This window comes from Sabethes cyaneus, chromosome 1 (assembly GCF_943734655.1).
Source record: "Sabethes cyaneus chromosome 1, idSabCyanKW18_F2, whole genome shotgun sequence".
Classification (NCBI taxonomy): Eukaryota; Metazoa; Arthropoda; class Insecta; order Diptera; family Culicidae; genus Sabethes; species Sabethes cyaneus.
Genome location: NC_071353.1, coordinates 174,173,223 through 174,245,311, shown reverse-complemented (window position 1 = coordinate 174,245,311; position 72,089 = coordinate 174,173,223). Strand labels below are relative to the sequence as shown.

Here is a 72,089-nt window from a genome sequence, read left to right as displayed (position 1 = left end):
CATAGAGCCGCACCTGCCTTGGATAAACGCCACGCTACGTCGCCTTAAATCTGAAAGAAAGGCTGCCTTGAGGAGGTTTTCAAGGTCTAAAAACCAATATCTGCGAAACCACTATCAGGCTCTCAACAAGCGCTACATAAAGTTAAGCCGACGCTGCTTCCGCAAATACTTAAACAACGTTGAGCGTAGACTGTAGCGTAACCCCCAGTCGTTCTGGAAATATGTTAGTGCACAACGGAAAGACGACGGTCTTCCATCAGCCATATTCCTTGGAAGTGACACTGCGACTAAATTGGATATGGTTTGTCAACTGTTCTCGCGGAAATTCTCCAGTGTCTTTGTCGATGAAAGGCTGTCCGAAACAGAAGTATCGACTGTTTTAGTCAGCGTTCCAAATCTCAGCGATTCTCTCACTAACCACTCTATTGATGATTCTATGATCAAGCAGGTCGCTTTGAAGTTGAAAAGCTCAACTTCCAGTGGACCGGATGGCGTGCATTGATGCCTTGGCTGCTCCAATCCGACGTCTTTTTAACTCCTCGATTAGCTCAGGCACATTTCCTTCTGCTTGGAAATCCGCTTACATGTTTCCAGTTCATAAGAAGGGGAACAAAAGAAACGTAGACAACTACAGAGGTATCTCTGCCTTATGGGCATTATCGAAACCCTTCGAGCTCGTTGTGATCGTGCCAATTTCCTCGTTCGTCCAGCAATACGTCGCTGATGAGCAACACGGATTCATGCCGAAGCGCTCAACGTCTACCAATCTACTAACGCTCACTACGTACGTAACGAATTGCTTTGACGACCGATCCCAGACGGACGTTATCTACACTGACCTCTCCGCCGCCTTCGACAAGCTAAATCATCAAATCGCCGTTGCAAAACTGGACAAACTGGGCATTGGAGGGCCGCTGCTTTAGTGGTTTAAATCGTATTGGACGAACCGTCCTATCAACGTGTCTATCAATGGCTTCACCTCACCGGCTTTCACCGCTTTTTCTGGAGTCCCGCAAGGTAGCCATCTCGGACCGTTGGTCTATCTTATTTATTTCAACGACGTCAACTTAATGCTCAAAGGTCCGAAAGGCTTGTGTTGGCCGACGATCTGAATCTGTTTTCGAAAGTTAACGATTCATCGGACACTCTCGCACTCCAGGAGCAACTATTGATATTCGCTGGATTCGCTGGAACTTCAACCGTTTTGTGTCCTACTTCGACTTTGAAGTCATCCGCAACGTATTGAAAACCCGATTTAGAGCTCTTGCTATTAGTTTCCAGGTAGTCAGTAGAATAGAAAAATCTGTTGACTTTTAATTAATAAACAAATAAACATAAACTCGAAAGCCATCACCGCGGACAATGCACGGGAGGAACTATCGAAATGGGTGCTTGAGACGATATGTTTGAGTATTGACCCTCTAAACTATAGCCTGGTGCAAGATGCAATGACCGCCAAGGGAGGGACTGTGGTCATGCTTGTGAAGTGTGATTCAGCCGAAGCCTATGCCCAGATTCCATAGTCATGGGCCCTGAAGCGTGCGGAATCAAACTAACGGCAGATGCTGTTAAGGTGAAGATTCTCGAGGATGTCAGGTGACCAAATGAGTTGGCAGGATGCGATGTTAAAAGGACGAGAACAAGAAGAATGCCTTGAACGTGAAGTCGGGCTGGTCTAAGGTGAAATATAAAGCAAATCGGACACTATGAGTGTCAAAGAAGGATTCGAAAGTTTCGAAAGAACGACAGAAGGATAAGCAGAAGTCGAATACGCACTCGGCGTTTGCGGTTTCGAACGGACGGAAATTGATCAAGCAGGATTGGATTTCCGACTCTGGTTCTTCGTCCCGTATGGGTCGTGATCTTGCAGAACTAGAGAACCCTCGAAAAGTGACCGAGGGCGTGCTGGTTGCAAACAAAACGTGGGGATACCGTGCTGACTGGTGCGAAGTGATCAATCTGGGTTGGATACCAATTGTTATTCCAATTCCCGGCCGCGACGATCGGTAGTTCCGTTTTCGCTGGAGTGGTTGATGCTAAGATATTACGAAAGGGTTTGTCTTGGTATCTTGTAAATAACTGCGGCATGCCTTTTCGATATTCACATCCGGGCCGGCGTCACTGCCACCGCAAGGGCCACGTCCATCCGTTTTCTGCATAGTTTCGCGGCATTTTGACCGATTCTTTTGGGAGCAAATCGAAACTGAAACAATACTGTCCTTTTTACCAACGCTTTGACGTTTGTCTGCACGCGTGCATGGACTACTAGATCAACGAACGTTTGCTTGCACTGCAAGCGTTTTTGTTTAGTAAATTCGTGATTCTCATGGTGCTGCTCGACTTGTTTGATGAAAATCGCTTAAATCAAATAAATAATAATTCAATAAAAAAATTAACGTTGGCTGCTGAATACCAAGACCATTGCTCATAAGAAGAGTAGTTCACAGGTACGTAATAATGTTTATGGGTGGTGTAATGTCTAATGGAAAGAGTTGGAATGTGTAAGAAATATATTTTCCATTTAGAAAACTTTGATCTTACAGGTTTACCGTAAACGCACATAATTTCGATAACTCTACTAAAGTTATCGATTTTTAGAAAAATTTTGGTCTAAATTTTTCAAATATTAAAGTTTTCTAACGACGCTGCTTCCGCAAATACTTAAACAACGTTGAGCGTAGACTGTAGCGTAACCCCCAGTCGTTCTGGAAATATGTTAGTGCACAACGGAAAGACGACGGTCTTCCATCAGCCATATTCCTTGGAAGTGACACTGCGACTAAATTGGATATGGTTTGTCAACTGTTCTCGCGGAAATTCTCCAGTGTCTTTGTCGATGAAAGGCTGTCCGAAACAGAAGTATCGACTGTTTTAGTCAGCGTTCCAAATCTCAGCGATTCTCTCACTAACCACTCTATTGATGATTCTATGATCAAGCAGGTCGCTTTGAAGTTGAAAAGCTCAACTTCCAGTGGACCGGATGGCGTGCATTGATGCCTTGGCTGCTCCAATCCGACGTCTTTTTAACTCCTCGATTAGCTCAGGCACATTTCCTTCTGCTTGGAAATCCGCTTACATGTTTCCAGTTCATAAGAAGGGGAACAAAAGAAACGTAGACAACTACAGAGGTATCTCTGCCTTATGGGCATTATCGAAACCCTTCGAGCTCGTTGTGATCGTGCCAATTTCCTCGTTCGTCCAGCAATACGTCGCTGATGAGCAACACGGATTCATGCCGAAGCGCTCAACGTCTACCAATCTACTAACGCTCACTACGTACGTAACGAATTGCTTTGACGACCGATCCCAGACGGACGTTATCTACACTGACCTCTCCGCCGCCTTCGACAAGCTAAATCATCAAATCGCCGTTGCAAAACTGGACAAACTGGGCATTGGAGGGCCGCTGCTTTAGTGGTTTAAATCGTATTGGACGAACCGTCCTATCAACGTGTCTATCAATGGCTTCACCTCACCGGCTTTCACCGCTTTTTCTGGAGTCCCGCAAGGTAGCCATCTCGGACCGTTGGTCTATCTTATTTATTTCAACGACGTCAACTTAATGCTCAAAGGTCCGAAAGGCTTGTGTTGGCCGACGATCTGAATCTGTTTTCGAAAGTTAACGATTCATCGGACACTCTCGCACTCCAGGAGCAACTATTGATATTCGCTGGATTCGCTGGAACTTCAACCGTTTTGTGTCCTACTTCGACTTTGAAGTCATCCGCAACGTATTGAAAACCCGATTTAGAGCTCTTGCTATTAGTTTCCAGGTAGTCAGTAGAATAGAAAAATCTGTTGACTTTTAATTAATAAACAAATAAACATAAACTCGAAAGCCATCACCGCGGACAATGCACGGGAGGAACTATCGAAATGGGTGCTTGAGACGATATGTTTGAGTATTGACCCTCTAAACTATAGCCTGGTGCAAGATGCAATGACCGCCAAGGGAGGGACTGTGGTCATGCTTGTGAAGTGTGATTCAGCCGAAGCCTATGCCCAGATTCCATAGTCATGGGCCCTGAAGCGTGCGGAATCAAACTAACGGCAGATGCTGTTAAGGTGAAGATTCTCGAGGATGTCAGGTGACCAAATGAGTTGGCAGGATGCGATGTTAAAAGGACGAGAACAAGAAGAATGCCTTGAACGTGAAGTCGGGCTGGTCTAAGGTGAAATATAAAGCAAATCGGACACTATGAGTGTCAAAGAAGGATTCGAAAGTTTCGAAAGAACGACAGAAGGATAAGCAGAAGTCGAATACGCACTCGGCGTTTGCGGTTTCGAACGGACGGAAATTGATCAAGCAGGATTGGATTTCCGACTCTGGTTCTTCGTCCCGTATGGGTCGTGATCTTGCAGAACTAGAGAACCCTCGAAAAGTGACCGAGGGCGTGCTGGTTGCAAACAAAACGTGGGGATACCGTGCTGACTGGTGCGAAGTGATCAATCTGGGTTGGATACCAATTGTTATTCCAATTCCCGGCCGCGACGATCGGTAGTTCCGTTTTCGCTGGAGTGGTTGATGCTAAGATATTACGAAAGGGTTTGTCTTGGTATCTTGTAAATAACTGCGGCATGCCTTTTCGATATTCACATCCGGGCCGGCGTCACTGCCACCGCAAGGGCCACGTCCATCCGTTTTCTGCATAGTTTCGCGGCATTTTGACCGATTCTTTTGGGAGCAAATCGAAACTGAAACAATACTGTCCTTTTTACCAACGCTTTGACGTTTGTCTGCACGCGTGCATGGACTACTAGATCAACGAACGTTTGCTTGCACTGCAAGCGTTTTTGTTTAGTAAATTCGTGATTCTCATGGTGCTGCTCGACTTGTTTGATGAAAATCGCTTAAATCAAATAAATAATAATTCAATAAAAAAATTAACGTTGGCTGCTGAATACCAAGACCATTGCTCATAAGAAGAGTAGTTCACAGGTACGTAATAATGTTTATGGGTGGTGTAATGTCTAATGGAAAGAGTTGGAATGTGTAAGAAATATATTTTCCATTTAGAAAACTTTGATCTTACAGGTTTACCGTAAACGCACATAATTTCGATAACTCTACTAAAGTTATCGATTTTTAGAAAAATTTTGGTCTAAATTTTTCAAATATTAAAGTTTTCTAACATACAAAAACCAATTTATTGTGAGAAAAGTAAAGCTTGCTTTAAAAACTTGCTTGAATATCGAAAATTACCGACCATCGCAATCAAATGATGAGATTACATTATCTAATCAACAGCTGAAACAACAGACGAGTTGATGATTTCTGCTGCCATCAGTTCATTTATGTTTTTCACTATAAGTCATCGTCGATCAGCGACGATGAGAGTGGCCGCCGAAACGGGCCGCTCATAATTAGTATGTAGTAATTTGTTAGGCAGCATCGATGCATCATAGTCTGGCGGATACAAAGTGAGGGGGACACAACTTTACACGAAGCGCAGAATCAATCAAGCCGCCCCTAATGATTTATTTTTTAGACACTAAGTTATTTTTCATAAAACTGTGCTCCCAGCTTGCTGAATTGCGTTTCCACCAGACTATACCTCGGTTAACTAAAATTAGCAACATTGGGTGTTTGGTTAGTGTAAATTGTAGCCACATTAAACTGCCTGTCTGTCTGTCCGTGGTATGGAAATGGGGTTTTACAGTGATTTTCACACCCAGTAATAGTGCGTACAAAACATAGAATGTGACGTTGAATGCACCGGGCACCGTCTGCAAAGCGGTTCTCCGGTTGGTGAATGCAATTAAATTGCGGCTCCGAAAAAATTTGACCCACAAAACTCGAAACTAATTACAAGCTTGTTAGTCAGTCGGTACGGTCTAGTACGGACCTAGCTGAATTCAAATAAACGTGAATAATGTTTTAATGATTGAATCAAGACGCAAAAATTACGCTGGAGAATGCTTAATTTTCACACATATTTCACCACAATAAGCTTTAATGTGTGTAGATCAGAGCATGTTACCCTTTCCCCGGTAGTAGGCTAATGTTTATTCCCCGTCCAACATACCTGCCACGTCACCACGGCATGAAGGAAAATCTCAAACCATTAGCACTGAACCAGAAGCACACACGACAGCCGACCAGGTTCGTTTCACCCTTTCTTACGGCAGATGTGTCACGCCAGCAAGTGCAGAATCACTTAGTAGGCCGGTTTTATGAATGGGTGGAAAATTTCACGCCGCCGCTGCTGCTGCTCTTTGCAGAAGCAGAAAAGCTATAGACCGGTCGAGTGAACAAGCAAACAACCAACCGACAGATAATCAAATGGCCCGTTTGATCGTAAAATTTTTGCTCTACACAATCTTCACCCACCCCCCGTCCACCTGTACCACGTTCCTAGCACGGTTAACTCCACGGGTAAGTATTCATTTCTTTCTGGCTGGTGCGAAAAACGATGCCGGAAGTGCCCCGATCTGTTGGAAGACGCGAGAAAGGAGAAACGACGATACGACGAGACAATAAATTTGCTCCTGCACGGTTTTTCCGCAAACGTTAGTCCCGGCCCGGCCGTCGGCAAAAGTCAGTCTTCGGTGCCGTGCGGACTTCCACTGCTGGATGCTGGTGCTGCAAGGAACAATAGGGAAGAGATTCCTTTTGACTGCCGTACTCGGTGTGCTCTTGTGTGTAGCGATGACGATAAAAGCTACATCGTAGAAGCATGGCATGCTCCGGCAATGTTGAGCATCACATAAAACCAGTGGCACAATCGGATGTCAGGTGGGGGTAAGAAGGGGAAAAAATAAAACTATTAATCTATCAAGATAGAAGATGAAGTATGTAGCAGTGAATAATAAATTGATATCATTCCAAAATTTCTCGCTATTCATATTTCAGAGAAAACGAATGGCGACGATGTGCAAGGGAAGAACGGTTTGCTTGATAAAACCCACCCCGCCCTAGTTTGACAACATCATCGTAACAGATTCAATAAATGTACTCCACACTGTAGTCGTATTTTATTGATAAAGGATTTATGATTTTTCGGTTGAACCGCGCTAGGAAAGTAAAAAAACTGGGTGAAAAGTTGACTCGTTACCGAAACAAAATTAATTTTCCAAAAGCCGTGTTTGTGTTAATCACATTCACACCGAAACCAAAAAACCCAATCGGACTGACTGATCCGATTCCACGCGCAATCAATCTTCAAAACAACCACGATTTTACTAAACCAGTGTTAGGTAAAATGGTGTTTAACTATCTCTCGGTTTTCGTTGTTGTTGTCTCATTGATGGTACAATTTACCCCACATCATATACGTTCGATTAGCAACTACAACTCAGTAAAAGCGGCACGCACGCAGGCTCGACCGCCGCCGCTGCCCGCTGGGTATGCTTTAATTCGCCTTAATTGTTGCATTTCCATTAAACTAGAGGGATTCGCTTTCGGTGTGAAAATTAGAAATTATACGTGCCTCGCTCTCGCTTGTGTCGCTTTCCGTTCGTCGGTTGGCGACGCGACGGCTTGGCGTGCGAATTCGTTAGTAAAATGCCTGTAATTCGAACCAACCAACAAATGCGACACGGGTGTTGCCGGTTAAATCGAAATCCTTTAGACCGAAAAGAGTCTGTTTATTTTTAAAAGGCATTGAGCGCATGGAGTATGTTTACATCAAAGTAACCCTAATAGAGAGACGAGCAATAGCAATCGTAGAACAATCGTAGGGGGTCCGGAAAGACCCCCCGAGCTATAGTTTTCTTGACCACGTAATCGTTCTGCCAGCGGTAACATAACGCCTTCACTTGCTGTTGACACCTTTGCGGAACATTTCGCTCGATGTTTGGCCTGGGCTATAGATAGTAGATGGGTAGCCATCTTCCGGAAGAACAGTGGCCGAAAGTATCACCGGAGGGGCCACAAGAAAGTACCGAAGGACTACGACCCAGTATGGTGCAACGAGAGATCGATCGACAGAAAGCAATTGATAGACTTCAGCAGGTTTTCGAACTGAGAGCGCTTGTGAACTACCTGAACTAGCAACGGAATTCACAGAGACATCTGGCCCACGAGGGGCTTGAATGGGTCGAAAACTATTTGTAATCCTCGGTGCAGGCAGAAACCTATCCAGACCAAATAGAATCGCTGAAAACTGAGGGCTCGAAGAAGACGATAGAAAAAAACCGCCGAAATATACAGATTTTGTCCGTTCCTGGACGAGCGATGAGTTCTACTGCCCGAATACTGCCAATACTGCAAGATCGGGAAGACGAAGCCGATTGTTCCATACCTGCGCCCTTTTCCATTTCTCGGCATCGATTATTTTAGACCCGTGCAGGTCCAAATTGGCTCCTGCAGGACCATCGCTCGGTTCATCGCTCGCCGAGGGGCACAATGTGAGATCTACACCGACAATAGCATCCAGGGTGCTAGTCGTGAGCTGAAGACATACATTAGAATCCGGTCGCAATGTTCACCAATGCGAACACTAAGTTGGTTTTTAACCCGCCTTCAGCTCCACACTTCGGAGGGAGTTGGGAGCAACTAGTGCCGAGTGTGAAAACCGCGCTCAACAGCGAAGTAAAAGAAACAGCAGCCGTTGCTGTGTGCAGACATTCTGCTACCCACACACTCGCGCAAGCACACCCTCCCATTGTCTTCCTGCGTAGCTCACTCGCGAGTCAAAAAACTCATGAGCAATCAGCTGTCCGTGAAGCTAATGAAAAAATGTGATACAAATTTTGCATTACTTTTCCTTTTCTTCGTCATCCTCGATCACATGGAATTATGAACTGGCAAACAATTTGGTCTGAATCGTTGACGTGCTTATTGCATTTTTTGCAAGCCATAGTGAACGTGAGTTTGACACTCTTAATATCGATCGTCTATGCAAAAGGTTACGCGTTTGAAATGCAGATGTCGCTCTCGGTGAAAGAAAAAGTCACGCTGGACACTGCACTTATTCAACCAAATGTATTGCAGGGGTTTATACACTTTTAGTCACCGATTAAGCGATATTCCACAAACCCGGTACAAAACTGAACACTGTGAAGAGTATAACAAACTCAAAACCGAACTTAATGATCAATATTGCTGCAAAATGGTTTAATTATAGAGGCGTTAACAAACTCCACCGCCATTTTTACCGAATGTTCGGCTGCTCGGAGTTCGGTGAAATATTACCGAACTGTTTAACTGTGGAGCGTGATGTCTTATGAAAAGACTTGTGAAAATTGTAAGAAATAGGGTTGATAATATATTTTTCACGCAATGATTATGAGCTTTCTCGCTCGCTAGGATCTTTGATTCAATTTCTTAAAAGTCTCCATATTAAATTAGACACATTCCGTTACGGGACACCATCCTCACTTCATAAATCAGCCCTTAGTTCACCAAATCCCTGGCATACATCTGCAAAACAAGGTTCCCTTTTGTCAACTTTTGCAAATTATTTGCCAAAAATTTGGTAAAACAGGAATCAATTCGCACATTAAAAATGGTTGCTATATGTGTCCCGTAACGCTGGAATGTGTCATTAGCTTAGGAATTCGGTAGCGCTCTTCTACCATAGAATTCAAAACAGATTTCAATATTCTCAAAATTTTTGGATTAATAATTTATATACCGTCCCTACAAGGATTCTATAACATTAGCCCGAATACTACTAGCCCGAACGTCACAAGCCCGAATACCACCAACCCGAATAACAGATGCCCGAATGTAACAGTAGCCTAGTGTGTTTAGCTAACAGCTACGGTCGTCGCTCTCGTTCATCGTTGAAGCCCGAGCTGCTTATATCAATTACTCGCGAGGGTTCGCACTCCCGCCCATGAATCAATACGCCTGCCTCTAAGATCCTAAGTAATATTTTGGGTTTTATCACACTCTTATGATGGCATTTAAGACCAAAATTAGTCACGAAGACCTCCATAAAAGTATAATAAAGCTAACATTGCTGCTTGGGATAGACGTCAAAATTCAAACTCCCCTCCAGGTTTTTTTCCAAGCCATGGGGCAATCGCAACGACTTGATGCCGAATACCCCCAAACGAATAGACGTGGGAGATGCGGCAATCCTGTTGAATTAATTAAGAGCGCAAACGGCACTCGGGGTACGAAGCCTTCGGCGGGCTCAGTGAAAACGGTATCGCTGAGCGACGACCTTTTTTGGATATACCTTTCAACTTTTCACCCGAATACTTCATTAGACGATATCTTGGCGTTTGCGCAAGCCTGTACAAACCCAAAGGCACTGACCTTTCTACGTTGAGATTTGTCTCCTTCAAAGTCGGTATCAGTCGTGATTCGAAACATGTTGCGCTGTCTAACGACTCCTGGTCAGAAAATGTAACTTTCCGTAAATTCGAGGACAACCGTTAAAAAAACGTTGTTGTTGGATTGCAGCTGAATTCCACTTTACTAAAGCCACTAGATGGCGACGGACAGGATCACCCAAAACCACCGGAAATGCATTAGGTATCAACGTTGTAGCTCAGTTGGCAGCCATCGAACCGGAACACCCTACCTGCCGCATTATAGGAGACCTCAGCCCACTCGACCCAGACATGCTGAACACTTCTCGCTTCCTGCCATCAGCGTCGTTCTGGTCTTGCGGTTGAGATTGTAGTTCTACTAAATCTGGAACAATTTTTCTCTGCGGCGTATATTTCCCTCCACACCGCATCAACGACAGTAGCTTAATCGACAAACATGCACTTTCCCTTGACTGGGTTGTCAAATGGAAGCTAGAGACAGCATTATTATCGCAGGCGATTTCAATCTCAGAACGCAAAGTGGTCAAATTTTGAAATGACGTGAACATTAGCAATTGGGTAAAAATGTGTATTTTTTCAAGGGTGGTGTCTTCGGAGAAGTTTAATAATAAAATATAGCGCATCTTTCTGCACTATTAGGGTGACCGTGAATTCACCTATTAAGGTGATACGAACTTTTGTTTTTTTAAATAATTTCAAAAAAAAATTCTTCAAAAAGTTGCAGAACATATTGAAATAAGCAACTTTGCTGAATACATTAACTATCTATCTCGTACCGGTTGCGAAGTATAATGATGTGTGAAAAAGGTGAGCTTAAAAATCAATTATGACCGAGAAAAAAGTGAAAAAGAACCGCAATTTCGTTTGACTGACGTAGACTGATATTTGAAAAGGTGTTTTTACATTGTTTAAGGGGTTATATACAGTTAGAATGATCGAAAAATCAACGGTATGGGTGATAGCACTTCAAGTCCATGGACGGAGTGGTTCCTCAGACGGGAGAGCTTTTACTGAATTCACCGCTGTCACTTGCAGCAATTTGAGTGATATCACGCGGGTAAATACGGAAAATACGATGCAGGCATTCAAGCCAGGAAACGCGAAAGTTCAACCGGAAACTCAAAGCATTCCGCTTAGGCTTCAAACCGCGAGCCTCAATGTGACGGAATAAGAATAGTAGTATTTTGACGGTAACCGTACGGTAAAGGAAGTTATGTGGAAGTGGTGCTGGCCACAACGATAGGTAATGTTAGGGACGTTAAGAGAGGCGGCGTTAGGAAGCGCATGCGCTTAAGACTTCGCAACAAAGCCACCTTTCTCGGTTAATCAATTAGACAATCCGCGATTTGCCCAGAACTACGCGCCTACTAGATGAAGGATCTGGCTCTAGCAGGACAAAGATTGAGTGTTCTCCCAAATTTTGTTACGTCGGTTTACCGTAATAAAAAAAAAAAGATTTCGTAGAGCAGTATCAGAGCTTAATGGGAGCCTCTACTATTACCAATCAAATATTGATTCTTTGATACATCCTCTAGAAATATTGGGAGAACAACGTGTTGACGCATCAAATTTGTGTGGAATTCAGACCAGCATACGATACAGTCGAGCGCGAACAACTACGGCAGATAATGTACAAGAACGGTTTTCCACACTAACTGACGCGGCTGATCAAGTCTACCCCTAAACGCGTGATGTGCTTACTTACTTACTTACTTAAGTGGCTTGCCGTCCTAAGACAAAGCCTGTTGAACAAGGTTTCTCCAGTTAACTCGGTTGTGGGTTACCGCTCTCCAACTACTCGGACGCTGACTACTCTCCGCCAGATCTTGCTACACCTGGTCTAACCATCTCGCTTGCTGCACTCCTAGTTGTCTTGATTCTACCGGATTTGAGCGTAGTTTTCCGGCATTCTTGCAACATGGCCTGCCCACCTTTTTTTTTGGAGGCGATATACGTGATTAGGAAGTAAGCGTTACGACTCTATGTGGTGCTTCCTCGTTCCTCGTTTCCTAAATCGTTGTTCCTTCCAAAAATGTTCCGACGCCGTGCCAGGTAGCTTTACAGCGGTTCACCGGAGCCTTCGCTATGACCGATCAAAAGATAGACATCAGCATATTCAACTCGTTCGTCACTTTGGCGATCAGCTCCTTCTCCGTTTTGGCCCCGAAAATGTTGGAGTTAGTGCTTCGTTTGAGCTTCGTCCAAAAATTTTCTATTGATCGCAGTTGTGGGACGCTGGGAGAGTTCGTCGATACAAAGTTTATTTTCAGCCAGTTCATCTCTTCTTGTGATGGACCAAGCCCTGTCCGGTCAAAAGACCAAATTCATTGCGCGATACTTCTTGATGAAGGTAGCATCAACTCCAAGGAGGCAACTTCCGGTAGATACTTCCTATTTCCTGTATTTCTTCGTATTTCCTCGTTCACCGTAAACCACGAACGATACTGTCTCTTCGCGCCACAGAAGGATCTTCGTTGGAAACTTGACGCGGAAGACATACTTGACATCATAGCTTACCTTCTTGATGGGGAACGTAAAATACTCAAGTAATTTCTGCACCTTCAGCCGGTGACACAGCCTCAGACTCAGCCAGTCTCAACTGACGTTTCCGTATAAAAATGTCCATTTTGGCCAAATACTTCTTCGCCGTTTAGCCGGTGCGATAAGACCACCTTCCTCTCGGTTTTCATCTTCAGCTTCTGCTGCATGTTGCTGCAGGCTTTCGTTTAACGCTTTTGTTTTTCTCGCGGAAAAGGATGTAAAAGTTAGATAGGCTCCATTCAAAGGATTCAAAGTGCTTCACCATGTCTAATTTCTTTGCTACGGGGTGGAGCTGGCAGTACGGACAAAGCATCGAGCGTAGTTGTTTGACTGCTTTCGCCATAGCTGTTGCGTGTAAATCAACTGATAACGTGGCGTGAAAAAGCGCTCAATCGTGTTTCAATTCATGTTATTGGTAATCCTTTATGGCCAGCCGCACGCTACGGCGCTGACGAAAATATCCGGTAAAGCGATATTATTACGATTTCGAGTAATGGAGACATAATAAAAACTTCGAGTTGACATGTTGACAAAATCAAACATTATTCATTGGCTATGAGCTGTCAAATAAATTCATGTTATCACTAAACATCTCGAAACCTTAATAATAACGACATATGTTTTCAAAGTACGTTTGTAGTACTGTTGAACGACTACTTTCTACGAATATTATTTTCTAACTTGTTTTGTGTGTTACTTGGGATATTACATGATCAATTTTGATCACTCAACCGCCTTCTCAATTGATTTTCTTTACTAACGACCTGCACATTAGATTGTTATTAGACGTTAATGGCGCTTATTAAGAAACTTTTTAAACCAATGTGAACTGCCATAATATGGTTTTAACAGACGATTGCAAGCAATTTCTTGCCTATAGTAAAAGCACAGACAAACAGACATAACACTCATTTTCCATTCTTCGTACCGATTAAACCGTCATTTCAAATTTGGGCTTAGTTGGGAATGTCTCCGTTTTGGTCAAAGTGGCGCTTTTTGACGAAAGAAGGGGAATTCCCCATAAAAAATGATTGCTACTTCGAGGGATACCCATGTTGCTATTTGATATTTGGGAATGTCGATCACAGATGGTGTTAGTATTCAGGCCAAATGTGAGGTACGATAATTTTTGTTGATTTTTCTTCCAAGAGTTATGTCTGTTTGTCTGTGGTAAAAGCATGGTCCATACACCGTTTACACATGAACTCTTTCAACTCAGCCTGCTCTGATCAGATAGCATAGCTAGAGCCAAGATTTACAGCGTTTTCGCGTATGAGACTACCAAGCAAGCCGTGTTTATGATGGATATTTCCCCTCGTTCATCCATTCACAATCAGCAGTCAGTAACTAAGCAAAAAGAAAACAAAAATTTCCTTCCAAAGGAAAAATCCTCTGATAAGAACCAGTCAGACCATACGGGGTTAACTGGCTGCCCAGTTCTTCTGCTTCGTTTTCTTCCGTTGCTGCTGCCGTTCTATCTTGCTCACGAGGGGCCAGCAGCGCTTCGTAATAAAATAATCATGGCGCCAGACATTTTGACGCCAAAATATTTTTCCACATAAATTTTTAGCTTCGCTTCACTCGTCTCGGAAGCTTTGGCTGGCTGGCTGGCAGGCAGGCAGCTCGCACCGGACAGGACAAGAAGCTACATTATGGCAACCACTTCGCGTCTTCTGCCCGAGCCCGAGTGTGGGGTGATGTGTTATTGTTTGGCACACGATACTGGCATTCTGGCAGCACCAGCAGTAGAATGGCAATATAAAAATTTGCTGACGGAGCATCCCTCCGTCCATGCTTGACTATGTTCCTCACAAGAGACGGCGGAAGTTTGGCGGAGTATGGTGTGGCGGAAGCACAGCCACTTGGCGCCAGCGAAAACCTGTCTAGAATCTTTGGCTTCGAGGGAAAAATGGGTCGTCCCAGCAGCAGCAGCAGCAGCGCCAACTTGGAAACTATATCTGTTTGCCTTTGTATTTGCGGAACGAACGCGACTTGCCTGTTCACCCCACATCGTTTCTTTTCCTCCTCTCCTAGGGAAAAACTATGAGTGCAATTTTTTACCGATGATTTAGTGGGGTTGACCTCTCGTGAAGAAAACGAAGTAAGCTCCGTTTGACATTATGTCAGAGCTCTTTCCAGTGGAGCAATAAAAAAGATTGATAGCCTACTACGTCCCGGCTGTAGTAAATAAATTGTCAAGTAGCCTCTTCATTTCACAGAGTGAGAAGATCAGTTTATTCAAGTGATTTCAGACATCATTGAAATTCATTTCTTTCTCAGCTACATGCAGAAGAGGCGAAATCCACCGTCAAAACAAATTGTGCACAACAGCGGTGAGCTTCCAGCCAATATCCACTGGACAACGTTAATCCTAGCAATCCCCACGAGAAGCACGGCCACGGGAGAACTGTCAATCAACGATGCTAATAAATCCTAATCAACTCTCGAAACAGCGAACGAGAGGACACATTGTGGCATAAAAATAAATAAAATATTAAATCATCACGAGCACGTAGCACAACATCCGTAGCAACGTCCGTAGACTAAGCCAGGCCAGGCAGCCAGCCGGCTGCAATCAGAATCCGATGCGGTTTTACCCCACCGCCGCCACGGGCGACACATCAGATTCGCAGATTTTCGATTATTGCACGGACGGTCGATATTCCGACCGCGGGCAGGAAAGCAAAGTTTAATTTTTCGCTTTCCTTAGTTCGACGAGCTCGTCGTGACATTTCGAACGACGGGTGAAGAGCCGGGCCAGGCCTGGATCAGGAAAACAGAGCGGAGCAACAATCTAGCGAAGCTTAATGAATTTAGGTGAATTTGTCCAGACAATGACAGCGGGCGCTTCGCCTGCTATGACGGCCGACGGGTGCTTCTGTTCGAAATCGAGGCCAACCAAAACATCGCACGAAACATAAGAACGATGACACATTCTCCGCCCCAATCATCGTACAGCTTTTATAGCCACCGGAAGGGTTTTGTAGCCGGTCTGCCAAAAACGAAGGCGATTGATTTCAGTTTAGCTCAGAGCCAAAAGATAACGATCCCCGAAGGGGGACGGGCTGAAAGGTTTGCTCGCAATAAGGTCGCGCCTTTTTGATATTTATGGAATCGGGCCTTTCTGGGGCTTGAGCGGAGACACAAAAGAAGGGTAAAGTCGTTCCGTTTCGTTTATTGAGATGTCAGTTATAGGTACGATAGAATCCAGTGTTAGTTGTTAGTGACCAATTCTCGACTAACATTTGAAGCTTAAAGACCAGCCTATCGAACCGCACATTGTCGAAAGTTTTTTCGATGTCCAAGGGCGCCAGGACTGTCGTCTTGGACCGGTTGATAATGTTGGATGTCCAGTATCCTGTTGATGGCTCAACCGAAGATATACGATACCATGATCATGGGCCTTGAAGCGTGCGGAATCAAGCTGACTTCAGATACTGTTAAAGCGAAGATTCTCCAGGATGTCAAGTGGCCAAATGAGTCGGCTGGATGCGATGTTTATAGTGCGTCCCATGGCCCGAACAAGACGAAGGCCGTGATCGGGAAGTCAGACAAGTCCAAAGTGAAATGTTACCGGTGCCACAGTGACCAAAAGGGTGAAAAGTGGAACTTTTTTCCTAGTGTCTTGTGCTCTTATTTTATCATTTATGATAGATAGACACAGATAGACACATGGTTTCTACGGAAAAGTTATAGAAAATATAAAGGCAAACAACTTTGCTAAAGAAATGACATTTCTATCTCTATCGAGTGCAGAGCTATAGAGCATTTTCCTTGGAAATTCTTAAAAAAATAGTTTTTCGTAGTTAGCTTATGTTGGTTGCATTTTAAAAGAATATGTCGTTCTAGGTGATTGTTGAACGATTTAAAATATACATTTCTGCAGAAGATTGCTAATGAACCTTTCTTTGCAAAGTTATTGCTTTTGGCTCGTGAAATTAAGGAAAAATAAAGCTTAAATTAGCGATAACTTTGTAAGGAACGGTCCTAGAGATATGCAATCTTCTGCAAAAACATGTGTTTTGAGTCCTTCAATAATCGCCTAGGAACATATACTCTTGTAAAATGCAACCAACATAAGCTAAGTATGAAAAACTTAAGTTTGAAGAATTTCCAAAGAAAATATTCTATAGCTCTGCACTCGATAGAGATAGAAATGTCATTTCTTCAGCAAAGTTGTTTGCTTTTCTATTTTCTATAACTTTGCCGAAGAAACTATGTGTCTATCTACTAACACAAAAAAAATGGACGTATATCGAGCCTTTAGCGAATACGAAACACGTAAAACGTATGCTTGCCGTACACTCATTTGGGTGGTTGGGGACAAGCGGAACCCATACAAGTTTATAGTACTCGAGTTATGCTTTAAAATGAAGCACTGATTTCATAAATGCGCTTGCCCCTTTTTACCCCATGGGCTCTTGAAGCTACGGAAATTTAAAGCTTGAATATGCGATAACTTAGCAAATAAAGGCCCAAGAGATTTGCGGTCTTCTGCTAAAAAGTGTATTTTGAGTGCTTCAATAATTGCCTAGAACATTGTATTGTTGTAAAATGCAACTAAGAAAACCCAAGTATGAAAAACCAATTTTTAAAGAAGTTTTAAAGAACATGCCCTGTAGTTCGACACTCGATAAAGATAGAAATTTTATTTCTTCGGCAAAGTTGCTTGTTTTCATATTGTTTACAACTTTGCCAAAGAAACTATGTCTCTATTTCCTAACACATAAAAGTTATTTTTTCATTTTCATTACAGCAAGCGCTGACTAACTTTTGACAGTTTTAGATTAAGAGGCATATTCATACGAACAAAAGTGCTGAACACCGTAAATGATAAAATGAAAACAAAAGACACTAGGGAAAAAGTTTCACTGTTCACCTTTTTGGACTACTGTGCGGTGTAAGGTGGTTGGACATGACGCGGCCGAATGCAAGAAGGAACCGAAATATTCAAAGGAAACAGCGAAAGATAATAAGTCGAATACGCGCTCGGCATTTACAGTTTCGCACGGACGGAAATTGATCATTGGATTTTCGACTCTCGAACCGTGATTGACGTGATGGTGTGATGGTTTACAACTCCAAATTCAAGCGATAATGGTAGAAATTTGGTTGGGACGAGTCGGGAGCTGAGGGATGAAATTGGCAAGATACACTCCGAACCAATGCCCAAATCCAATGGCGGTTCAATCTGTCTGCTGCTCCTAATTTGGGTGGCTGCTGGAAGAGAATGGTTGAAACTGTACAGTTAGAGCAGTTGGTTGTATTCCAGTAGTACGTAAACTGGACGATGAGTCGTTCGCAAAAGTATTGCAGGAGGTGGAAAGTGCGGCCTTTGGAAAGCCCATGGATATTCATCCCGCTGGAATCGACCGACCATGAGTCGTTAACACCCAATCATTTCTTGCTGCTCCGCTCCAACAATGACGTGCGAGAACCGGTGAAACTACCAACAGATGAGAGCATAACGTTGAAGTGTAGCTGGAACATGGTGAAGCAGACCTTGGGCAACTTTCGCCGGCATTGGGTAGTAGAATATTTGCCGTACCAATTAAAGGAACACTGATTTTAGAAACGTGGGGGTGCCAAATCAGATCTTCGCCAAGGTCGCCTCAATGTCACATAACGGTTTTGGGACCAGAATCTGGGTCCATAATCTGATCCAAAATCTGATCAAAAATATTGTCTAGAGGCTGGTTTATAATCTGACACAGTTTGAGAATCTAGCCAAAAATTTGAATCAAAATCTGATAAAAATGTGATCCAGAATCTGGTCCAGAACCTTTCTGGTTTTAATCCAGAAAGTGATTCACAATCAGGTCTCATATCTAGTCCAAAAACAGAACTAAAATGGGGTCCAAATATTACCCAAAACCTGGTCCAAACTTGATTAAAAAAGTGTCCCAAAATCTGAAAACTGATAGAGGTCCAGAGCCTGGTCCAAAATATGTCCAAAATCTGCTCCAGAAACTGTTTCAAACCGTGATCTCAAATCTGGTATGTGGTTGAAAATTTGATCTAAAATGTGGCCCAAAATCTGGTTTATATTCTGGTCCAATTCCAGAATCTAGATCCAAAGCAAGCACAACGAGCAAGGTCTGAAGTGCGGTTCAGGTCCAAAATTTGAATAAAAATCTGGTTTGAATCTGATAAAAATGTAGTCCAAAATCTAGCCTAGGATTTAGTGCAGCTCCAAGATCTGGTCAAGTGTCCAGAATGTGATCTAAAGTTTGTTAAAAAATGAGCTTCAAAATCTCATTCAAAAGCTAGTCCAAATCTGATAAAAATGTGGTCCAAGATCTGACGCAGGTCTGGAATCTGGGTCCAAAATTTCTTCCAAAATCTGATTGAGGTTGGAAATTTAGTCCAACTCCGGCATATGGTTCAAAGCCTGATCCAAAATGTGGTTGGTAGTTTAACAACTGATCAAAAACCTGTGTCCCAACTTATAGCACTTGGTTGTATTCCGGTAGTACGGAAACTGGACGACGAGTCGTTCGCAAAAGTATTGCAGGAGGTGGAAAGTGCGGCCTTTGGAAAGCCCATGGATATTCATCCCGCTGGAATCGGCCGACCAAGAGTCGTTAACAGCCAATCATTTCTTGCTACTCCGCTCCAAAAATGACGTGCGAGAACCGGTGAAACTACCAACAGAGGAAGGCATAGCGTTACGGTTTTGGAACCAGGTCTAGAATCTGGGTTTGAGAATCTAGTCCAAAATTTGATCCAAAATCTGATTAAAATGTGATCCAGAATCTGGTCCAGGACCTTTCTGGTTTTGGTCCAGAATGTGATTCATAATCAGGTCCCACATCTGATCCAAAAACTAATCTAAAATGGGGTAAAAATATTACCCAAAAGCCAAAACCTAGTCTAAACTTGATAAAAATGTGTCCCGAAATCTGAAATCTGATAGAGGTCCAACATCTGGTTCAGGTCCGGAACCTGGTCTAAAATATGCCCAGATACATTCCAGCGTTACGGGACACAATTAGTACCCATTGTTACCGCGTGAATCGCTTCCTGTTTTAACAATTTTTTGGCAAATACCTTCTAAAATAGTTGTTTAGAGAGTAATTTATTCTCCACTAGAATACCAGGGATTTTAAGAAACAGGAACCGATCTGCATAGTAGGGATAGTGTCCCGTAACGCTGGAATGTGTCCCAATATCTGCTCCAGAAATTGTTTCAAACCCTGATCTTAAATCTGGTATGTGGTTGAAAATTTAATCAAAAATGTGGCTCAAAATCTGGTTTATATTCTGGTCCAAGTCCAGAATCTAAACCCGAATTGGATTCAAAATCTATTAAAAAGATGTGGTGCAGAATCACGACAAAAGGCCACAACGAGCAAAGTCTGAAGTGCGGTCCAGGTCTAATATTTTATCAAAAATGTGGTCCAAAATATTATTCAAAATCTGGTCTAAATCTGATAAAAATGTAGTCCAATATCTGGTATAGCTCCTAGACCTGGTCAGGTCCAGAATGTGATCCAAAGTTTGTTAAAAAATGAGGTCCAAAATCTTATACAAAAGCTCCAAATCCAAATCTGTTAAAAATGTGGTCCAAGATCTGACGCAGGTCTGGAATCTGGGTCCAAAATCTCTTCCAAAATCTGATTGAGGTTCAAAATTTAGTCCAGAATCTAGTCCAGAAATCTAAAACAAAAGTTGATTTAAAATGTGATCTACGGTGATAATCCAAGTCCGGCATGTGGTTCAAAACCTGATCCAAAAACTATGTCCCAAAAATCATTACAAAGAATTGGATTACCAGAGAATGCACACTGAGAATGGCCTGCTACTCCCAAGCATAATTCTGATGATTGTTTGTGCAATTTCAGCTGACCTAGATCAATCGCGGGAAACTCACGGGCGGCCAAACTATGTTATGCTATGATCAAAAAAACTGGCCCAAAGTTTGGTTTCGTGCCGGGCAACCTTAACCGAGCGAGTGGTCCTTTCTCAGAGGTGGCGCTTAAGCCACTCGTCTTAAACGGCCTGAAGGGACGGAAGAGAAATCGCGGGCAAGCCGCCCACATTATATTGGCCAATTACAAAATCTGGTCCAAAATTTGTTCCAAAATGTGGTTTGTAATCTGATAAAAAAAATGGACCAAAATGTGGTCCAGGTCTGAAGTCTGGGTTTAGTCCACAATGTGGTTCAATATCTGAACCAAAATTCGGCCTAAAATTTGACTAAAAAAGTGAGCCAAAACCTGATCCAGAATCTAGTGCAAATCTGTTCCAAAATTTGGCTCTGCTTATTGTATCCTAATTCTCTAGCGATAAGTACGTTGTGATCAGAGGAGAACAACAATATTTTATATCTTCATGTAAGCAGTATTATTAGTATTAGCAGTTTTAGTGACATATTTTGCATCATTACATAACAATTTGTTCGTTCTTAAAAGAACGGTTTCCGGCAATTGATGAAACATAGGAAACTTGGAAGCTTTCCTCTCGGTTTTCTTTAGCAACACAAATCCATCCATCCACCCATCAATCCAAAGGTGAACGACTCACTGGGAACAAACAAATTAAAACGGACTAACTTTGCCCAGACTGAAATTGAAATCCTTTAGTTCAACGTAGGTAATGGAATGAAGGATCATAAAAAATTGGCTGGACATTCATTTTTCAAACTATACAATTCTATTCTCTGCGAAGCACAGCCGATTCTTGTCGCTTGCTCTACTATATAACACGAGGTAAGCCGGTGAACAGCATCATTCAAACGCTAGCTGAGTTACTGCCAACATCTCATCTCTGCATGTCTGGACATCTGCAGTTCCCGGTCGGTCGTGTTGAGCGGCTGCCGAGAAAAGGAAACTATGCTGAGCGTGTTGGAGCTGGAGCACCCATCAATCGCGCTGCCGTGATGAAATATCTGGCTGCTGACGTTCTGAAATTGGCAGGAAATATGCCAGAATTGTCGTCACTTGCAGCTGGCCATCCGCAACGACGAAGAGTTGAACAAATTGCTGTCCGGTGCGGTTTATTGCTCAGAGAGGTGTCCTTCCAAACATCTAAGCTGTTTTGTTGCTGCCTCACCTCTCACGCTTCTGTTCGCTTGCTGCTGCCGGTTGATTTGGGACCCTTTTCTAGGCCAAATATGTAAATGAAGATGTAATTAATTGATTGATTGCTGGAAGTCATCAAAAAGGTAACGCTATTTCTCGCCTAAAATTCAGTAAATTCTAAGTAGATTTTAGCGAGATTCACATCAATTGATCGGAAAACTTTCAAGTGCCTGCTATTGCAAAATTGCTGAAACTTAACTGAAACTGAAACCCTAACCCACCGCAAATGCGTCAAAATGCATAGCAAACTATGGGTTTAATAAAATGCAATTGTTTTAGTGACTTCTTTTCTTTTGCATCTTCATACAGGAATTTGTTCGTTCTTAAAAGAACGGTTTTCGGCAATTGATGCAACTTAGAAAACTTGGAACTTGGGGCTTTCCTCTCGGTTTTCTCTAGCAACACACAAATCTATCCATCATCAATGCTACAGTAATACGCAGCGTTATTTTTCTTTGGTAGCAAAAGGTGAACGGCTCACTGGTGACTGCTCTTTTGTTCAGATTGAAATTGAAATCCTCCAGTTTATTCAACGTAGGTGATGGAATGACGGACTATGAAAAATAGGTGGGACCGATTTTTGGCGCTTGCTCTGGTACATAACACGAGGTAAGCCGGCGAGCAGCATTATTCAAACGCTAGATGAGTTACTGCCAACATCTCATCCGCATGTCTGGACGTGGCAAACGAGCAAACATCAAGGGCAAGCGAAAGTCACGCTCGAGTCGTGCAGGTCTGCATTTACTGGTTGGTCGCATTCACCAGCTGCTGAGGAAAGAAAACTATGCCGAGCAGAGCTGGAGCTCCTGTTTATCCAGTTTATCCAGCCGTGATGAAATATTTAGCCGAGAAAGTGCTTGATTTGGGAGGAAACGCTGTTCTTGTCGCGAGCAAAAAGACCAGAATTCCGCAACTACTGCTCTAGTGAATTTGTAGATAGTACTTCATGGAAGAGACTTACGTAGTCCTAAGTCAACCATGCGGTCGTGTCTTGTGCACAACCCATCTGATTTTTCATAGAGACCTTACCTAATTTGGCATTCGCCTCCGATTTTATCGATTGGGATAAACTCTCAGATGCAAACCAAATGTATATACAATAATGCAAATTATCTAATCGAAAAAAGCTGTTAGGTAGATTCATGTTGACTTTTGCTTGCGCTCGCGTTCTAATCTGCGTTTGTATTGATTTTTCTCTTCATTTGCAGAAATCAAAGCAAGCTGGGAGGAATGGTGGACGTACGATGGAATCTCAGGTGAGTTTAGAAGCGGATTAATTTGTATAGAATAAAAGTTTAAATCACTTTTGGTCGAATGTAGCTGTTAGGTCAGGCGAATACAATGAAAAAAATTAACTCAGAGATAGAGGATTTGTTCGCGTGAAGAGCACACCGTGATGCAGCCCTTTTTTTAACTATTCTTTGTCACGTCAAAATGCAATATGGTACCACAAGTCGTTGCAGTCTGTTACTGTGCTTCATACCGAAGTGAAACGAACCCATTATTATTACCTACCGGAGGTGCCACTCTCTAATGGCAAACGATATTACTTAAAGGTAAGCATTAGAGGATAATGGGTAAACTAGTTATCACTGCCCCGGGATTGGAAAAAAAGTGGAACGGTAAAGTAACACGAGGAGTTCTAACAATGGTTTGATTATACCCTGGGGGGCTGAAGTTAAAAATGGATGGGCAAATAAATGGCATGTTGTTGCGTACGCCTTTGACATTTTCGAAATGTGAACATGGTACGGGGGAACCCTACTGGCAAGGTAAATAATAGATGAAAGGTCAGCACCTTTACGAAGCAAGGAATTAAATATGATTGATCGAAGCAAGCTGGTTACAATTTTCCGGTAACAATCTGGACTGCAGGCTCAAGTTTGATGCGTACGGTTTTGTAATGTAAATATCTTTCTATTCCGGTCTTATAAGTGTGGGTTAAAAATGGTAATTCTTACTCTAGAATTCTTAACATTTTCGATTCCATTCAGGCTTCCGAATTCCAATCTTCGATTTCACAACCTCGAAGCGTAAAATGTGATGATACCTGCTGATCAGCACTGTGCTGTGGCTTATCTGTTGCTGACAAAAGATTTTCCTACCGTACCGACCATCAACCCGGATGAAATCACAGATCCCCTTTCCACTCGGATTTCCCCCCTTCCCCTACGTTAGCAACACAAAGCGTACAAAAGTTGTACTGCTAAAGAATGCAAACAATTTTCCTTTAGCCTTATCAATTATTTCCATTTACGTTCAATTCTTACCATGTTTCCCGCCCCTTGCTCCCCCCCCCCCTTCAAAGGTGGTCGAAGGTGAAAAAGCTAAAACATCGTTTGGAGTCTCTGACAGAAGAAACGGACGCGGCTTGCTTCCTGATCGAAGAAGGCGGCAAACAAATTCCATCTTCCCGTTGTATCACGTGGCAACCGCTGCTGTGCTGTTCTGTTCATCAGACAGAAAGAAGCCCAGGAGGCTATGGAATCTCGCTTTTTAAAGTTCCTTCTCGAGACTGACGTGCTGCAGGCGAATTCAATGCTCGCTCGTGTCTCTTCGGGGGACCCCTCCTCCGAGATCCACGGCGAATGTGGTGCCGATGCCGTGGAGAAACTACCAGAGTTCATTGGTATTCACGGGGTGCAGAAATGTTGGAATTCTGGTAGGTATTTGCGCGAATCTGCTGCGTTTTTTTTTTCCCGCTGCTTGTTTTCACTCTTTAGTACGACGGATTCCCCAGATCGGGAAGATGGCTCAATTTTAACAAGTGGAAAAGCACGATTTTGCCCTTCGGCAGACAGACAAGCGGGCTTTCGTGGTTCAGCGTGTGGGCGTGAGGGCGTGTGGGAAATTGTGAGTAATTGCTGAACGGCAAAGTAAGTGGCAGACAATTGAACGCTAATCACGTACCACTTAATTCCGGGTGTTTCCCCTCGCCGACATGGTCCCTACCGTAAGGCAGCCAGGCGGATGGCGACAGTAACCCACTGGAAGATTCGTAAAAATGTTGAAAGCACAGTTTATTTTAATAAACGAATGCACAAAAACAGTTGCGTGATAGTTGCTGAAGGTTTAAAATATTCACAAATTAAATTGCATTCCGACGGCCGTGTCCGGCCGGAAGTTATTCATCCATGACACAAACGGACAACCGGACCAGACAGGCTCTGAAAAACAAAAAAAAAACAAAACAAAAAAAAGGACAACATGAAAAGATAATTTTTTATTACACGTACAGTCGCAAACTCCCGGGATTGTGACGCACAGACTGCTTCGCTCTTGTCATCGGTTATTATTTGGTAAACCATTCACACTGGTGGACCGGTCAAAGCCGACCGAAGAAGGCGGCGGCGGCAGCAGCATAATTGAAGTGCTCCCAGTCAGGATAGGTGACAGCTCACGGAAAACCGTCTGCAAATAATAGCATTTTGTTTTTCATCCACTCGTTCACGTCACACACGTGTGGTGGCTAAAAATGGAAAAATAGCAGCTAACAAACGGCCTGGCAGTGGCCATTGTGCGGATGACTTCGAGAGGACACTTCAGCGGTCACTTTTCGGAGATATACACTCACATATAGAACAACACCATGACAGTTGGACCACAACGCAGAGTCGAACCGAACTGAATCGTCGCACGGCTAGCGCCAGCAGGGGGAAAAGTTTTGCGATCCGAAATCGAATTCAGAGATTACCGCTGGGAAAGTTCGAGGTTAATCAATTACACACATCAGCGAACAACCAGAGAAACAGAGCCTGCTTAACATGTAAAACAGGTTTGCCAAACAACAACCACCGCCAGCCACACGAAACCGTCGCCGTCGTCTTCGGTGGAACTCGGTTCGGAAAAGTTCGCTCTAAACGAGTTTCAACAACTTGTCCGAGGGAGCAGCCAGCGGGAATCACGCAAGACAATAGGAAAAACAAATACCTAAACCCCCGGTGGAAAACCGAACCCCCGGTGAACCATTCGATTCTGGCACAAGTCTACTGGCAAAGTAGTAGGCGAAGATAAACCGACCCTGATAAGCAGTCGCAGCAGTCTGCTCGGTACTACACGCCTTTCAGCGGGAGAGTTCGCTCCCCTCTTCTTTATTGTGTTCCTTTTTGTTTATGTTTCGTTTGGCGGAACTTACCATCATCGCACACTGGGATGAGAAGTGAACCGATAGAAAATCGGTCAGATATGCTAAAATCTTCTAAAGTATTACGTATTCTTAACTAGCCACAGTGCCTGTTTCGGCCATACTTATGTTAAACTGTTTATTAAAAAAATTTAAGGTGAAGGTCGACAGAGGCCAGCTGCTTTCAGTACTGATTTCAGTACTTGTTTCCACTATCGTTTGGTTTATGCTGAATTGCTACTAGTAGGTAATAATCTGTTATGAACAATTATGAAACGTAGAATCGCGTATCTATTTTTGCTGTTGAACTAGATCCGACAGTAATTCTAACACATACGGTGTAGTAATTCTATGTTGTTTACGGTGAATTTTATTATCAGAGAATTTTATAAGTATATTTTCGACACTTTACGACCGTTAATTTAATAGTGAAAATTATTGGCTAGTTTCACGCTCACCGTAAATATGGCATCACTTCCGTTTCCTTGGTGACGTATCAACAACGACGGTCGCGGATTCGAAATTGCAATCGAAACGAAGTAAAGTTTTTCATATCAGTTCAAGTGAACAGTTTGGGCAAAATCATTATAATATCTTACCAGATAACTGTTCGGGTGTTAAATTAAAGTTTTCTGTTTTTCAAGTTAAAAAAAAAAGTTATAGAACCTATAGAATGCAATGTTTAGTGCTTCGGGTTGCAAGATCTGATTACGGCCAGCAGGTTAGTTGAACTAATTTTAATTTTTTGTGATGGTTTCCCGAGTCTATGGGACCATGTTGATACACTGAAGAAAGGAAGGGAAGGGTGATATTCGGTGCCATACTGACTGCCATAAGTGGACTCTGACGACCTTGTCCTTAAGGCAAATACAAAAAAATTGAGAGATATTTAGAGAGAGAGAGAGAGAGAGAGAGAGAGAGAGAGAGAGAGAGAGAGAGAGAGAGAGAGAGAGAGAGAGAGAGAGAGAGAAACTTGCATGAGAAAAATATCAAAAAATCGTGACACAATGAGAGGCAAAACGGAATGGAAAACAGAACAAGAAAAAGAGAAAAGGAGAAAAATGGTAAAGCGAGACTGAAAAGAGGAACATGGACAGAAAAGGAGATGGACCGGAAGAGAAAATAAGGAAAAAAGAAAAAACAGGATAGAAATAGGAAATGCAGGAAAATTTAGAAAATGGAAAGAATAAATAAAAACGGAGACAAATAGAAGAAAACGAAAAACTGAACGTAACCGAAAAGAAGGAAAAGCAGGAGATAATAAGTTGAAAAACATATACTTCACATATGGCACATTTAACAGGCAGAGAACAATCAGGACTCGAAAACGAGGACAGGAAAAAAGGAAAAAAAAGAGAATGTAGCGGGTAGAAAAAATGAAAACAAGCTAGAGAAAATGAGGGAAAACGAGGCAAAGAGAGAGGACGGGACAGAAAAAGATAAAAATGTGTCAGAAAAGGTTCGAATCTCGGCTGGGAGGTGCTGCTATAGAGTCAGTAGAATCGTTGCACTAGCCCCGTAATTGTCCTGTACTCTAATAGCCGGCTGCGAAGTCTGTCGATAAAGAAGAGTCAAGTTCTCAACAGGACGTTTATACCCATGGCTTTGCTTTTGTGTCAGAAAAGGTGGGATTACGAGAAAGAAACAAGATGAAAAACGAGAGAGAGAGAGAGAGAGAGAGAGAGAAGAAAAACTACAGAAAAAGAAGAAAAACGGAGGGAACAAGAAGAAAAGTAATAGGAAAACCAAGAGAATGGTGTAGAAAAGAAGCGAAAACGGAACAGAAAGTGGAAAACGGGACTGGAAACGAGAAATAAAGGATTGATGGGTGTTGCGGCCAAAGTCCGAAACTTGCACCGAACCGTGCAGATAAACGAAATCGCGAACGGAGTGATTGAATCCTCAGTTGAGGAAGAAAAAAACGCGTGGTAACTGTTCAGTAGCACCTATAATTGAGATTGATATTCCTTTTATATAGCCGTAACAGTAGTAGTGATAATAATGACAAAGCGTTAGCAAAAGTGTTGAATGTAATTCTATCGAGACAATGAGCTGATCTGACGTTCTAACATGTTGATCTCGGGAACCTTTGTGAGGGCCTTTCCAACCAAGAAGTGAGCAGGCGTTAGGGCCTGCAGGTCATGTATGTTATCCGAAATTGGCGTAATCGGATCGGGTTCATTGTAGCTGTGACCTGAGCAAAGAAAGGTTGCCAATTCCTCATAGGTAAAAGCTTGGTTACCCGCAAACGTCGAGAGTAACTGTTTTGTGGACTTAATTGCAGACTCCCACAGTCCACCGTGATGTGGTGAACGAGCCGGCATGAAATACCATTCAACTCCTTTATCAGCCAGAAAATCACCCACCTGGCGATTGGGTTGAGAGGTATTGATGCTTTGATACACGTCACGAAGATAATTGAAAGCAGAGCGAAAGTTGGTAGCATCATCTCTGAGAAAACCGGCTTCATCCGAGAAGGGTTTGAGTTGACGGAGAGTACTACCCTGGCTTATATCCTTGCGCTGTTGTAGACAATGTAGCTCATCCGCGTAGAACTGTCGTTGCACATGTTTGATGTAGACTTCCAGTGCTCGATTAATTTCTTTGGGTGAAAGACATGGTGATCCCCTAAATTCCTTACAGCGAAATCGAATCAGACACGCAGTAACACGAAGAAGCAACTGCAAATTTGGATAATACCCATCCATCATGTTATCTAGAAATTTTCGTAGACGGTCACGAGTGAGACTGATAAGTTCCTTTGCTCCTTGGTAAACTGCTGCCTTTCAGCATGATTGGGCGCGGTTGCCTGAAGGTTTTCGGCTGCCATTTGTGTATTCCATATTGGGCCATTTCACCATAGAGAACAGTTTCTTAGTTTTTCCGGCATCACCCCACGCGAAATTAGATCAGCAGGGTTTTCTAGAGTACCTATGTGGCCCCAGTTGATTGCAGGGAGAATAGTGACTATTTCCGCCACACGATTTGCGACGAAACTTTTCCATCGCGATGCACCTGCAGTGATCCAAGCTAGAGCAACTTGTGAACCAGTCCAAGCTCGTACCTCATGGAACGGTTGATCGGTGGCCGATAGTACGTTTTTCATTACACGGGCGAGGATGACCATTGCTACTAATTCAAGGCGAGGAAGTATTGTTCTTTTGTCCCCTATTGAAGCTAACTTCTATTTTGCGCACAGCAGATGCGAAGAAGTTATCTCAGATCCACTGACTGTTCGTACATATAAACAAGCTCCCATGGCCCATTCAGAAGCATCACTGTAGCCGTGCAGGACCTGCTGTTCTAGCATCCTCGTCAACAGCGCTCATCCAACGGGTACGGGGTCCGCCTCGAAGTCGTCGGCCTCTGTCGGGTTCTCTGCTAACTATTGTTTTCCCTGGTCTGTCATCCGGCATCCTTGCTTCGTGCCCAGCCCAATGTAGCCTGCCGCATTTTAGTCGCTTCACAATATCCACATCTTTGTACACTTGGTATGTTTCCTGATTCAAGCGCCTGCGCCACACTCCTTCGTCTAATATGCCGCCAAGAATTGTTCGCAGGATTTTACGCTCGAAAACGCCAAGAGCTCGCCGTTCGCTCTCTTTCAACGTCCACGCTTCGTGGTCGTAGAGTACGACCGGGAGAATTAGCGTCTTCGAATAGCACCTTCCAATGCAATGTTGTACAGCAAGTTCGATAGTCCGTCACCTTGCTTCAACCCATCTAACGTCACAAACGAGTCCGAAGTCTCACCCGCTATCCTGACGCTTGATTTTGAACCATCAAGTGTAGCACGTATAAGCCTAATCAGTTTTGTTGGAAAACCAGGTTCAAGCATAATCTGCCACAGCTCGTTTCGTTTAATTGAATCGTACGCCGCCTTGAAGTCTATAAACAGATGATGAGTCTGCAAGTTGGATTCCCGGAATTTATCGAGGATCTGTCGCAAGGTGAACATTTGGTCCGTCGTGGAGCGTCCCTCTCGAAAACCGCACTGGTATTCGCCAACAAAGGTTGCCTGTAACGGCCTCAGTCTGAGAAACAGGATGCAGGAGAGAATTTTGTATGCAGAATTGAGGAGAGTAATATCTCGATAATTGCTGCATTCGAGTCGAAGGCGCTTTTTGTAAATTGGGCATATGTGACTGTTACCGTTTTACGACAACTCATAATTATACGCGACAAGGACATGGAGGGCGAAACTTTCGGACAGAAAATTGAAAACACAACCGTCGTGTTCAACGTGTCTTATTGTTATAACTTGTTTGATATACAGTGATGCCAATTTTAATTTGTTGAAAAGTTCAATGTATTTTGTGTTAAGGTTTTACTCTGCAAATTCATGTAATCGTTCATTCTCCCCCCGTTGAGTCCTCGGGCTTAACCGAAGGTAGTACTGCAATTTTAGTGACTGCACGTTTGTATTCGCCTGTTGCGGTCTTCACTGTCACGACTCTCACTGCTCCATCCTTACCAGTATGCATCGCAACAATTCGTCCGCGGCGCCAATGCTGCGGTGGTACATTTTCATCGAGCAACAATACCAATGCGCCGATTTTGTAGTCTACAACACCGTTATGCCACTTCTGCTTAGTTTGTAAATGATGGAGATACTCCTTCGACCACCTTTGCCACAAATGTTGCCTCATTTGTTGAATATGCTGCCATCTAGTCAATTGTCCTACCTTCTTTGCTGCGTATGATAGTTCCGGAAGGGCCACAGCTGAGCGACCAATGAGAAACTGCGAAGGGCTTAATACGGCAGTGTCGTTTGGATCATCGGATAATGGGCACAAGGGGCGAGAGTTTAGTATAGCTTCAGTTTGTGCTAGAAACGTACTCAATTCTTCAAACGTTAATCTTGTATCGCCGACATCCCGTTTGAAGTGAAATTTCATCGATTTAACGCCTGCTTCCCAAATTCCCCCGAAATGTGGACTTCTACGAGGAATAAAACGTCGACCTATGAAGCATTGGAATGCAGCTATGAAATTTTCCGTTGTCAAGTTTGACACCACCTCCAGGTGTATTGCTTTTACTACCATACATACAAAAACAAGGACGTATTCTTTGTATGACTTCGGACTTCTATTACTCAATCGCATCATGAAAGGTCCTGCGTAATCAACACCTACTCTGCCAAATACAGGTGCCTTATTAACTCGACATTCCGGCAGATCACCCATAAATTGGCTTCCCAATACCGATCGATGTTTAGCGCAAATCTGACACATCGAAATTACTTTTTTGGTCGTCATTTTTACCCGTAAAGGCCAAAAGCGTTCTCTGACAATAGCCCACTGGTACTTACGTGGAAATATTCTTCTAATAAGTATATGATCGTCACATGATGTTTCTCCGGTAAGAGGACTTGATGTTTTCCATCATAGGGAATAGCCGAATATTTCAGATGGCCTCCAACTCGAATCAAACCGTTATCTATTTATGTAAGAGGCTTATGTCTGCATGTACCGAAAACCAGGTTTCTGACAGGACGTCATAAGAGGCTTATCGGTAACTAAAAACAGGTCCCTGACAGGACGTCATGCTTTCGTAGCAATGGGTTGTATTCTCAATCACCTCACCGGTCGACTGCTGGACTGCTCGATTGCTCAACTGGTTGACTAGACTGCTGGACTGGACTGGTCGATTAGACTGCTCGATTTGATAGACTAGACTGGACTGCTTAATTGAACTACTCGACTTAACTGCACGATTGAACTGCTCGACTGGACTGGTCGATTGGACTGCCCAACTCAACTGCTCAGCTGGACTGCTTGACTGAACAGCATGATTCATCTGCTCGACTCAACTGCTTGAATCAACTACTTGATTCCACTGCTCGACTGGACTACTCGACTCAACTGCTCGACTTGACTGCTCGAATGAACTGCTTGACTCAACTGCTCGATTGGACTATTCGAATCGGCTGTTCGACTCAATTGCTCAACCCGATTGCTCGATTCAGCTGCCCAACTGGACTGGACTGCTTGATTAAACTGCTCGACTCGACTGCTTGGTTCAACTGCTCAACTCGACTGCTCGACTCAACTGCTCGGCTGGACTGCTTGACTGAACAGCTTGATTTAACTGCTCGAGTAGACTGCTCTATTTGACTACTCGATTTAACTGCTTGACTTCTGTTTGATTCGACAGTTCGACTGGACTGCTCGACTGGACCACTCGACTGAACTGCTCGACTGAACCGCTTGACCCCACTGCTCGACTAGACTGCTTGACTAAACTGTTCGATTCGAGCGCCAGACTCAACTGCTCGACTAGACTACTCGACTGGACTACTCGACTTAACTGTTCGACTCGACTGCTCAGCTCGACTGCTCGACTCAACTGCTCGACCGGATTGCTTGACTGAACAGCTTGATTTCGCTGCTCGATGTGACGGCTCGACTCAACTGCTTGCTTGACTTCGTTTGATTCGACAGCTCGACTTAACTGCTCGACTCGACTGCTCGACTCAGCTGCTCAACTGGACTACTCGACTTAACTGCTCGATTAAACTGCTCGACTAGACAGCTCGATTCAACTGCTCGACTCAACCACTCGATTCAACTGCTCGACACGACTGCTCGACTCAACTGCTCGACCGAACTGCTTGACTGAACAGCTTGATTTAACTGTTCGACTTGACTGTTCGATTCGACCGCTCGACTCGCCAGCTCAACTCGATTGTTTGTCGCGATATCATATGGTCGGTGGTAAATCAGACCGGACCAAGTTGCAAAATTTTAAAAAATGATAGCAAACGATCAAGCATTTTCTAAGCCAACAAGTATCGGACTAATATTTCTTCCTTTTCGCGCATGTAGTACAGCCTTTTGGTCGTGGCCGGCGTCGTTATTGGTCAATTTTCAAAGTATTGAATCAGTAAAAGTTGCACAATGAGAATGTCATGCTACTCGCAAACACCATTCAATTGGTTCTTTGTGCAATCTTACTGATTCGGCCAATCACGGCCAATCACGGAGTGCAACTACGGGCAGTCTACCTAAGCTACCTAAGCCAAGCTAGCAAACGATCAAGAATTCAGAAAAGGTGGGATAACGAGAGAGAAACAAGATGAAAAAGGAAACTAGAAAGAGAAAAGAAGAATTGCAAACGAAAGAGGTAGAGTTGGAGAGAGAGAGAGAGAGAGAGAGAGAGAGAGAGAGAAGATGTCAAAAAAACGAGAAAGAAGAGAATTAGAAAAAGATAAAAAGCGAAAACGAAAAAGGAGAAATGGAAGAGAAAAGATTGAAAACGGGAAAGAATATTACCAAAATGAGTGAAAAAACAGGAAAACCCAGACTGAAAGTGAGAAAAAAGACAGGAAACGAAGAAAAACAACGAAGCTGAAAACCAGGCACAGAAAACATAAAAACTAGAGAAAAAGAGGTAAAACGAGGGGAACAAGAAAAAAAGATATAACAAAAACTAAGAAAACGGTGCAGAAAAACCAGGAAAAACGGAACAGACAGTGGAAAACGGGACTGGAATAACGAGACAATAAGGAATATCAAAACAAAAAAAGAAAAAGAAAAGAGAACAAAAGAAAAAAGATAGGCAAAATGAGAAAAACGAGAGAAAAAATCTAGAAAAACTGGACAACAAAGAAGAAAAAAGGGATCTCCGGAAAATTAAAAATAGGAGAAAACGGGATAGAGCAGGAGGAAATATGTGAACAAGAACATTTATAGACGAGAACAGAAACGGACGGAAAAAGAGGATACAATAAGTCGAAGAACTGAATAGACTGAAATAGAAAAGAAGTTGAAGAGATAGAAAACAAGAAACATGACTGTATAAGGAAAAGTAAACCCTGAAAATGAGGAAAAACGGACAAGAAAAGACGATAAGTAGAACAGAAAAATGATAACCAAGAGAAAAATCAGATACTGCAGTCAAAAAAATAAGAAGCGAGAGATAAAATGGATGAAAACGAGCCAAAGAGAAAAAACGAAGGAAGACGGAACAGAAAAAGAAAAATAAGTGTTATAAAAACTGGGAAAACGAGAAAGAAAAATAAAGGAAAAGAAGACAAGAAAGCAAAAACGGAACAGAAAACAAGGGAAGCTATGAAGGAAAAGAAGAAGCTCGAAAGGGAGAAAAGAAAACCGATAAAAAACGAGGAAAACAAACAACAGAGGTCAACCTGTAAAACTGGAGAAAAACAGATAAAAAACGGGACATAAAAAAGCAAACCGAAGAGTAAAGGAAAACAGGGAGCTGTAAACAGAATAAACGTTACAGAAAAGAAGAATAAACGGGCATCTAAAAAAAGAAAAACGGAACATATGAAAGCATAGAACGAGAAGGAGAAGAATTAGAAAAGAGACGAAAACTGGAAATGAAAAAGGAGAAAATGAAGTAAAATGGCGAAAAACGGAAAAGAAAATTACAAAAAATGAGTGAATAACAAAAGGACTGAAAACAAGTGAAAAAGACAGGAAACGAAGAAAAACAATGACACTGAAATAAGGCACAGAAAAAAGAAAAACGAGAAAAAACTAGGAAAAACGAAAGGAATAAGAAGAAAAGTGATAAAAAAAACAAGAAAACGGTACATCAAAGAAGGAAAAACGGCACAAAATGTGGAAAAACGGCACTGGAAAAGAGAAATAAAGGAACAGAAATTAGTGCAATTTCAACTTTAGTTTCTAGCCAAGGCCAAATTATTTTTTATCAACCCCTTTTCGAATTGGCTTGAAAAATCAGGGGGCAAACAAATATTTTTTGGAATCTAAGTCAAAATTTTTTGTATAAAATCAATAGTCTGTGGGTTCTAAAGCCTAAAGCGCTCGAAGAATGAGAGTAAGGAGTGTTAACGCTTCCAGCACGAAACAGAAATGGAAATTCAAACAATGAAATATCCGTAAATCGGCAAAATATTTTTTCTCTCGATTTTGTCTATGTTTTGTCCAACACCGGAAGGACAAAAACTTTATAAAATATTTGTAATGGACTAATGAGGGTGAGAAAGGTTTAAATTTCCGGATGCAATGTCATATTAAGAAGATAACTAATTCAGCAGAATAGATTACCCGATAATCAGTATGCCAGGAAGCAGGGGTAATGAGGAGCCCATTTTTTGCCTCTTTCGACGCATATTGACCACCTTACAATCAACAAATTCCTGCTGTGCTGGGCGACTTAGTAGAATCGAAGGAGCGTCCCGGCGGCAATTCCCGGCAACAAACCACCTTTGCGACCGAACTGGACGGAAAGTTAAAACTTGAAAGTGCGGGAAACAAGTGTTTCCACCGCACCGCTACGGATAGGTACAGCCTGCTCTTGATTGTTCGCATCAAAATATTGCTGGGATCCACCGGGAAAAGAAACATTGCCGATTAGGTTGATTCTAATCGATGCGACGGCTGGAAGAAGAAACGAATTACAAACAGCACACAATGAGTTCACATTAGTGGGGTCGCACCTTCTTCGCCTTCCGATGAATGAGAACCTAATCGGCAGTGAGGGGTGAAAGAAAACAGAAAAACGACTTTTGCACCACATTCGGCTTGATAAGGCGGCGCCTTTCGATGGTTGCGAGCGGGGTGCAACCAAAGCAAGCCATGCTCGAGCCCGAGTCGGAAAGACATATTTGGGCTAGACATGCGAAAGTGCTGTTCTTTCAATTTACCGAGAGTGTTTGTGTTGATTTTCCCTGCTCGTTCGAAATGGACGTGGTTTTGGTTTGTTAGCATATGCAAAAGGGAGTGGAACGTTTGTTTTATTGCTTTCGATTAACTGATGGATCAGTTAAGTGCATTGAAAGTCGAATCCCACTCTGATTAGGTTTTTATTCCTTGTTCCTCCTTTCGCAGGTCCCGCATTCTGGGGTCTAATCAACCCGCAGTGGAACATGTGCAACAAAGGTCGCCGCCAGTCACCGATCAACGTGGAACCGGAAAAGCTACTGTTCGATCCATATCTGAGATCGCTGCACATCGACAAGCACAAGGTAGGTTCCCCCTTTTGTTTGGGAAAATGTAGAACGAAAAAGTTTTCCGTTCGATGATCCCCTTGTGCCTAGCTGGGGTTCATCTCCAGTGAAGCCAAGCAAAAAACAACAACCAGCTAAGGAAGACGTCAGTTTCTTTTAAACACTCTGTCACCGCCCGCCATGAATTTCGTTAACGGTGTTTGATGACTTTTTCACGCCATTTTTCTTCTCCTGTTAGGGTCTACGGAGGCGTGTGATAATGCTTTAGAATCTTTTCCGTGTCGGGTAATAAAATCAACGCAATAAAATGCGTGAGAAAAGCCCGTCGAGCGCCGACGAAATGGCCCAATTGCATTTACCAGTAATTTTTGAACTTAAAGTCGGGAATTAAATCGTTCTGTTTACTTTCCTTACCCTAGTCGTTAATGATTTTGTGTATAAAATAAAACCGATAATTCATTTACGCTTATTTCGTTCCACTAAAGATTTCCGGCACTCTGCACAACACCGGCCAATCGTTGGTCTTCCGGGTGGAAAAGGACACCAAGCAGCACGTGAACATCTCCAGCGGACCGCTGGCCTATCGGTATCAGTTTGAGGAAATCTACTTCCACTACGGCACCGAGAACAGTCAAGGCTCCGAGCATCACATCCACGGGTACAGCTTTCCCGGGGAGGTAAGTGTGTGCGTGTGCGTACCCGTGTTGTATAAAGGCGTTCATTTGGAAACTGGCTCCATGGTTGCTTTGATTGTAGTGGCGATTTTTTCATTCGTTTGAAGTTTCCTCTGTCGTTGACTCAGACTGACAGACAATTTTGTCATACGCGAACTAGTGGTTCATTTTCTATCCAGCTTTCCAAGAGTTTTAAAAATTCTATTAAACTGCAGCGAAGAATATGTGACATGCTGAAAGCCGCCCAGCACCAGATATCTATAGAAAGTCCGCTTTACTGAAAAACGCATTTTGTTTAAGTAAAACCAAATATTACACGATATCTAAATTTTTGAAGCACGAACTTGGATTTTCTATGCTACAGTCATGGAAATCGATTATAAGCTATAGAGACGAGATAATTCCGAGATTTCGAAAACCTGACAGGTCGTTTGGATTCTTAGAAAAATGGTTTCATTTCGTCCGCTACGTTAATTGTAAAAAACTACTCCTTTCCTTCTTTTTTCGTCTTCGTTGGTACCGTTTTTCCACTTTTTTGCTGTTTTTTCTGTATTTTATTTAGTTTTTAGCTCCCTGTTTTCTCTTTACTCAACGGTTTTGTTTTTTCCCGTATTGGAAATTTTTTCTCTTCCTTATACTTTTCCGTTGATCCGTTTTTGCTGTTTTTATTGTCGTGTTCTTCCATCCTATTTTCCCATCTTTCTCCTTTCATATCCCGTGTGACCGCTTCTTTCCGTTTTCCACATTTCCTTTATCCTTTATCATTTTCAGCCCACTTTTTCTTCTTTTTCTTTTTGTCCTGTCTCATTTCTCGCCCTTTTCAGGCCTGATTTTATTCATATTTTCATATTTTCTGACCCATTTTTCATGTTTTTAATTCCGTTTTCCCTTACTTGACTCTTTTTCACGTGACGTGGAAAACCTTTTCTGCCCCGTTTTCCTTTTATTTTTCTCGTTTCTCATTCTCAGCCCACTTTTTCCTCTTTTTCTTTTTGTCCTGTCCCATTTCACGCCCTTTTCAGTCCTGATTTTATTCATATTTTCATATTTTCTGACCCATTTTTCATGTTTTTCTTCCGTTTTTCCTCATTGTTTTAGGAAACAACTCCATCAACTCCTTTTCTACTTTTTGCCTTTCCTCTGTTCCGTTCTTCTTCCAATTATATCCTACTTTTCTGTCACGTTATGTTTTTCTTTTCCATTTCATCCAGTTTGTCTTCCGTTTTCATCTTTTTCCTTTCCAATTTCCTCTATTTTTATTCTCGTTTCGCAATTGAGATGCTCCCATATTTTCTTCTATTCTTTTTCTCCTTTTCCATCCCGATTTTCCCTTTAATGGTCAATTTTCCTTCGGTTGCTGTCCCATTATTTCTTATTTTTAGTCCTCTTTTAACCCGTTTTCAGTCCTCATGTTTTTTTCTCGAGTTTTGTTTTTAGTTTTCACGTTTTTCCTTTTTTTCGGCTGTTACATCTTCCACTGTTCTTTTTTTCCCTCTCTTCTTTTCCTTTCCTGGTTTTCACTCTTTTCCCTAGTCCTTATTACCTCCCTCCTTACCGGGCCCGTTTTTTACCTTTTCCTGAGTCTTTTTCTGTTGTTTTCTATCCCGTTCCGTTTCTTTTTCAGTTCCGGTCTTCGCCTTTCAATGCCTTTTCTATCCTGTTTTTCGTTCTCGTCTGTCTTATTATGTTGTGCTTATCGACATTTTCTGTTTTTCCTTATCCTTTCAGTCTTTTGTTTTCATTTTTTCTCTACCATCCTCTTTTTTGCTCTTGTTTCCATCCCCGTTTTTAATCCTGATTTTGCTCTTATTTTTATATTTTCTGTTCCAATTTTCGTCTTTTCTCTTCCGTTTTTCCTCATTTTCAAGCCCGTTTTTTTCTATTCTTATCTCATTTTTGTTTCCTGTCCCGTTAACTCCTTTTCTACTTCGTTCTCTTTCCTCTGTTCCGTTCTTCTTCCAAATATGTCCTACTTTTCCTATTTTTCTTTTCCGTTTTCCATCCCGTTTGTCTTCCATTGTCATTTTTCCCTTTCCAATTTCCTCTGTTTTTATTCTCGTTTCAAAATTGCTCCCCTCATATTTTATTCTATTCTTTTTCTCCTTTTCTGTCCCGTTTTTCCTTCTCTACATTTTTGTTTTCGTTTGCTGTCTCAATATTTCCTACTTTTAGTCCAATTTTCATTCGTTTCCAGTCCTCATGTTTTTCTCTTGAGTTTTGTCATTTTCTTTCTCGTTTTTCCTTTGTTTGTCGGCCTGTTTCTGTTCTTTTTTTTCTCTTTCTCCCTTCTTTCCCTGTCCTAGTTTTCACTCTTTTCCTTAGTCCGTATACCGTTATTTGTAATTTTTTCTGTTTTTCCTCGTTACCGGGTCCATTTTTGCCCTTTTTCTGTGCCCTTTTTTATTATTTTCTATCCCGTTGCGTCTCTCTTTCAGTTCCGGTTTTCGTTTTTCAATGCCTTTTATATCCCGCTTTTCGTTCTGGTCTGTTTTGTTCTTCCGCTTATTATTATCATACTTTTCTTTTTTTCTTAATCCCTTTAGTCGTCCATTTTCATTATTTCTCTCCACTTTTTGTCTGTACTGTATTTCCTCTTTTTTGTTATCGTTTCTCCGTTTTACTGCTTCGTTTATTCTAGTTTTTTCCGTTTTGTATCCGTTTTGTGCTGTTTTTACACCCAAGCCTGCTTTTTCTCGTGACCAGGCCCGTTTTTTCCACTTTCCTGTGTCCTTTTTTTATCATTTTGTGTCCAGTTCCGTCTCTTTTTCAGTTCCAGTTTTCGCTTTTTAACGTACTTCCCGTTTTTCATAGTCATCCTTCCGTTCTTCCTCTTATTATGTTCTGCTTATCCTCCTTTTCTGTTTTTCGCTTTAGTCTTCCGTTTTCATTTTTCTCTCCACTTTTTTCTTCTGTCCCATTTTTCCTCTTTCTTTAATCTCGTTTCTCCATTTTTCTACTCCGTCTTTTATACTTTTTTTGCGCATTTTCGTTACAATTTTATCTTGTTTTGTCCTCTATTTACTTCAAAATCTGCTTTTTCTCGTAACCAGGCCCGTTTTTCTTCTTTTCCTGTGTCTTTTTGTCGTTTTCTATCCCGTTCCGTCTCTTTTCCAGTGCCGGTTTTCGCTTTTTAACTCCTTTTCTATCCTGTTTTTCGTCTTTGTCGGTTCCGTTCGTCCTCTTCTTTTTCTTTTTATACCTTTAGTATTCCGTTTTCATTTTTACTCTCCGATTGATTTCTTCTTCTGTTCCGGTTTTCCTTTTTTTTGTTCTCGTTTCACCATTTTCCTGCTCCGTCTTTTCTACTTTACTTGTTTTTTCTACTTTTACTCGTTTACTTTCCAGTTTTGTTTCCGTTTTTGTCCCGTTTTTACAACCCTGTTACAGGCCTGTTTTTTCTCGTAGCTAAACCGGTTTTTCCTCTTTTTGTGTGTCCTTTTGACATTTTCTGCCCCGTACCGTCTCTTTTTCAGTCCCAGTTTTCGCTTTTTAACTCCTTTTCTATCCCGTTTTTCGTCGTCGTCTGTTCCATCCGTCTTCTACTGTTTTTCTTTATTCCTTTAGTCTTCCGTTTTCATTTTTTTTCTCCATTTTTTCATCTTCTGTCCCATTTTTCCTCTTTTTTATTTTTACTCGTTTTTTTTCTCGTTTTGTCTTCTTTTTGGTCCCGTTTTTACACCCAAGCCTCCATTTTCTTATAACCAGGCCCGTTTTTCCTGTGTCTTATTTTCTGTCATTTTCTGTCCCGCTCGGTCTCTTTTTCAATCCTGGTTGTCGCTTTGTACCCGTTTTTTATCCCGTTTTTTCGTCGTCGTCGTTCCGTTCTTCCTCTTATTATGTTCTGCTTATCCTCCTTTTCTGTTTTTCTTTATCCCTCCGTTCCGTCTTTATCTCTTCCGTTTTCATTTTTTCTCTCCATTTTTTTCTTCTGTCCCATTTTGGTTTTTATTTTGTTCTCGTTTGTCCATTTTTCTGCTCCGTCTTTTATACTTTATTTTTACTCGTTTTTCTTCGTTTGCTCATTTTTGTTCCTATTTTGTTTTCTGTTTTGTTACGTTTTGTCCACATCCAGACCTGCTTTTTCTCGTAACTAGGCCTGTTTTTCTTCTTTTCCTGCATCTTTTTCTGTCCCGTTCCGTCTCTTTTTCAGTCTCGGTTTTCGCTTTTTAGCTCTTTTTCTATTCCGTTTTTCGTTTTCGTCTGTTCCGTTCGTCCTCTTCTGTTTTTCTTTATCCCATTAGTCTTCCGTTTCATTTTTTCTCTCAAATTTTCCTTCTGTCCCATTTTTCCTTTGTTTTTGTTCCATTCTCCATTTTTCTGCTCCGTCTTTTATACTTTTGTTTTGCCCATTTTCGTTCCCATTTTGTCTTCTGTTTTGTCCCCTTTTTACATCCTTATCCCTTTAGTCTTTTGTTTTCATTTTTTCTCTGCCGTCCTCTTTTTTGTTCTTGTTTTCATCTCCCTTTTCAGTCCTGATTTTGTTCTTATTTTTATATTTTCTGTTTCAATTTTCGTCGTTTCTCTTCCGACTTTCCTCATTTTCAAGCCCGTTTCTTTTCTGTTCTTATGTTGTTTTTTTCCTGTCCCGTTAACTCCTGTTCTACTTCGTTCCCTTTCTTCTGTTCCGTTCTTCTTCTAAATATGTCCTACTTTTCCTATTTTTCTGTCACGTTCTGTCTTTTTTCATTTTCCGTCCCGTTGGTATTCCATTTTCATTTTTTTCCTTTCCTATTTCCTCTGTTTTTATTCTCGTTTCCAATTGCTCCCCCCCATATTTTATTCTATTCTTTTTCTCCTTTTCTATCCCGTTTTTCCTTTTCTACATTTTTGTCTTCGTTTGCTATCCCATTGCTTCCTACTTTTAGTCCTATTTTCACTCGTTTTCAGTCCTCATGTTTTGCTCTTGAGTTTTGTTATTTTTTTTCATTTTTTCTTTGTTTGTCGGCCTGTTTCTGTTCTTTTTTCTCTTGCTCTCTTCTTTTCCTGTCCTGGCTTTCACCCTAGTCGTTATACCGTTATTCGTTATTTTTTTCTGTTTTACCTCGTTATCGGGTCCGTGTTTGCCCTTTTCCTGTGTCTTTTTCGGTTATTTTCTGTCCCGTTCTGTCTCTTTTCCAGTTCCGGTTCTCGCGTTTCAATGCCTTTTATATCCCGCTTTTTATTCTGTTCTTCCTCTTATTATGTTATTCTTTTATCTTAATTTTCTGTTTTTCTTAATCCCTTTAGTCGTCCATTTTCATTATTTCTCTCCACTTTTTTTTCTGTTCTGTATTTCCTCTTTTTTGTTCGCGTTTCTCCGTTTTACTGCTTCGTTTATTCTAGTTTTTTTCCGTTTTGTATCCTTTTTTGTGCTGTTGTTCCTCTTTCCTGTGTCTTATTGTTGTCATTTCGTGTCCTGTTCCGTCTTTTTTTCAGTTCCGGTTTTCGCTTTTTACCGTGTTTGCCGTTTTTCATAGTCGTCGTTCCGTTCTTTCTCTTATTATGTTCTGCTTATCCTCCTTTTCTGTTTTTCTTTATCACTTTAGTCTTCCGGTTTCATTTTTTCTCTCCACTTTTTTCTTCTGTCCCATTTTTCCTCTTTCTTTGTTCTCGTTTCTCCATTTGTTTGCTCCGTCCTATATACTTTTTTAGCGCGTTTTCGTTCCCATTTTGGTCTTCTGGACAATTTTTACATCTAAACCTGCTTTTTCTCACAACCAGGCCTGTTTTCTCTCTTTTCCTGTGTCTTTTTCTATCCCGTTCCGTCTCTTTTTCCGTCCCGGTTTTCGCTATTTCACTCCTTTTCTGTCCCGTTTTTCGTCGTCGTCTGTTCCGTCCGTCCTGTACTGTTTTTCTTTATCCCTTTAGTCTTCCGTTTTCATTTTTTCTCTTTATTTTTTCTTCTTCTGTCCCAGTTTTCCTCTTTTTTATTTTTTTATTCGTTTTATTTTTCGTTTTTTGCTTCTTTTTTCTCCCGTTTTTACACCCAGGCCGTCTTTTTCTCGAGATCAGGTCTGTTTTCCTCTTTTCCTGTGTCTTTTTGTTTTTTTCTGTCCCGTTCCGTCCTCCGTTTTTCGTCGTCATCGTTCCGTTCTTCCACTTATTATGTTCTGCGTATCCTCCTTTTCTGTTTTTCTTTGTCCCCTAAGTCTTCCGTTATCATTATTTCGTCCCGTTTTGCCTCTTCTTTTGTTTTCGTTTCTCCATTTTCCTCCTCCGTCTTTTCTGCTTTTCTTTCACTCGTTTTCTTTACCCGTTTTTCCTTCTTTTTTGTTCCAATTTTACACCTTTATTGCATCGTTCTATTTTGTTTTTCAGTTTATCCTCATTTTTTTCTCGTTTTCTCTTCTGTTTTTCATCTTTTCCTGTCTAGTTTCCTCGTATTTTTTTGCCTCCTAATCCTTTTTTTTCTCTCTCGTTTTATTCTTTTCCACTTTTTCCTCTTTTTATGTACCGTTTTCCCTAACATTGGGACGTATGAATAAAAAGTTTTGCTTTGCTTCTACCATGAAATTTCACAGGAAAAGCAAAGCAAGCTGTTTTATTCATACGGCCTACGGTGTCATGTTTTTTTCGTTTTATTTTCATGTCAGTTTTTAGTCCTTTTTTCTTTCGTTTGTCCAGTTTTGACATGTTTTCCCTCAAGCTCTTTTCCGTTTTCCCTCCTTCTGTCTCATTTTTTCCTTTATTGCTTCTTTTTCTGAAGAACAGCAGGAGATAGACTACCTCGGTAATCGATCACTCAGTGATCGAAAGAGAAGAAAATTTACTAACGTTTTTCAAAAGAAATTATTTGCTGTACGTTTGCTCGGTTCATGAGATATAAACTCAATTGAAACTCAGTTTAAAATATTTAATTCTCTTTAAGATTTAGTAAATGTTAAAGAAAACCGAGTTTTTTTTTTCCATAACTCAGGTAAAATAATTTTTTTTATGGAAATTTTATCATTAAAAGATTAGAAATTGATAAATAAGAAAAAAGAACTTTCATTTGGAGACTTCCATCATCTGAGTTCTGAGAAATTGAACTTTAAAATTAAATTGAACTGGTGCAAAACCATTGGACTTGAAACTAGACTTGAAATTGGAGTTGAAATCGGAATTGAAATTATACTTGAAGTTGGGCTTAAAATCAAGGTTAAAATTTGACGGAATTGAAATTAAAATTTAAATAAGATGTGAACCAAGAATTTAAGGAACCAATTTGAAAAAAAAATGCTATTGAAAAAAGTTTTTTTACCAACATTTTCCTACGGTGGTGGAAAATTGAAGAGTTTCTGGTGTGTTAATTTCGCACTCCCACAGAACGTCTGTAGAGTAATCCATCAGCAATTTTACACCATCGTCACTACTTCACTGTTTCAAAAGCATTTTGCAGAACAACGTAATCAACTGACGTCTTTGTTCATAAGTTTTCACTTTCCACTGTTCCCATGTTGTTAGCTTCAAGTTCATGTACTGTTTACCGACGACTGCTGCGACGATCGCTTTTCGAGCACACCTGGAAGGCACGACGTGGTTGGTGGGAAAAGACAGCAAACTTTTTGTCACTCTACCCCTCTCTCAGTCTCTGTCTCTGTCTCGCGCACTGTTTCGCACTCATTCACCGGAGTGGCAAAGGTGTTACAAGTCAGCTTTTAAGCTTGTTATGTAAATAAGTTTCACGTTCGCACGGTTTCCTTCCTCATCACGTTCTGTGAATTCCTTAGCATCCTTTCTCGCAGCAGAAATGCACGGAACCAAAACCTGGGGCCTGGAACCTGGAATGCAACATGATGTTGCTATTAAAAACTAGTGGATCCGGAGCGCAGCGCACAAGAGAGGCATATAAAAAGCTAGTTTGCTACCCTCCCTGCTGCCGATATGCACCCACCAAAAGTGGGACGGGACGAAAAAATGCTGAAGAAAACTAGTTAAGACAACGTGATGGTAATCAGAAATAATGGCCCCGAGTAACGGTGCTTTCGCTTGCTTCCTCGGCAGGCACGACGAGCGAAAAAGAAACACGTCCCCGGCAAAAGAATGTTAATAACGTGTAATTTAGTGTTTTGTAAGTATACGAAGGACTACGTGTTTTTCAGGTTTTGCTCGATCCGTACCTAGCCGACCGACCGACCGACTGACGAGAGCGACTTCCGGTAATCCGGCGCCGGCTTTTTAGTGGATTGTAAAATCTAACGATTATTACCTTTTATTAACCTTTCCATGCCAGTTGTTACACGCTGCCTCGGGCCTCCGGCCCGCAGGTTCCTACGGCTTATCACTTTAAAAAAATTGCCCTTCTTCGGGTGGTTAGCCCCAGTCTTATCGAAAACTTTTTATCGCAATGACGGTTTCATTATTTCTTTCTCCACCCACTAACGGCGGTCTTTCCTTTTTATTCCTTACTCTTACTCGCAGATTCAATTATATGGTTTCAACAAGGAACTGTACCACAATATGTCGGAGGCCCAGCATAAGGCTCAGGGAATCGTCGGCATCTCGCTGATGGTGCAGATCGGCGATACGCCCAATCCCGAGCTGCGGATAATTACCAGCACCTTCAACAAGGTGCTGTACAAAGGTTAGAATCACCGCTCGAACCCTTGAACTGCTCAAATAATCCACTATCGGGTTTTTCGTTTCCACTAGGCTCTTCCACTCCGATACGGCACATCTCGCTGCGGTCGTTACTGCCAAACACCGAACAGTACATGACGTACGAGGGGTCCACCACGCATCCCGGCTGCTGGGAGAGCACGGTATGGATCATCCTAAACAAGCCGATCTACATCACGAAACAGGAGGTGAGTTTGATTACCAAATGAAAGCTCTGCAAGTTGTTGAGAATTCTTTTTTCCGTGTTTTTTTTCTTCTTCTCAACAAAAGCTGTACGCCTTGCGGAAGTTGATGCAGGGTTCGGAGCAAACGCCCAAGGCCCCGCTTGGGAACAATGCTAGGCCGCTGCAGGCGTTGCATCACCGGACGGTCCGAACGAACATCGATTTTGCCCACACCGGCGCGAGCAAGGTAGGCCATGGACCTAGCAACGCACAGATGTTTATTTGTTTGTTGTTTATTTTTGACGTAGGATTACGTCTTACGACAAAGTTTAGCTAGGCAAAGTATCATTCCAAAAAACTAACTCGAAAAGTGCCCCACGCCAATGATTTGGTGGTTCTCTTATCGAGTTTCAATATGTTTGCACCAATCAATCGGAAAATCTTCTGCGCGTTGGCCGAATTAAAGAAATCTGTTGGTTTTTAAGTGTGTTACTACTGAAAAATTAAAAGTTATGAGCCTTTGTCTAACTAGAAATCCACTATAAATTAGACTAGAGTTTGGACTAATTTGAGCTTGAAGCTTTACTTCACTAATAGGATCTAAAATTAGATTTGAAATTGGACTTAAATTTCGAGTAATTTGGACTGGAAATTTTACTTGGAATTAAGCATTACGATTGGACTTAAAACCGAAGTTTTTATTTGGAATTTTGCTTGAAATTTTATTAGAAATTGAAATTGAATTAGACTTTAAATTGGAAATTGGAAATTAAGCTCGAAGCTTAAAATTGGAGTTGAAATTGTACTTGAAATTGGACATAAACCAAATTTAAATTGGACTTGAAATTAGAATTCAAATAATACTTGACATCTGAGTTTAAATTTGACTTCAAATTGAACTAAATATTGGAATAAAATTAGACTTGAAATTGGGCGCAAAATCGGCCATGCAATTGAACATTAAATAATGGACATTATAGAGCGAAGACGCGAATGACCCTCAGGGTTGAAACCTCTAGAAATAAAAAATATATTGGAAATTAAACTAGACCTGAATTTGGACAAATTTGAGCTTGAATTTTTACTTCAAACCGGACATGGACACGGACAAGTTTGACTTGGAAATAGATTAGACATTTTTCGTCTTATTCTCTCCACGTTTTACCTCCTTTCTGTTCAGTTTTTTCACTTTCTGTTCCGTTTCCTCTCCATTTTTGTACCGTTTTTTTTCCTGGCTCTCACATTCCTTTCTTTTTTTTTCTTTTGTCTCCTCCCTTTTTTGTGTCTCTTGTTTCCTGTTTCATTGTTCCGCTTTTCCTCGTTTATTCTGTTTTGGCTGATTTTTGCCTGTCCTCTCTGGCTTACCTATTTTAGTTTTTTTTTCTCTTCCATTATGCCTCTTTTTTATACCGTTTCACGTTTTTAGTCCCGTTTTTCTCCTTTAACAACCCGGTTTTTTTATCTTTCTCGCTATTTTTCTTCTCCCTTTTGGGGACTTGTTTACTGATCCTTTCTTCTCTATTTTGCTCTCTCGTTTTTGCTTCTTCGTGCAGAAGCACACTTTTTCCTCATTCTCTGTTCCTTTACCATTCTTTTCCTATCTCGTTTTACACCCTTTTCTTGAATCCTAATATTTTGTTTTGTTTTTGGTTTTTTTCGTTTTCAAGCCCGTTTGTCTTCTTCGTTTCTGCCTCGTTTTTTGTTCGACTTGTTATTTTTACTCAGTCGCAGTTTTTGACTTTTTGCGCTTTTTCACTCTTTGTCGGTCACGATGTTCATTTTCATCTGTTTCGTTCTTCCTCTTATTATGTCCTGTTTCACCTCCTTTTTGTCTCGTCCCGTTGTTCTTTTCCATTTTATCCCTTTTGTCTTCCGTTTTCACTTTTTTCTCTCAATTTTTTGTTTGTCTGTCCCGTTTTTCCTCTTTTGCTGTTCTCGTTTCTCCATTTCCTTGCACCCTTGCATTGTCGGCTTTTCTTTTCCTTCTTTTCTATTCCGTTTTTTCTCCTTTTCTCCAAACTATCCTCATTTTCTTTCTCGTTTTCGTTATGGTTTTCCTTTTTTCTTGTCCATTCTTCATCTTATTCTGTCCAGTCTCCTCGTTTTTCGCCACATTTTCTCTTTTTCTCTCGTTTTCTTCTTTCCTACTTGTTTTCTATTTTTATGTCCCGTATTCCCTCCCATTTGTCACGTTCTTTTTTCGTACTTCTATTTTTATGCCAATTTCTAGTTCAATGTAGCTTGAGTTATTACACCTACGTCCGTTCTGCTACATGGGGCTTGACTGTTTTGGACCAGTAGTCTGGGCGCCGCAGTGCAAAGAGATGGGTCGTGTTGTTTACGTGCCTGGTAGTCCGAGCGAAATAGCGCACTCACTAGCTACACAGCCCGATGGCCACCACTTGGTTTGATTCCCGTCGAGGTTCGCCGCCGGAAAGGGCAGAAAAATCTAAGGGGAGCAGCAGGGGGGCTCCGTAGCCGCAAGGTTACTGAGTCTGCTTTGACAAGCGAGTGGTCGTGGGTTCGAATCTTAGTAGAATCAAGCCATTCGATGTCAAGTGACTTTAGCATGGGTTTATTCTCAGGCCCCTCCATTTACCCTTCCTTCGTGCTGAATTCTATATTTAACCCTCTGAAGCCTCTTGACAGTGCAAATGTCCCTCCTATAGTTAAGTGTACTGGGTCAGAGGTACGAATGAGTCCTCGCCAGGGACAGCTATAATATGGGATAGTGCTGGCAGCGAGGAATAAGTGGGTAAAGTAGATCAAGCATTGAAGGAAGGGTAAACCCCAATACACGCAAGCACGCATACAATTTAAAATAAGCATATCGTTCATTCAATAGCGATTATAGCAAAAAGAAATGCAGTGCAGGTCATACAGCAAAACACCCGGGCGATATTACAATAGATCAACTATACTGGTCGCAGTAATGAGTCCACACATGGAAAAAAAAAGGGGAGCAGCAAGGAATTGGTGGAGCACATTCGCAGCTTCTACAAAGTGGAACGTCAATGCTCGGGCTTCACCTCATGTGGGGGGAGCTTGGGAAAGACTGGTCCGTTCTACGAAAGAAATACTGAGGGAAGACGACTGACTGATGGATGAAATTCTCTTTACTGCGATAGCCGAGGCGGAAGACATAATCAATAGCCGTCAACAACTTACGTACGTCGAGAAGAAGTCGGAAAATTCTGAAGCTTTAAGCTACCTAACCATTTTCTCCGTGGAGTTGCCACGAACGAACCAACGTTCCACATACCTCGTGTAGATGCAGCAGCAGCATTAAATGAACTCTTACCAGTGGTCACAGCAGATAGCCGAAGATATGATGTGGAAAAGGTGGATAAAGATGTATGTTCCTATAATCAATCAACGCACGAAGTGGTTTGGTGAAGCGAAGAATTTGCGACAGCGAAGCTTACGGCGGTTCTCTATAAAATATAATGCAAAAAAGTTATAGTATAGTGGAACTCTCAACTCTGAACTTTGAAGTTGTTAATCTAATCGACCGGAATTTTTGCGTTTAAAAAATTAATTGCGTAAAAAAATCCGCTATCGTAAGTAATCACTTGATAATTTTCTGTTCAAAACTTGCTTTTGAAAGGTCAGTGCCCTAACTTTTGTTTAGATATGGGCACACCAATGCTCATCAGGATTGTTGAAATTTGTCATTAAAATGGTAAATCGATCATTTTCGAATCGAGAAATTACAAAGGACACCTTTTAGATGCGTAAATTTGTTCAAAAAGAAAAAAAATGCATGTTTCTAATTCGCTAATTTCCCAATTTATTTTGAAGATTTTTGCTTCAATTGAATGGATCAATCATCATCATCATCCGTTAGTGCTAGCACTGCGGTAGCTCTTGTTTTATTTCAATTCCGTTCAGGTACAATTTTAGACCGTCCCCTTTTTCCGGTTATGCCAATTCATGACTTACGTAGCCGAATCTTTTCATCGATTGTTACTCTGGTATCTAGCAGGTGATATGTTGGTGGACGGCATCAGTTTGACGCTATTTTGACGTATCAGTTTGATGGGAGACAGTAGGACAGAAAATGACGTAGAACAAGACAGGAAAGGAGGAGAAACAGGCTTGAAAATCAGGAAAAATGCAAGAAGAAAGAACGCAAAAGAAAAGAAAAACAACACAAGGATGGGAATACGGAACAGGAAACAAAAGAAACCAATAAGGAAAAAAGAATAGCAAGGCAGTGAAAAGAAAACCGAAAGAGGGAGCGAGAAAATTGGGGAAAAGAGGTCAAATGGGATTTATATGAAGAAATATGAGAAATAAACGGGATGATGGGGGTTGGCGAATAAGGTAAATGCTAATTTTTATTTTGTAAAAACAATAAGTGATAGTGTCCAGTATATACATTACATTATTAGTAAATAAATAAATCTATTTATATAAGAGGCTTATGTCTGTACCGAAAACCAGGTCTCTGACAGGACGTCATGCTTTCGTAGCAATGGGTTGTAGGTATTCTCAGTCACCTCACTGGTCGACTGCTGGACTGCACGATTGCTCAGCTAGTTGACTAGCCTTCTCGACTAAACTGGTCGATTAGACTGCTCGATTTGATTGCTCGAGTGGACTGCTTAACAGAACGTCGACTTCGACTGTTCGACTCAACTGCTTGATTGGACAGATCGACTTGAGTGCTTAACTGAACAGCTTGATTTAACTGCTCGAGTAGACTACTCGACTTAACTACTCGATTCGACTGCTTGACACATTTGTTTGACTTACTACTCGACCCGACTGCCCAACTTAACTGCACGATTGAACTGCTCGACTGGACTGTTCGATTCGACTGCTCGACTGGATTGCTTGACTGGACAGCATGATTTATCTGCTCCACTCAACTGCTCGATTCAACTGCTTGATTCCACTGCTCGACTGGACTACTCGAATCAACTGCTCGACTCGACTGCTCGAATGAACTGCTGGACTCAACTACTCGATTGGCCTATTCGAATCGGCTGCTCGACTCAACTGCTCAACCCGATTGCTCGATTCAACTGCTCCACTAGACTACTCGATTTGATTGCTCGACTCAACTGACAGCTTGATTCAGCACCTCGACCTAACTGCTAGACTTAGCCACTCAACCCGACTGCTCGACTCAACTGCTTGACTTAACTGTTTGATTCGACAGCTCGACTTAACTACTCGACTCAACTGCTCGACTGGAATACTCGACTAAACTGCTCGCTTAAACTGCTCGACTCGACTGCTCGGTTTAACTGCCCAACTCGACTGCTCGACTCAACTACTCGGCTGGACTGCTTGATTGAACAACTTGATTTAACTGCTCGACTAGACTGCTCGGGTTTGACTGCTCCACTCAACTGCTTGACTTCTGTTTGATTCGTCAGCTCGACTTAACTGCTCGATTCAACTGCCCGACTGGACTTCTCGACTCAACTGCTTGACTGGACTACTCGACTCGACTGCTCGACTCAACTGCTCGAATAAACCAACTTCGACTGGACTACTCGACTCAACCACTCAACTCGACTACACGAATGAACTGCTCGACTCAACTGGTCGACTTTACAACTTGACCTACCATTCGATTCTACTGCTCGACTCAAGTGCTCGACTAGACTACTCGATTCAACTGCTCGACTGGACTACTCTACTTAACTGCTCGATTAAACTGCTCGACTGGACTGCTCGATTTAACTGCTCGACTCAACTGAACACTGAACTGAACAGCTTGATTTAACTGCTCGACTAGACTGCTCGATTTAACTGCTCGATTTAACTGCTCGACTTGACTGTTCGACTCGACTGCCCGACCCAACTGCTTGACTCGACTTCGACTGCTCGTCTCGCCTGCTCAACTCGATTGCTTGTCGCGACATCATACGGTCGGTGTTAAATCAGACCGGACCTAGCCGCAAAATTGTAAAAAATGAGTTAATGATAGCAAACGATCAAGAATTTTCGAAGCAACATTTTACTCTAATCTGACTACATAAATGTTGCAAACAGCCAGAAGTTTTTATTCAGTTAAATAAAACACAATACGACCATGAAAAACTATTTGTTTCAGTTTCCAGCTATGACTCTTTTATGTACAACATCTTAGAGCGATATTATGCAATATAAGAGCTCAAAGAACTAATACAAAGATTAAACATCTTCGCAAGCTGGTTCAATGGAATGTATCCGCAGTTTTCGGAATTCTGAGCAGCCATTTATATTTTCGGGATCGCAAGATTCGGGCTCAACTAGTTAAATAATAAATGAGTAATTCTCGCTGAAATGGGGCCACTACTGACAAAATAAAAAATAAGAATTACACTTTTGATACCTCGAAATAGTGGACCACTCGTTTGCCAAGGGGCCTAACAGTTTCAAAAAAAGTTGAATTTTGAGCAAACCTTGAGACCTATATCATGTGATATTTCATAAATTTGCCATAAAACAACTAACAAATGGCCCGGCTCTGTAAAGAAGAAGAACAGGGTTTTCTAATGGAGTAAAAATTTTTTTGGCGGCCATCTTGCATTTGGTCGCCATATTGGATTTTTTTAAAAAATGGCCGTTTTCACCATGAGTCCCCCAACCGATTTTCATTTTGAGACCACCATTTGAAAGCTGTGAAAAAAGTCTGTAAGAAACATTCATAAAATTAGGTGTGCAATGGCATTAAACTGAATAAAACAACCAGTTATTTGTAACAAGGTTCACAATTTTCATATAATTATTGTGATATTTCCAAAATTCGCTATGAAACAAACTACGGTTTTGTAAAAAGGAGAGATAGGGCTTATAAAGGAAGTGAAAAAAAATCGACGGGCATCTTGGATTTGGCCGCCATGTTGGATTTTATCCAAAAATCGCCATTTTCGCCATGATCCCCCAAACCGATTTTAATTTCAAGTCCACCATCGGAAAGCTGAGAAAAAATTCTATGAAAAACATTCATCAGGTTAAGTGTGCAATGGCATTAACTAATTAAAGCAATTAATTGCTTTATTTAGTTAGTCTCCGTTTGAGACTAAAACGTCCGCTTTAGTCCGTAACTGATCCATCGTTAGGTGCTGTCATCATAGTTTTGCCACCGAGGCCAACAACGTTGTCCTACGTTAACCACGCGGTCGTGTCTTATACACAACCCCTTCGGTTTTTTGTTCAGTTGTCAGAAGCACCTAACTTCTCTGGTTGCTTTGATTACTTTTGAGCTTTGTTAACAAATCACAGCTTGAGAAAAAGTAAAAAAAAATAAATTTTTGTCTTCTCTTTCTTTTTCCCACTCAGACCCAGAACTGTCCGACCATGTATAAGGATATGTACTACAAGGCGAATCGCTGGACGTCGGAAATTTCGGCCCGCGGCCGTGAGCGAGGTCTTCCAGACATTGACACCGTGTTCCACTCGCTGCCCTAGTGGAACTGGCGCGGGGGTGGCCACAACTCTCCCAACTGAACTCACACTCGAACACTGACACTCACACACATACACACACTCACGAACGAATACAGCACTTGGCTGGCTAAGCACCTAGTTAAAACCGTAACGGTGTGAATGAGCGTGAAAAACATGGGCAAAGCAATGAGGTTTATTTGCGATGTAGCCGAGTGATTAGACACAAACATACTAGAACAAAACAAAAGTATATAAACAAACACTTATTGTTACTAGAACAGGTTACTTCAGAATGGCCAAAACAAAACAAAAAAAACATGACAGGAGGTTCGGGTGGAAATGCATGCTCCGCATTCGACCGGTAGATGTTGGGGAAACTAAGGTGGGGATAAATATTCACGGAGCCCTCTTTAGGGTGGACAATAATAAAACATTTACAATTCTCTGCGACACGAACACCGAACTCTACAAATCATCAATCAAAGAAATCGAATTTTTTGTCTAAATCTACAGCAGGATGCAGGTGAGTGACGGCTTAAAAACGTTTATAAAAAGGTCAACTCTTTTTTGTAACAAAAAAAAATAAACATCAAATCTTTGCAAATCCTTGGTCCACCCTGACGGTGACGCTTCGAGCTGACGAGCGAAAGCCGGACAACAACAAAAAAAAAACGGTAGACTAAATTTGTAAATAAAACGCAGCATATATATGCCACACACGAGCGAAATTGCCTATTTAACCAAACAGAAAACAATTTAGATACAAGAAAAGTGCTTCAAACGACTACTAAGCGTAACAATATTAACTCTACCTACTTGAAACTAATTATCTAGGCAGATACCGTAGCAGGTGGACATTAAGAAAACAAAAACCTTAACCAAATGTAAACAATTAAAACAAACAAAAAAGTATAATCAAGCAGTAGTTTTTCTAACAGGATGCCTAAATAAATACTTAACAGAGCAAACAAACAGAACATAACAAAGCTGTAAATTTCTCGTTTGTTCTAACGTCAAGTTCATTTCCTAAGTTATTTGTACATTTTTTACATAAACTAAAACTAATTAAACTGCTGCAAAGTGGCGTAAGTGACAATTATTGAACCAAAAAAAAAAATAAACAAAAAACTCGCGCGCGTCTAGGTTATGTCCTAGGCTAGTGCGCACCAACAAGCTGCTCGCTCGAAATCGAATCGCAGTTACCTATGATGTGATGATGAGTATCAGTTTGCTGCTGCCGATGTTGTCGTCGTTGTTGTTGTTGTTATTTTCTCATTTACGAACAAGCAAAGCAAGCCGTTTCGAGCGAGCCGTTTCATCCGTCGTCAATCAAAAGCAACCAACGTGCATCAATTAATGAACGAACGAACGAACAAAAAAAAACCAGCAGAGAAAAATAAACGTGTAGGTTAAAAATCAATAGGAAAAATTAAAACAATCCGATTGCTGTTACGAACTGTTACGCTTGTCGAAATTTAATAACCCAAAATTAAGCCAACCACATCGTGTCATTTCATCTGTCAAACGTAGATAATCGAAATCAAAAAAAAACCGGCGATTTTCGCCGGTGCGGTGCGCTGGTACCAGTTCTTAGCCATCTAACACACTATAGACGCCAGAAGATTTAACCTCCAAGTCCAAGATATAACCAACCTTCGGTATGGGCCGGAAAGTAACGCAATTTCAGGACAGTAACAAAACAAAACAAAACAGAGACTCTGGAAGAAATTAAACCAAATAATAACAAACTGCAACTGTTTTTTTGCTAATAAAATAGGCGAAGCATTTCGAGTTTGCATTTTTCGATGACGGCCCCTGCCCCGGACGGGGAGCACCAGTGATGAGCAGAGCAGAGGGGATTCTTACAAAAGTTCAAGTACCTACCTCTACCTCGAATGGTAAGTAATGTACAAAATTTTCACTCCGGAAACCGCATTCCAACTTTTCTAACCTTCTCCGCACGAAGCAGTACTGCAGTAGGTACGAAGAACGAAGGGACAAACCGCAAAACCACCTGTGCTAGGGAATGGAAGTGGAGGAGACAAGCGTCGGTGCGGTGTGGTAGGACAAAGTAGAATTTCGAAGCTGCACTGCCACAATAAGGAAAAGGCTAAGGTAAGGCTTCCCAAGTGACTGATGGAACGAGCGAACGAACGAACGAACTAGAGGGAACACTTTTTCCCTTGTTATTTTTTCCCCCGTGCCTGCTGGAAGCGCATTCAGATGGAGGTGGTCTCAACAGTTTTCCCTTTTGCGGTGCGTTCTTTTTTTTGTGCTTTGCCCTGGGGGAAGACAGAAAACCGCAACCCCGGTAGAAAAGGACAGGTGGAAAGTTGTGTCTGTTAAATAGTCATTCGGTGGTTCCTAATGGGACTGACGACCGGCGTTCCTTGGTGGTGTTGGACTGGAAAAATAGTTTTGCTTTAGTCTCAGTGTGTAAAATGGAGTGGAAAACTAGAGTCGTGATGAGTCCGTAACAGTTAGATGAGATGCTTTGGATATTGTTTTATAAATTTTGCACATCCACGTCGAAGTTATCAACTTCCATCGGCTTCTCTGCAAAATATGATTATCGCTGATCTCGGCATCCTTGCTACGTGACCAACCTAGTATGCCTCTCGATTGCTACACGTTTTTGAACCTTCATCAAATTCTACTTGACAGTGACTCAGTATTTGTTGCACTTGGGTATGACTCTGGCGTATTGAAAGGGTTCCCGTCCTTGGTACCATCTGCATGTTGATGGTGGCATACCACTCTATGACCCTTGTTCCATAATAACAGAATGCAAAATCCGATCAAAACAGCACGGAACGATCATGTTGCTGGAAAAAAAACAGCAGACATTGCGTCAGATCCGCGTTCTTGTAAATTTTCCAGTTAACGGATAACCTGCTATTTCTTAGCGAAATTCGACAGTTTCATACACTTGAAAATATTAACCATCCTTCCCCTTCCGGATGCTGTACAGCTTCCGGTCCGGTGAGGTTCAAACCCATAATCCAAGGTGTAACGCGACCCGCGCCGAGGGAGGAATGGTGGAGGGGGTTTTATAAATACTCAGCCGCAACGAAGCCTGTGGAGAGCCAGGGCTCCCTCCATAGTAATTTGCTCTTGCTGCATTAAGCAGCAATCCCTGATGCAGTGAATTATTTCTTACCGAGCAGCCTCTCTGTGCCGGAAAACAAAGAAACGAAGTGGGCGGAGAGGAGAATAAGGGAGGAACAGGACCTGAATGAGGCGCTAGTAGAAATTCGCCTATCCTCAACACGCCGACTCGTAGTGAGTCGACAGACGAGGATGTGGCTCCAACTCTCCATTCACGGGTTCAGATTCATTCTGCCGAAACTCTGACTGTGTGCTGAAGGGTGAGCTGAAACAATGGGAGCGACTGGAACATCCCTACTAGCATAGTTGTTCCAAACCAGTTTTGGCAACCGATTTATGACTAATTTCAGTCATAAATAAGTTTCTACAACCATAAATGCGTAAATTGTGCTACTCGGGATGTGACCATGTCCCATAGTAAATGTAAAAAAATTGTATTTGATTTTGCATGTTAGGAATTAGGCTGAAAATGTTGTTAAATTTTAAAATTAAATTCCCTATCGACATGCCGCGATTACTAATGGCTCGAACGCACGGATAGACCGGGAGCAAAGGAGTCATGTAACGCTTGGGAGTTCTGGATAAGCCTACTGGAGGGCGTTGCTAGCGACTTGAAAAGAAGTCGGGAGCTTTTTGGTGTGAGAGCCGAAGCGATCGGACGTGTCTCCGCTGGTCGGTGCCACTCCGTGATCCCACGTAGTCATCCAATTGGAAGTGAGAACAAAATTAAAGGTCGATCTGCCATACCGTTTTCCGTGTGTAATCCGCGTGGCCGTCGGCTGTCTTGTAATAACCCGGGCATCAGTTTGCCGTGAAATGAGTACGCAACCGTAAAATCCGACCCAAATCAGTGTGCTACCTAAGAATTTTGCATGTGTCCGGGCTGATGGACGTGCATATCGAAATCGAGGAGCATATCCGTGCGTAAATCCGGAGCAGTGCGTTTTATACACCACGTGATAGTGCCTTCCGTACACGGGTTCAAGTGGAACCTGTACGTCCACGATACAGCTAGTGCGCGAACAATTGTTAAGGTCACCGTGCCTCACCCTCCAGTCAAGCGTTGATCAGGACCTAGGAACCGAAGAGCGTCCGGGGAAAGTGTAATCGTTAAATTAGGCAGCCCCCTGGGATTCAATGGTAAGTCTACATGCTGGAGTCTAGCCGTAAGTGAACCCGAACTTACAAGGCGAACAGTCATGGCCAACTGGATGGCCTGTACGGTCAAACAATAAAAAAAAAATATATAACGCCGAGTATTAAGGTTACTCAACAGTTGCTGAGTCTCAATAAGAGAGATCTCAGCATGCTTGCCTGTCTTGTAACAGGACATTGATCGAGCAAATATCATCTACGGAATCTCAGTTTCGTACAAGATGATATTTAACATCGGAACAATGCAATGCAAACAATGCTCTGCAATTGTGGAGCACTAATAGGACGCAGACTGCAATATCTCAAAAAGGGTCTATTAGTGCTGATCCAGGAGCTGTGGAGAGCGGGAACGGAATGGGATGATGGTGTAGGTGATGAGGTGTTCGAACACTGACTGGAACCGGTGGATAAAGATGATCGAGTTCGTATCTACCGTGAAGAAACCGAGGTGCTACTTCCACGAGCTACGGAAGCGACATCTAAAAATGCCCAGCTTCACGTGTTCGTTGACGCCAGTGAAATTGCTTGCTCGTGCGTTGTCTACATTCGAACGACTGAAAGCGAGGGGGCTCCCATTCGTATTTTAGTTTCCGGAAAGACCAAGGTAGCTCTGTTGAAACCGATGTCCATCCCAAGGCTGGGACTGCAAGGATGCGTCTTCGGAACGCGTTTGCTAAACTTTGTGCTCGACAATCATCCTACTCCATTCGCCAAACTACAACTGCGCGATCATGGATCCGGTCGGACCCGCGGCGCTACAGGTTTGGTCCGCCGAGTGAAATATATAGCGATAATGGCACCAACTTCCAAGGGGCAGAACGCAGATCGGTAAAGGACTTTCCGAAGCGTTTACTAGCACAACAACAAAGTGGAATTTTAATCCGCCTGGGGCTCCACATATGGGGGGTGCTTGGGAAAGGTTGGTACGGTCTGTCAAGTCGGCTATGAAGGATGCTTATAACGAGGGAAAATGAAGAACTGTTGACGCTGGTTGTAGAGGCAGAGAACATTGTCAATTCGAGGCCTCTGACATACTTACCATTGGACTCCGAAGAGTCTGCTGCTTTGACTCCTAACCACTTCCTTTTGGGACAGTCTAGCGGAGCCAAGCCAGCGAGTGTTGATAGCGGTGGATCTCAGACGAACCTACGGGATACCTGGGGAGGTATTCGACGCCAACTGGACATATTTTGGCAACGTTTCTTGCTGGAGTATCTCCCAGTCATTAGGAGGCAACCGAAATGGTTTAGTGAAACCAAACCACTACGGACGGCGAGCGGCGTAACGAATGGATCCGAGGCAAAATAATCCAGATTTTTCAGGGCGTCGATGGAAGGCTTCGACAAGCTTCTGTGCAGACGCGACAGGGCATTTTTAGGCGACCAACAACTAGGCTTGCGGAGCTCGACGTAGATGATCGTAGTGCTGTCCTCGAAGACTTTGGGAAGCACCAGGGGGAGGATGCCGAATCCGGTACCGCCGAGATGGTCACCCAAGTTTAACCGATTCAACCGTTTGTGGGACAGTGAATTGGGAATCCTATTGTAAAGAAGGATCACTGAAATGTGAGAGCATAAACCTAAATTAAATGATAATATTAACCCCAACTAAAACTGGAATAATGCTTGCAGTTTGAAGCAGTCGAATAAATATCTTGCTATCAAAAACAGTGCTCAGTGTTGGGCTACTGAAGGGGGGGGGGGCGAAAAAAAAACAAACAGATTTTTTTAATCGAGCGAAAAAAATATCGATTTGAGGCATTTTACTTAAAGTTTAAACGTGAAAACCAAATCTATTCTTGCCAAACCAAACCAAATCTATATATACGTTATTATTTTCCATGCGAAAATCTACGAAAAAAAACAAAAACGAAAGAAAATTTTTTCGGCCGATTTTCGGAAATTACGTTGTTCGAATTTTCATTTCTGTTTCGTGCTAGAGGCATTAACTCAACTCGTACACGCATTTTTCGAGTTTTTAAAGCTGTAGAACCCACAGACTATTGATTTTATGAAACAAAATTAACTCATATCCTACAAATTATTTTTTTGCCCCTCGATTTTTCAAACCAATTTCCCAAGGGGGGGGGGGGGGTTCAAAAACTTTTGAAATTATTTGCAATGGCCTTATTTGATATTTTAGTAAATGCAATGCGATCTTCATATTTTCATGTAATTAGGCCATTACAAATATTTTATAAAGTTTTTGTCCTTCCGGTGTTCGGCCACTGAAGGGGGGGGGTGAAAAAAAACAAAGTGAATTTTTTAATCGAGCAAAAAAAAAACATGGATTTTAAGAATTTTTATTTAAGGTTTAAACTGAAAAGCGAATCTATTCTTGCTTATAATACATACTTTATTATTTTCTATGCAAAAAAATAAAAAAATGACAAAAACGAAGGAAAATTTTTTTGAACGATTTTCGGAAATTCCGTTGTTCGCATTTCCATTTCTGTTTCGTGCTAGAAGCGTTAATTCAACACGGAAACTCATTTTTCGAGTTTTTCAGACTGTAGAGCCTACAGACAATTGATTTTATAAAAAGAAATTTGACTCATATCCTACAAATTATTTTTTTGCCCTCCGATTTTTCAAGCCAATTTCCAGGGGGGGGGGGAAACTTATAATATGATTTGCAATGGCCTTATTGTTAAAATAAAAATGTTTCTTCGTTGAGTAAATTTTTTTTCATATAAAATATGGTGGAATAGGATGTTATATTTATTACTTTTATTTGGTTACATTTAATTTAAAAATATGCCTGAATCAACATGATGCAACATCATGCGACATTATTGTTTACCAATGACATTATAATACCACGATGTTGCGATGAAGTTTCATGTCACTAGATATAGACTAATGTATTTGTGACAGCCAGTATAAGTATCCAGCTTTCAACGAGCGATCAAAGTAAATTGATATATACCAGGTATATGACAATGCGAGCTGTCATATACACTTTTCACTAACACATCTACACTAGTTCTGAGATTTCGAGCATTTTGTATGGAAAATTAGTTAATTTTTTAAAAAAATCGTTGAATACGCAAGATTTGTCAATTTTTTTTCTCACAGTTTTTATGTTTATGCTTAGAACATTATTTCTAGCACAGACAAACAGACGAGACACTCGCGATAATTCCATCGTCCAATCAAAAACCACTCATTTTTTCAAAAAAGCATGTTTCGCAACAAGGCCACACCGCGGCGCGCGAGTGTTGCTTTGAGTTTTCAGTATAAAACCATTCGAATGTACAAAACCCTACAGCATAAAACCCTGCAAATACAGCTACTCCGCAACATGCATAACAGAGGGTGCTAGTGTGCAAGCAAAATGTGCAGGACGATGGTTTTTAAAGGATTTTCTTCAATGTGTCATGTCAGTTCGTCAGTGTTTCTAGTATGTATTTTCATGAATACAATGAAGTGCAACATTCCAAATTGCAAGCGGAAATTTTTTCGTCAAAACGGTATCAAGATGTCTCAAAGAAATGTCGTTATATCCATTGGCGTAACTAGGGGGGGGGGGGGGGGGGGGGCAGGGGGGGGGCTAAGCCCCCCCCTAGGAAACATTTAGCTCCCCCTAGAAAAATCAGGCTGGATTTTTAAATTTAAGAAAAAACTATAGTTAGATAACTTTACATAATAAAAACTTGAGAGTAATTTTTATATGCATCACTACTTAAAGTTCCCATGCATTAAGGTATATTTAATTTTAATACGCCAAGGAAATAAAATGGTCGAAAAAATGCCAGGGGCTATAGCCCCCCCTAGAAATGAGCGCTAGTTCCGCCAATGGTTATATCGCTTTCCTACAAGTAGTAAAACAAAAAAGATTTTTTTTTTGAAATGCTCGAACATGATTGTTCAATAAGCAGCATGAGCAACATTGTTATCCGCCCGCGATATTTTTCGTCTGATTTCTCGTAAGCTTTTAAACACCCTTATTCTGCGAGGCGAGTGACGTAACTAATTTGGAGACTCGCTTTGTCACCTAGGTGACACGGTTTGTCATTTAGGTGGCACGGATGTCACCTAGTTGACAGCACTCAATTCGACTCACCGTGGCGAGTCACGGCGAGTGACAATTGTCGTATTGAGTCACGTGACTCGCAGAATAAGGGTGAAAGTGTTAATTATCTTCTAAGACCGTTTTGTAGCAATCTAAGATTACTTTTTATGGTTTTCTACGTAGTGTTGAGACGGGTAAATTTATGATAAAAAGGTATCATCTTGGAACAGTGACTTCAACTTAAGGATTTTCAAGCAGTAGCACAAGCATCTATTCGAATAAAACTATTTTTTAAAAGAAGACATCAAAGGCAGATATTTAAGAGCATCATGCAAGCAAAATATTGGATGGAACGTGTTTTAATTTAAGCAACCGTATACCGTATTGATCGCGAAGTATTAGAAACATTAATTCATTTTTCAATTACACATCGAAATAGTTAGTCACCCATGTTCTCAAATTTTTTACGCATAATAAAGAAGGCTACAAGTGCAAATGACTTTAAAATATATTCCTTACATTTCATTGTAAATGTTCAAATATTTCTCTGGAATAATATAGCTGCATTCATTAATTACAATTAATTTAGTTTTAATTTTCATGCAAGTTCCACCATATTTCAGAACTATTTCTTCTTATTTCTACACACACTAATGCAACCCTCGATGGTCACATACCTGGTATATATCAATTTACTTTGACGAGCGAAAACGGCGGATATTGGGCACAAGTGGGCACAATCTTTTGACATTCATTGCAGGAGCGTCGAGTTCGCTCTGACGAGTTACTATGGAAACATCCATGATTGTTTGTTGTTTGAGTGTAAGAAGGTATTTAATTTTGCAGATCAGCTGAAAAGGAACATAATTAAACGGATTCAAACTTTTATAGTGGCCATAATTTGCTGAAGGCACTGGTTCAGAATCGTGCGAATGAAACATTCGAAACATTACACATTAACGCAAACATTAACTTTATGTTGGTCGAGCCGTTGTCAAGTTTACTCTCGAACAGCGTCTCGACTTGATAAGAAACTTTCCGTTGCGTAGTTGGACATTCTCCCTGAAGTTTGCGAAAACTGCGAAGTTACAATCCATAAAACTTCTTGTCCGTCGTTCAATTATGTTCCTCTTTAGCTGATCTGCAAAATCGAACAATGTTTACATTTTTACATTCGAACAACAAACAATCATGAATGTATGCATAGTAACTCCGTCAGGGCGAACTCGACGCTCCTGCAATGAAGGTCAAAAGATTGCGCCCACTTATGCTCAATATCCGTTATTATCGCTCGTGAAAAGCTGGATAGCGAACGCAAAACACATAAAAATTATGCTTGCTGTACTCTAATTTAGGTTCATTTCATGCAAGTTTTTAGTACTCGACCTAAGCTTCAAGGCGAAGCAATGTTTTCATAAATCCACTTGACCTATTTTATCCTATAGGCTCGTGAAGCAATAGATTTGAGGTCTTCTGCAACAACGTGTGTTTTGAGTGCTTCAATAATTGCTTAGAACAATGTACACTCAAGTCTCTTTTTACACGGTTTATTTTTATGATTTTTAAATTAACGCGGGTTTTTTATGACAATTTTTGAATTAACACGGTTTTTTACATCACTTTTCGAATTAACTCGGTTTTTTTTACATCATTTTTCGAAATAACACAGTTTTTTCAGCTATTTTTAAATTCGAGTGGCTTTTTCGGTTATTTTTGAATTAACGCGGTTTCTTTACGACGATTTTTTTTACAGAAACATTTTTTTTTACACGGAATGTATTCCCCGTGTAAAAAAAGACTTGAGTGTATTCTAATAAAATGCAACTAACAAAAAGCTAAGTATGAAAAACTAATTTTTAAAGAAGTTTCAAAGAATATAGCCTATAGTTCAGCTCTCGATAAAGATAAACTTTATATCTTAAGCAAAGTTGCTTGTTTTTACATTATTTATAACTTTGCCGAAGAAACTATGTCTATATTTTCTAACACAAAAAAGTTATTTTTTTTTATCATTGTAAGCGATGACTAACTTTTGACACTTTTAGATTAAGGGGAGTATTGATACGAACAAAAGCGCTGAAGACCATAAATGATAAAATGCGATCCCCTAGCTTTGCTAAAAAGATATGTATTTTAATTGCGAATTGATGGTTTAACCTCAAAGCTGTTGTCCCCGATTAGCAAACAAATTCACCATTCTCAGAAGTATAACTTCCTAGCTTCTCGTAATTGCAAAAAACCAAGTTCAGCTAAAAGTTAAGAACATCACATTTAGAAAATACTTACTACAAAAACAAACAAACTCCCGTATGTACGGATGTACTTTATATTTCTCCTCCAATGTCAATTGCTTTTTGCAATCAAGCAAACTCCGACGTCGTCGTCGTCGTCGTCGTCGTCGCCAACTAGATTCAGAGAAAAGCAGCTGTAGTGGTTTCAAGGTAAGCAGCTAACTCTATTCTCCTTTCAGGTGAGGGTCGTCTCGAGCTCCCCGGCCCCACGCGTTTCCTCTCATTTTGACCAACTTTGGAGACCGGTAGTTTACTCGAGTCCTGTGGTGGGGGTGATTAAGTTAAGCTTTGCTTTTGTTTCTTGCTACTTTTAGAGCAAGCATACAGTTTAGTATTATGCTTTCTTTTTTTCTTTCGTGTGTGTGTGTGTGCGCGCGCTTCATCCTCTGCAACTAACTAAAGTGAACTGAACTTCAAACAGAAGGGTTTTCAGAGCCGGTGGTCAAAAGGATTTCGGAACGGAAGGTTTTTTGCCGAGAGTGTGTGTCTGTGCATGCTACCGACATGAGCTGAGCACCAGACCGAGCGGAAGGTGTTTGGGCTCTGAAAGAGTGGGATTAATTCATTTTCGAGTTGCTCGATGCTGCAATTCGCTTTTGACGATGCTATCAGTGGCTGCCAGGCGAAAATTTCGTGTTGAAACTTTCTTTTTGCGAGGAAGCTGGCAGTCACGGTTGCAATATGTTGTGCAATTCGACTCGATTTATGTGCGATTCGAGGGCTGGAAGGCGGATTCACCGGTTTTATTTTTCTTTGTTAAATTGGAAGAAAAAAACTGGTGAGCATTTGTAGGTACGTGAATTAAAGCGCAGACAAGAAGTTGTTTTTCAAAAGTTTCCGGTCATCAAAACAAATCAAGCCTACCTTGATTGCCCCACACCACTGACAAACAAACGTACAAGTGGTTAATGCAAATTGCGTGTTTATTTACCTTTGCCCGTGTGCGACTTGTGGAAACTTTTGTTCTGCTCCTTGGGCGGAAAAGAAATTAAAGAATACCAATAAAAGTGAGTGTGTGTGTTTGTGTTTGCTTCGGCAACTTTGTGCCGAGGATGCTATTTACCCGGGAAAGTTTTGCGCTCATCAAACAACACTCATTAAAAGTAGACCGTCAACGGAAAACAACATTCCGATGCATGCACGATGTAATCTTCTTACCGACAAAACTTGCCACCACCGCACCGCCGGCACCGGTCCGGATTGACGAGATTAGCCGGGAGGAATAAGTAATCCAATCAGAAGAGGAAACAATCGTAAACAGGGCTTCAGTCATGTGGGGTTTCCATTCATAACTCACAGGGACCCCGCACTGGTTGGTTGGTTGGTTGGTTGGTTGGTAGGCCTTAGAAACTTTTTCGATCAATTTTGCCAGTGAAGAAAAGGGAAGCTAATTTTTCTTTTCATCTGTTTTATTCTCACTTACTTGGAATTTGCTTACTTTCGGCCACAGTTTAACCTTCCTAGTGCATTGGGGTCGTTTTCGACCCATCGGCATACTTACAAAGCTTAATATTCAGTAACGGTAAGAGTTAGAGACTTGAAATTTTCTGACTTTTCCTAACTTTGGAAAATTAGCATTGTGGGGGAGTTTCAGCTTTCAGCGACATCTAGAAGAGCCACAGCAAAAAAAGTTACATATTATGCATTAAGGGTCGAAAACGACCCAAGTTTTGAAATTGCTCTCATTCGTCCATTTTCAATCCGAATTTCGTTTTCTTTACCTCGTTTGAAAGATATGGCCAAAAACTAGCACCCAAGGTATGTTGGGGAATATTTGTTGACTGATGGCCACTTCTGCGTCGGTTCCGGAACACCCACTACCAGGTCCCGGGGAACATTTTTATATTTTGAGATAATTCATTTTGCGGCACATCAAATCACATTGGCTTGATAAAATAAGACTAGTGGAAGTACAATGCGGACATTTTGGACCCGAATGGCCACTTCCCCATCGGTTACGGAACATCCGGTACCTGGTTTTTGAGGCCATTTTTGAATTTTAGGATGATTTCTATTGCGGCACGTCAAATTTCATCACATTGATAACATAAGACTATTGAAAGTATAATAAACACATGTTGAAGGCAAATGGCCACATCAGCATCGGTCCTGGAACATCCGATACCCGGTTTTTGGGGACATTTTTGTATTTTAGGATAACTCATAATGCGACATATGAAATCACATCGGCTTGATAAAATAAGACTGATGGAAGTAAAACAATGTCATTTAGAAGCCAAATGGCCACTTTACCATCGGTACTGAGTCATCCGGTACCAGTTTCGGGGGACATTTTTGGCTTTTGAGATAATTCACCATGCGGCACCTCAAATCACATCGCGTTGATAAAATAACAACAATGGAAGTATAATGGGGCGTCAGTCGCATAGAATCCGGTACCCGGTATTTATAATGAACCGTAAACGGGGTAACTCGGGACAGATGAATTACCCTGTAATCCAAAAATGTCCCCAAAACCCGGATACCGGATAGTCCGGAACCGATGATGAAATGGCCATTTGTCTTCAAATGGTCCCTATAGCTCTTGTAACTGTCTTGTTTGATCAAGGCGTTGTGATTTGATGTGCCGCAAGATGAATTATTTCATAATCCAAAAATATCCCGCGGATCCAGGTACCGGATGTTACGGAACCGATGGTAAAATGGCCATTTGGCTTCTAAATGACCTTATTTTATTTTCATCAGTCTTATTTAGTCAAGCCGATGTGATTTGATGTGTCGCAAGATGGGTTATCCTAAAATACAAAAATGGCCCCAAAACCCGGGTACCGGATGTTCCGGGACCAATGCTGATGTAGCCATTTGCCTTCAAAATGTCTTTATTATACTTTCAATAGTCTTATGTTATCAAGCTGATGTAATTTGACGTGTCGCAAGATAAATCATCCTAAAATTTAAAATTGTCCTCAAAAACCGGGTACCGGATGTTCCGTAACCGATGGGGAAGTGACCATTCGGGTCCAAAATGTCCCCATTGTACTTCCACTAGTCTTATTTTATCAAGCCAATGTGATTTGATGTGCCGCAAAATGAATTATCTCAAAATATAAAAATGTTCCCCGGGACCTGGTAGTGGGTGTTCCGGAACCGACGCAGAAGTGGCCATCAGTCAACAAATATTTCCCAACATACCTTGGGTGCTAGTTTTTGGCCATAGCTTTCAAACGAGGTAAAGAAAACGAAATTCGGATTGAAAATGGATGAATGAGAGCAATTTCAAAACTTGGGTCGTTTTCGACCCTTAATGCATAATATGTAACTTTTTTCTAATGCATTAGGAAGGTTAAGGTGAAATGATACTCCTACTGAAGAATCCAGCACATTTGATTGTTTCTGAGATCTTTCTGAACTTCATGAAACATTTATTGTATTATTGTCTCTTCAAAAATGTCCATTTCGTGCGAAACACTTTAATTAAACCGATTCTCGAAAACAACATCCAGTTAAAACTATCCGGTTTAACGGAACACCTGAGAGCATCACATGAAATCGAACGTATGTAGATCGATAAAATCTACCCCCGCTTGCAGCTGTCAAAACAAATTGAAAAGTGTTGTTCCCCAGCAATCATCCAACAAGTAGGCTTAGCCGCCACGCCATCCAGGCCACGTCAGGCTGCGGTGTTCCTACCCCGGGCAGGCGACAAACGGAACGGAACCGGTTAATCCCATAAACATTTACATGTGGGATTACATGCACAACCGGCCGACCGGCCGGCCGGTCGAATCGGAACATGCACAGCTTGCTTTGATGATCCCTATCGCACCCGATCCGACTGGTTCACACCATTTTCAAGTGCACACACACACGCACGCAAACCCTTCCTCTCCCCGTGGGGGTTCTCTTTCTACTACATGCTATGACAAGCAGCCGAGTAGGCGTCGTTGTCGGTGTCTCGTTAGTAACCGAATTCGACACCTACAGCGCCGTCCTATCAGATAAACAAATACTCAAATAGATAAACATAAGGTCAACCGTCCGAGTTCAGTAAAAAAGGGCGAGCCTTACATGGATTGCTCAAACCTGCTGCTCCATCAGGGTCGATTAGTTTTGTGGCTAGCTAAAAATTGGTTTTGTTGCCAAATTTGCATCCGCGCGGACGTAAAAATCTGAACGGTTTGATGGAAACGCCTGGTCGTTTGTTAAACCCGCGATCGAAGAAGGCGCCCAGTATTTGATAGTTCCGTTTTGAAAAAAAAAATCGGAGGGGTTGTGAATACAAGGCACGACCGCATGTTTGACGTAGAACTTTGTTAGCCTTTTTGATGCAAAATTTTGAATATCTTACTAACTCTTCTAACCATGTCGGAGAACCAAGACGGCCGGAAAGCACGGTGCGACAAACGGAGGAGATGTACCAACCCCAGCAATAGGCGAAATTAAGGAGACCATCAAGCAGCTAAAGAACATCGGAGTGGATCACCGTTCTCAATGCCGGCTACAAAGTGCTGTCCCAAAGTCTACCACCAAATGCGAATAGATTTGTGGAAATTTCGTTCGGCTTCGTTGAAGGACGGCCAACAACGGATCAAATATTTACACTGACGCAGATTGTCCGAAAGGGCCGTGAATACAGAGTTTCAATGCACCATTTGTTCATTGACTTCAAAGCCGCATATGATACCATCGGCCGAAACGAGCTATGGAAAATCATATGGACGAGAACAGCTTCCTCAGGAAGCTCATCAAACTGATTCAATTTACGATGGATGGTACACAGTGCTGTAAGTGCTTGGAGCGTGCGATCGATCTTCGGTGGTGTACAGGAGAGTGGAATATGGAGGCGGAGGATGCACCATGAACTCGTACAGCTCCATGGCGAACCTAGTTTTCAAAAGATGGTAAGAGTAAGTATTCAAAAGAGTACCCGGTGTCCAAAGAATTGGAGAGCGGTAGCTTACAACCGTGTGAATTGGAGAAACTTTGTTTATCAGGCTTTGTCTTGGCCCAGCGAACCAACCTAGTAAGTAAGTAACTCTTCTAAGATAATTTGGTGGCAGAGACTTTCAGGTTCGAATTAAAATGCACTGTGGGGTGATTCGCTATTTACCATAATTAAGAAAAAATTGTTTAGGAAAGTTGATGAAACATCTGATGTGATCAGTAGAACAAAGAAAATCTCTTAATCTTTATATTAGAATGTTTTCGTCCTTAAAAGGACGGTTTTTGGTAGCTAAAGAAATTGTTAGAAATTTAGGTTCTCTCGGTTTTCTTTAGCAATAGCTCAACTTAAATGTTTTGCGATAATACACCATCTTGGGTAATGGTTATTCAATTGTTTATCGTTGCGGATGACCAACTGCAAATGACCTGAAATGTCTTATATTGTATTGTATATTGGTCGAATCATCTGACAATTGATATTATCTACATGAAAATTAAATCTAAAACTAAGACTAATGCAGCATCCTGGACCTTGTTATTCTTCTACTGAAAGCGCGGGAGGTAACATTTCCGAAGTCAAATAAGTCTTCGACTAGCGTGAAAATGCGAATGCATGACGTCAATGGTTCATAAAATCCGTACGTGGTCCGATGGAATCTAGTTGTTAGCAGACTCGATGAACGAAGCTGTCTACGTGAAGCTCTAAAATCAATTTGAGACAGTAAAACCGGGGCATCAAGCTCATTATTGAGAAGCTTGGCTACAATAGTCGCTTGTTGATTCCTCCGACGACTCTTTAGCATATCCATATCTATTCTAGCTGTCCAGCACAAGTTATGGGGATTCCAGATGATACAGGCGTTTTCAAGTATTGGTCGTACTAATGTGCAGTACAATACTTTCAAGCAATGCGGATCTTTAAAGTCACGAGCGATTTTTGTGATGAATCCCAGTTGCTGCGAAGCTCTTGAGATGACAGCAGCATTTGTTGGTTGAACGCGAGCTTGTTATCCAACAGAACACGAAGATCATTAATCTGATCGACGCGTTCTAGAACAACTCCGTTTATCTGAAAGTTAAATGAGATAGCCACATTACAACGATGAAATGATATTACAACACATTTCGCAATGCTTATTGTTAGCTTGTTTCTGTTACACCAATCAGCGAAGATGTCCAGCAGTGCTTGCAATCGGCGGTAATCGTCAACAGACGATTTTTCACAACTTCACAATTTCACAACTAAATAGATCTTTAGATCATCGGCATATACCAGTACGCATCCGAAACCCAGTAGAATAGCAATATCGTTAAAGTACAAGGCGAAAAGCATGGGCCCCAAGTTACTATCTTGTGGGACACCAGAAATATTACAAAATTTACGTGAAACTGTCGAATTCAGCTTGACACGAAAAGTACGGTCTGTAAGATATGAGCTCAACCACGAAGTCAGTCTATCAGAAACACCCAGTTTAGAGAGCTTGTGCAAGAGTATTTGATGATCTACTGTGTCGAACGCTGCCTTAATATCTGTGTACACAGCATCGATTTGCGTTCCGACTTCAATTTGTGAGATGCAGGTACTGGTGAATTCGATCAAGTTAGTCGACACAGAACGACCCGGCATAAAGCCATGCTGGTCAACTGAAATATAGTTTCTGGTGCTGTTCAGAATTACACTACTGACAATGATTTCTAAAAGCTTTGATCCAGCAGAAAGACTTGTAATGCCTCTGTAGTTCCTTACGTCTCGCTTTCCTCCCTTCTTGAATACGGGAAACATATAAGACTGTTTTCACAGCGTAGGAAACTTCCGCTGATCAAACGATTTGTTACAAATCCGACCGAAGGGCAGGGCAAGAGCAGTAGCGCAGCGACAGAGAATAATAGCTGGAATACCATCGGGACCAGGTGAGTAGGAGCTCTTCAATTTCTTGGCACCAGCAATAACCATATCTGGAGTGATGTCAAAAACATCCAGATCATCTGCACCATCAGGGACATCCGACGCAGCTATTTCAGCACCAGATTGTGTAGTACAGCCACTCGCGAACACAGAAGAAAAATGATCGGCAAACAATTCGCAACATTCGGTAATTGTCGAGGATTCCATGCCACCCAGGATCACACTAGAAGGAATGGAAGAGTTTTTCCTCTTGGAGTTTACGAATGTCCAAAAGCTTTTCGGATTATTTCGCAAACCAAATTGCACTCGCAGTACAAAGGATTTGTAAAGAGAACTAGTCAACCTACGGTAAGCGTCAGTGGCATCTTTGAAAGCGCGTTTATTTAGCGGTGTTCGTTGCTTACGAAGTAGTCTCTGTTTAGCGTTACGATGCCGTTTCAATCTGCGCAGCTCACTGTTACTCCAAGCAGGTTTTAAAGAAGTTTTAACTCTAGGTTGTACATTGTACAAGACGCTTATTAGACCGGTTGTTCTCTACGGGCATGAAACATGGACAATGCTCGAGGAGGACCTGCGAGTGCTCGGAGTTTTCGAACGACGAGTGCTAAGAACGATCTTCGGTGGCATAGAGGAGAACGGAGTATGGAGGCGGAGGATGAACCATGAACTCGCACAGCTCTATGGCGAACCCAGTATCCAGAAGGTGGCTAAAGCTGGACGGATGCGATGGGCAGGGCATGTTGCAAGAATGCCGGACAACTACCCTGCAAAGATGGTATTCGCCTCAAATCCGGTAGGAACAAGACGACCAGGAGCGCAGCGAGTAAGATGGTTAGACCAGGTGGAGCGAGATCTGGCGGAGAGTACTCGGTGTCCGAGGAATTGGAGAGCGGTAGCCCTCAACCGAGTTACATGGAGAAATTTTGTTCAACAGGCTTTGTCTTAGGACGGCAAGCCACCTAAGTAAGTAAGTAAGTAACTCTAGGTACATTTCCATTCAGCCAAGTGCAGACAGCATTGCAAAACTGCAATGTCATATCATCCACGTCCATCTCGATCAAAAATGCAACCCAATCCAGAGAAGAAAGGTATTCATCAAGTGCCTCAAAGTTTATACGACGATAATTTAGAGGTGCCATTTCGACATTGATAGCAGGAGCGTCGGTGGGATCTACCACTATGGACAAAAATAAATCCAGTGGAGGATGGTGATGATCGAAGGCAAGCAGCAAGGAAGGCAGTACACGAGGTCGAGTGTTCGTCCAAGGTAATTACTCAGTGGATTTACTTGTTTTAAATTTAGGAATTCGAATCCACCAACCGCAGCAGCACTAGCAGCAGGAAGCATGAGGGAATTGTCGTATTGTACTCCATCCTCCCCATTAAACCAGGAAATTTGCGGTTGGTTGTAATCACCGCAAATCAAAATTCTGTGGTCCGAAACCTCTTTCTCACGTAGCTCACGAATCGAGAGGATATGCTCGTCTATGAACCTGACTACCTTGCTTCTATCGGGAGGGATGTAAACTGCTACAAGCGAAAACTTCGTGCCTCTGATAACAGCAGAAACGCAGACTTGTTCGAGACAACTTCCATGGTTTAGATCGACCATCGAACTAGGAACCTGTTGGGCAACGGCAATCAATACGCCACCAAAAGAGCTTTTGTGACTATTCTTTGAGCTACGATCACATCGATAAACGTTGAAGGCGGATCCAAACAGCTGATGGGAATTGATGCAGCCATCTAATTCGGTTTCTGTTAACATGATTAGATCATAGCTGCAGTCATTACATGCAAGGAACAGGTCATCTACTTTAGTCCTTAGACCTCGCACATTCTGATAGTACGCTCTAATGCTATCCGTGCTACTGGTGTGTGTTGATAGTTCCAAAAATGTACTCCTTTCACGTGGAAATCCTGTTCTGCTCGCAGGAAAAACAGTACGACTGCTAAACGCGGGCCGAAACTCGGAGGCTTCTATAATGTCAG

At 41.8% G+C, this 72,089-nt stretch overlaps 1 protein-coding gene across 1 annotated transcript; it reads left to right on the top strand.

Moving 5' to 3' along the window:
- Window positions 1-22,520: 22,520 nt before the first annotated feature.
- On the top strand, window positions 22,521-52,739 carry LOC128732462 (carbonic anhydrase-related protein 10). The gene is made up of 8 exons (XM_053825711.1): window positions 22,521-22,704; window positions 23,060-23,107; window positions 35,796-35,932; window positions 36,400-36,591; window positions 44,968-45,130; window positions 45,199-45,353; window positions 45,436-45,576; window positions 52,611-52,739. Exons 1-8 carry the CDS (start codon window positions 22,521-22,523, stop codon window positions 52,737-52,739), a joined length of 1,149 nt encoding a protein of 382 aa, XP_053681686.1.
- Window positions 52,740-72,089: the final 19,350 nt, after the last annotated feature.

Excerpts from the sequence above, each read along its gene's own strand:
- LOC128732462 (XM_053825711.1), top strand. The coding sequence starts at position 22,521 with ATGTCTGGACGTGGCAAACGAGCAAACATCAAGGGCAAGCGAAAGTCA. Across the intron at positions 23,108-35,795 it reads GACGTACGATGGAATCTCAG|GTCCCGCATTCTGGGGTCTA; the intron begins GTGAGTTTAGAA and ends CTCCTTTCGCAG. Across the intron at positions 45,131-45,198 it reads CAACAAGGTGCTGTACAAAG|GCTCTTCCACTCCGATACGG; the intron begins GTTAGAATCACC and ends CGTTTCCACTAG.